The following is a 60,812-nucleotide window of genomic DNA, read 5'->3' as shown; positions in this document are numbered from 1 at the left end:
TTGCCACTGGAAACAGTTTCTCCTTATTTACTCTATTAAAACCGTTCATGATTTTGAATACCTCTATCAAATCCCCTCTTAACCTTCTCTGCTCTCAGGAGAACAACCCCAGCTTTTCCAATCTCTCCACATAACTGAAGGCCCTCATCCCTCGTACCATTCTAGTAAACCTCTTCTGATTCCTCTCTAAGGTCTTGACATCCTTCCTAAAGTGTGATGCCCTCAACTGAACACAATACTCCAACTTAGGCCTAACCTTTGCTTTCTAAGCGTTTAACATAACGTCCTTGCTTTTGTAGTCTATGCCTCTATTGATAAAGCCCAGGAACCCATTTGCTTTTTTAACAGCCTTCTCAACTTGACCTGTCACCTTCAAAGATTTGTGTAGGAAGAAGGGTCTGTGAGAGTGAGTCAATATATAAAGAGGTACCAAGAGAGTAGACGTTCAGGTAGTTGCCAGATATGTACAGTGGTACTATATTTTTTAAGCCGCATTTCTTTAAATTCTATCGGTGTAGGGAACCGTTTGAACTGTGTATCCGTGTGTTTCTGACAATAATTGAAAGAACCTCGTGTAAGTTTTACTAAATCATCTGGTGACACAAATTCAGGTCCCAAATGTGACAGCCTCTGCTTTGGTTGTCCAGGTATTTGGGCGCTGCAATTTCTGGCTTTGCGAGATTTTATTTTTCAATGGGATTCGATTCCTTTTACCCTTGTTTATCGATTCTTAACACTGGAGCAAGTGCGACGGGCACCAACTCGGATCGGAAGTAATTACAATTCCATTAACATTTTTTACTGAAACCAGTCCAGCAAATTGTCACGCTTTTTACATTCACATTCACCTTCATCACAAACTCTGTATCCCTTTAATGTTATTTATTCAGACTGATCTCCTTAAGAAATCACATGGTATCAGATCATGGTAATGTGGTGTGACACTCACTGATAAGAATAATATTAATCAAACTTCAAATGACAAATAACAAACATTTACCTGAGGAAGGAGGAAGTCTCCGAAAGCTTGTGAATTTAAAATAAAATTGCTGGACTATAACTTGGTGTTGTAAAATTGTTTACAAACTTCAAATGTGCTGAGAACAATGAGTTCAGGAGATTTCAGAGACAATTCCAGGTTGTACAAAGTTAGTTCTTCCCAACCCAACATACGCCGATAATCCCTGTATTAGATTACATTTTAATTATTTTTGCGGCATTTCCGGTGCATAATAGGACGGCAAGCAGTTTTGATTGAATTCACTGCCGTTTGAGTGCACTTGAAAGAGAAGCCCCTTCTCTCACCAGCAGGGTCGCTGTGGAGCAGATTTCACGAAACTGCAAATCGGAAAATGTCCAACTTGTTTGTGATCACATGCACGACATCATGCAGGGCTGTGCCCAGTTTCAGGCAGCAGACATGATTAATTCAACCTGAGCCAGTCCTTTGCTCTGCGTTTATTCCAAACAGGCTGACAGGTCACAGCGTTGGCAACTGGGTGGCACGGAGTAGCCCCTCCCGACATGGCACATGACTTCTGACAGGATCGCTTGAACAAAGCTGATCTACAACGAGAAGCATGCCACTACCAATAATATAATTAGCCAGACCGCCGGTGTGCACAAGCATCGCTTCTGCTGCCTGGACCGTTCGTGAGGAGCTCGGCACTGCAGTCCTGACTACGTTTCCAGATTTGTGGTCGTGTGCTGCACAACTTTGCAATAATGAGGGACCAACCCTTACCACGACTTGGGCATCAAGATTTAACATAGAAACATAGAAAATAGGAGCAAGAGTAGGCCATTCGGCCCTTCGGGACTGCTCCGCCATTCAAAATTATCATGGATGATCGTCTCACTCAGTACCCTGTTCCCGCTTTTTCCCCATGTCCCTTGGTCCCTTTAGCATTTAGAAATATATCTATCTCCTTCTTGAATACATCTAACGAATTGGCCTCCATTGCCTTCTGTGGTAGAGAATTCCATAGATTCACCACCCTTTGAGTGAAGAAATTTCTCCTCATCTCGGTTCAAAATGGCACACCACGTATCCTGAGACTGTGATCCCTAGTTTTGGACTCGCCAGCCATCGGGAACATCCTCCCTGCATCTCGTCTGTCTAGTCCTGTTAGAATTTTATATGTTTCGATGAGATCACCTCTCAATCTTCTAAACTCTAGTGAATATAGGCCGAGTCGACTCAAACTCTCCTCATACGTCAGTCCTGCCATCCCAGCAATCAGTCTGGTAAACATTTGTTGCTCTCCCTCCGTGGTAAGGATATTCTTCCTCAGAGAAGGAGACCACAACTGCACAGAATGCTCCAATGTGGTCTCACCAAGGCCCTGTATAACTGCAGTAAGACATCTCTACTCCTGAACTCAAATCCACTTGCAATGAAGGCCAACATACCATTCGCCTTCCTTACTGCTTGCTGCATCTGAATGCTCACTTGCAGCGACTGGTGTACAAGGAAACCCAGGTCCCTTTGCACCTCCCCTTTTCTCAATCTATCACGATTCAGATAATAATCTGCCTTTCTGTTTTTACAACCAAAGTGGATAACCTCACGTTTATCCACGTTATACTGCATCTGCCATGTTCTTGCCCATTCATCTAACTTGTCTAAATCACATTGGAGACTCTTTGTATCCTCTTCACAGCTCACATTCCACCCCAGCTTTGTCTCGTCTGCAAATTTGGAAATTTTATATTTCGTTCCCTCATCCAAATCATTGATATATATTGGAAATAGCTGGGGCCCAAGCACTGATCCCTGCGGTACCCCGCTAGTCACTGCCTGCCACCCGGGAAAGGAGCCGTTTATTCCTGCTCTCTGTTTCCTGTCTGTCAACCGATTCTCAATCCATGCCAGTACATTACCCCCAATCTCATGTGCTTTAATTTTTCACACGAGCCCCTTGTGTGGGATCTTATCAAACGGCTTCTGAAAATCCAAGTACGCCACATCCACTGGTTCTCCCCGATCTATTCTACTCGTTACATTCTGAAAAAACTCCAGTAAATTTGTCAAGCATGATTTCCCTTTCATAAACCCATGCTGACTTTGTCCAATCCCGTTAATGCCTTCCAAGTGTTCTGTTATCACATCTTTTATAATAGACTCCAGCATTTTCCCCACTACTGATGTTAGGCTAACTGGTCTGTAATTCCCTGTTTTTTCTCCCCCTCCTTTTTTAAATAGTGAGGTTACATTTGCCACCCTCCAATCTGTCGGAACTGTTCCAGAATCTATAGAATTTTGGAAGATGATCACCAATGTATCCACTATTTCCATGGCCACTTCCTTTAGATCCCTGGGATGTAGATTATCAGTCCCTGGGGATTTGTCAGCCATTAATTTCCCTAGCACTATTCTTTTACTAATACTGGTTTCCTTCAGTTCCTCCCTCTCACTAGACCCTTGGTTCCATAACATCTCTGGGAGGTTATTTGTGTCCTCCTTTGTGAAGACAGAACCAAAGTATGTGTTTAATTGTTCTGCCATTTCTTTGTTCCCCATTATAATTTCCCCCATTTCTGACTGTAGGGGACCTACATTTGTCTTCACTAATCTTTTTCTCTTGACATATTTTCGAAGCTGTTACAGTCAGTTTTTATGTTCCCTGCTAGTTTACTCTCATACTCTATTTTCCCCTCTTAATCAATCTCTTTGTCCTCATTTGCTGAATTCTAAACTGCTCCCAATCCTCAGGCTTGACACTTTTTCTGGCAATTTTATATGTCTCCTCTTTGGATCTAATACTATCCCTAATTTCTTTTGTAAGCCACGGTTGAGCCACCTTTCCTGTTTTATTTTTGCGCCAGACAGGAATGAATACATGTTGTAATTCCTGCATACTTTCTTTAAATATTAGCCATTGCCTATCCACTATCATCCCTTTTAGTAAAGTTCCCCAATCTATCACAGCCAACTCGCACCTCATACTTTCGTAATTTCCTTTATTTCGATTCAGGACCCAAGTTTCGGATTCAAACAACTTCACTCTCCATCTTAATGAGGAATTCTATCATGTTATGGTCGTTCTTCCCTAAGGGACCCTGCACAACAAGATTGTTAATTAATCCTTTCTCATTGCACAATACCCACTCTCGGATCGCCTGTTCTCTAGTTGGTTCCTCAACATATTGGTCAAGTAAACCATCACGTACACACTCCAGGAATTCCTCCCCCACAGTATTATTGCTAAATTGGTTTGACCAATCTATATGTAGATTAAAGTCACCCATGTTTATAGTAGTACCGTTCTTGCATGCGGGGAGGAGGAGGAAAAGCAGGAGCAGCATCGACCAGCAGTGCCCCTACCTGTCAAGGCTTTGGGCGACCGATCAGCTCAATCATCCCCTTCCTACATACCCAATGCACCAACAGTCCCGCAATTCTTATCACCACTGTCCCTTGTACCAACACCTGATTACTTTCCTTCAGTCAAGCTTTATCGGTTTATCCCTCACTTCATTACAACAACATCAATTCCAGGAAAAATTGCTCCAACAACTCTATTCCATAAGTGCATAATAGTTAACGGGAAAAATGCAGGTCCGTGCCCAGGTTTCTGGCAGCAGTAATGATTCCTTCATCCTGTGCCAGTCCTCTCTGCTGCCTTTAATTCAACCAGGCTGCCAGGGCACACGCTGGCTACTGGGCTATAAGGAATATCCCCTTCAAACGTGGCTCAAAACTCCTGTCGAGAACCCGTGTACAGACAAAGAGCTGGCCGACAACGCGAGCCATGCCACGACCAGAAATATAATTGGGCGGATCTTCAGTGTGCTAAGCATCGCGTCTGCAGCCTGCACAGTTCGGGGGAAGCTCTGCACCACAGCCCTGGCTGTGATTCCAGATTTGTGGTCGTGAGCTGCATAACTTTGCAATACTGAGGGAGCAGCTCTTCGCACCACTTGGAGGAGGAACAGCAAGAGCAGCATAAACCACTGGTGCCCCTAACTGCCAGAGCTCTCGGACACTGATTCATCCAAGAAAGTTTTCGCTGAAACAGCTCTCCCATCCACAATACACCAACAGTCGTTCAATCTTTATCGCCTCTGCCCTTACTACCACCATCTGATTGTGTTCCTTCAGTCCAACGTTATGGGTCTTGCTATCACTTCATTAACACCAACACCAAATCCGTAGAAAAATTACTCCAACAACTCTAATTCAAAAGTGGACGAGAGTTAACAGGAAAAATTAAGAATCACCCTTGTTCAACCCCTTAGTTTTTGTCTTCTGTGCTGGTTTACTTTGCTGTGCTGCTATTGGGTATATCCCCATCGGCTGCAGCTTCGTAGCTGGAAAGCCGCAGAGTTTCCACTAAGCACACTTCAGCAGGGTGTGGTCGGTGCCCTCAAACAGCTCTGGGCCTTGAGGGCTCAGCTACAGACTGCAGCAGCTTGGTGTGGACCAAGGATGTCTGGGCCAACTGGCTACGTGGCACTAAGAAGAACACTGGCTGGAAGGGTGGTGCAGGAGCACGTGCTTCTCCCACTCAGCTGAGACCACTGTCCTGGGACTATGCCTCATCTCTCCGATGGCTCTGTGTCCCCAGAGCCAACATGTCAGCCGTGTGAGTAGCAATGGAAGGGTTATCTTTACGTGTGAAGGAAGAGAAGAGAGAGATGAGTGGCTGGTGAAAACAACCACAGGTAGCCATGCAGTGTGTCGGATAAGATAGAAGAAGGGAAAAAGATTAGGGATGAAGAAATCCCTGACGACATCACTTCCAGCGTTGCCAGTCCTCATGGCCATGTCTCGCCTGCTCCCGTTGACGGCCAGCCTGTCATCCTCAAGTGGGGAAAGAGTGCACAGGCGGCCTTGGCCTCCTATGGTCGCTGCCTGCTGCCTCGTGTTGTGTGTGCCCTTTTCCTGCATGAAAGAAGGAAGTGTGTTCGTGACAGCCTGGTGAGATCTTTTGCGAATGTGTTGATGCTGTGTGCAGCATGTGTGTAGAGAAGTGAGGGTTGCAATAGTGGTGAGACTGGGAAGTGCAGAGTTTGAGTAGGATGAGAAGGAGGTGGAGTGAAATTGATGCAGTGATCCGAAAAGATTGAAGGGAACCGGGGGAGGGTCGTTTGGCTGTAGGTATGGGGAGAGAATAATTGAGGTGAGAGGTAAGAGGTAACCCCCCATAATTTTGGTGGGGTCATGGTATTAAAGCCACAGACTTGGAGCTAAGCTCCTGGCATTGATCTCCTCGGGAATCTCTTCCCACTGGTGGCAGAGATGTTGCCTAAAGGGCTTTCTCCTCCCCCCACCCCTCCCAATCAAGATTTGAAGCCGAGATCAGGCCCCCAATGCGATAGCAGAGAATGTGTCTGCACTCACTGTACCTCATGCAGCCATTTGTCGATATTGTGAAGTTACTCTGAACTCTGGCTGCAGCTCCCCTTGAGGAGGTGCTGGCTGCCTGTAAGCGGCGCCGACGACGCCCGACTCTCAGTAACACCTACCCACCACCACCACCACCACCAACCCGCCCGCCACACACACACACACTGTCCCCCACTACGAAAACAGGCGGGACGCCAATAAGCAGTGAGGGAAACCGTTACTCATTTTAATGACCTGCCTGCACGAATTTAACATTGTTCTTCAGTCGACGTGGAGAGGCTCGTGCAGCGCGCACTTGGCGCCTGCGCGTTAGTTTTTGGGCGTGATCGAATTTCTACACTGATGTCAACACATCGTCGTTCCATAAAAATTCGCGGTTCGGTGAAGGAAAACTGACATACACTTGAACTAATAAGGAAGAGCATTTCATCAGCGAGACTGATAGGTGAAGGAACAGTTGATGCACGATCATGGACTTCATCCTCTTGGATAGAGTGAGGAGCCCAGCGGGATGTCAGATGACAGACTTGTGTTAGGTCCATGCACAGTGGACGCATGCAGAGCAGCAGGTTGTACCTGCAAATAACTCTGTGATACCCCTATCCTGCAAGTGGGACTGAAGGAGGTGCAGCAAATTGACCGCATCCAAAGGATTCGGGGATGGCAGAGAAAGAGCTCAAACCTGTAGAGCAGTCCATGTTAAAAGAGACATTATATCCAGGAAACAACCTTTTATCTGCTTAGGAATGGCCAGAAGATCGTTTTACACCATGTAACGTTCCGGGCCAGGGTTTGGATTGGAACGTCTGCTTTATGTAGCCGATCGAATCCTGACACACTGGATGATCGCCAGGGAGGGTGGTATGTCACCACACTCTACATGGTACTCCCAAGAAAGGCAGAGGTCTCGAATGCAAAGGATCTTTCAAAAATGAAACGTGATGTGACAAGAAGGCATCGTTCTCTGTTATACTATTGGCTCCCCTTCCCCTTACGCCTCAATTTTAAAGTTATCATGCTTGTGTTTAAATTCCTCCATGGCTTCGCCCTTCCCTATCTCTGGAACCTCCTTGAGCTTTACGACCCCCTCTCCTGCTCCCTTTCCTCTGACTCCGGCTTCTTGTGCGTCCCACATTCCCATCAACCCAGCCTTAGTGGCCGTATCTTTAGCCACCGAAGTCCCACTCGCTGGAATTTCTCGCTAAACCCCTCCGCCTCGCCATCTCTCTTTCTCCTCTTTTAAGACCCTCATTGAAACTCATCTCTTTGACCAATCTTCTCAATCCCTCCTCATTGGTTCTGTATCCATTTTTCCATCATGCCTCTGTGAAGGGCCTTGGAACTTTTTTCCATTTTAAAGGTCCTATATAATGCAAGTTTTTGTTATATATTACAGCCTGAGATGCGAAAGGTATCACTCAGAAGCTACTTAAATGTTTTTCTGTTCAACTACATTAACCTGACACCATGGCCAGGTACAGGCACACAGAACAAAGAGTTCGATTGAAATTTATTATATTGGCAGAGGCATTTGTGTGGGCTAACATCCCACCTACTGACAAGCTGTGAATGATGTTAGTCTAATATAATTAGAAAGATTTGATTATTAATGCTCTTTGTTTCAGTATATCCTCAAAGGATGTTAAATGATATATATGAGGCTGCCTTTTCCCCAGAAGTCAGTGAGCGATTTTAAAGCCAGCATTCAGAATGAGATAGATCTAGCTATCTGGTGGTGTTTCGCCGCTAAAGAAGTGAACGACGGTGTTTACAGGATCAATTTTATGTTCCGAGATCGCACAGGAGAAAACATGGAGGTTGGGGAAGTGTGCAGACTGTAGTATGTATTTATGTTCAGTACTGTTCAATTATATGTTAAACGTTAAATAAATGTGTCTGTTGGTTTACTATCTGAGCTTATTTCAGATACAAAAAGATTAGGAGGTCAGGCCAGCGCATATAAAAGGCAGCATTGGTCAATCCCTGGATCACATTGTGTTTTCCTTCATATTGAGCAGATAAAGTCACATCCTCGTTCGGAGAGGAAGGCAGATCCGTTCGTGGGTGTCGTCATTGACATTGAATCCAAGGAGTATGTGTAGTGTGAAAATACCAACCGGCAACAAGCAGCAGCCTGAACCTCGCAGAGCGCCATGCGGCAGTCCACCATACCCTCCATTTGGCCTCTCCAAAGCGCCAGACAAAGTCACTTCTCCCCTCCCCCGATACCACGGAATGTAAACACATGTCGGCTGAGTGAATCCGATATATAAATGTAGGTTTAATTTAAGAAGAATGAAAATACAAGAGTGCCAAATTCAGAAGATTTTAATCAGTTTGCCGGTAGAGATGGATCAAACTGCAGCACAATCTTCATCTTCACCTGAAAAATGTTTGGTGCAAAACTGGCTATTCGCATGCTTTGTCGATTGATTTCCTTAGTCCTTTTTACATTTGAAAAGCAAACCATGGAAAATTAGAGGTTATAACAGAAATATGTTCATCAACGCCCAGTGTAGAGTGCGATGCAAGATATTGAATAAAATCAGTGAGATTCGACGATGATAATAAACCAATGAGATCAACCATATAGCACTGAGCGTCGCCCTATATGCGCAATAATTGCTATGTGGGAGTGACCGTATTTCATCTAATGCGGCCTGTGAAGTGTGGCATTGGTGGCTCCAGGTTTAGCTCTTGTGAACGCTGGGTGTCGCTCAGGCAACATGATGCACTATGTATTGAGACTGCCTCTGGTCACTATGTGCAACGGGTGCTCGATACATTGGTGAAGATTTCTCGTATTCAATATTTCTAGAAAATATAAAGAATTCTTCACAAACATTTGCGACCAAAGCAATTCTTACGCCAGGTGTTATTGTATCGCGCCTAGCTTTACAAACCATAAATTAAGCTATTTGTAGCGACATTCTAAATGTATAGGTGAAGATTCCTTCTGTTCCGATGTGTCCAGTGAAATTCTAAGCACTTTCTAAACGCGATGCACTTCTGGTTTCGCGGAAATGTAAAAACGTACAGAGCCTTCGACCTTTTGTTGCTACAAAAAAAGCGATCATAGGAATTATTGCACTCGTGCCTTCTAAATCAGCCTCATAACAGCATCCCAACTGCACTAGTGTGGCATTTATAACTCCCAAACTTCTTTTGGGTCTCTGAGTGAGACTGACAATTTTATTATAATTTGTGTTGAATCACGCGCTGCTTTTGCTGTTAATTCACCTCACGAACAAGTGGGCCAAACAGCTCCTAACACAATACAAGTCAGATGTTTCGAGTCAGCAGAGAGAATATATTTATCCCTTCAGATTGGGCTGGATGAAAACTCGGTTCAATCAATTCCTTTCGGGAAATGTCAATTATTTCAGATGGCCCCCAAGAAGTGTGCCGCTGGATGTGATAATCTACACGTCCAAATAATGAATGTGGAGGCACGATATGTCAACGCTTGACTCTCGATTATTCACTACATGATTCACTCATATTTGTTAACACGTATTAAAATTGTTGAATATAATGCAGTTTTGACATCCCCCTTCCCTGGTATGAATCAAGCTTACAATCAGCCCTGTATGCAGAAGCAACGGAACTTCCAAATTTCAACGGAATACATTAAATGTACGGTCACATATGTGAAAGAAACACATGTGAACTTCCTAAATTATTAACCTCACTCCAAAAAACACCCCTCTGCACGCTGTTCCACCTCCTTAAATCCTCACTGTGTACAAATCCAAACTCATTTCAAACTCTCCTTCTCTAATTCATTCTCTCTGTGGACCCCTAAACCATTCAACACTCTCCCGCCGACAGCCGTTCCTCGCTATTACAACCTTCAGGTTTCTAAAACCCAGGCCTGGAGTCACCTGATCGCTCCCCCTTGTTTCACCGCACTTGTTTTGCTGTATTCAACCATTCCCGTGTTGTAATCTATGACTTTGACTCATTGTTACTCATTTTGTTTAAATGTCTGGAATGTGCATTGTACAAATATAGTCAGCGGAGTACCTGTGATCCTACGGCGCCATGTCACGTGGACGGAGATTTGCATGAATAATTAATACTCAGTGACGTTGCAATGTTTGTAACTTCTTAAGGAGGTTTAGAAAGAGCCCAGAACTGCGTTCTTCTCAGGAAACATTTTACTGCTAACCGTCACCAAAACCTTCACCATGACTGAATGGCTTCGAGTTCTCGCCGTATTCATGCTCTGTCTCCAATGTAAGTACACGGCTTAACCTTTAATATCGCTGTTTTTTACATTGCCCTGATTTTTTATTGTGCTTCAGTTGAACGGATCTAAATATTCAGAATTTCACAGTGTGACTGATCAATAACTTGTTATTTCACCAGGTACAAACGCGGATGCTGTCCTGAATCAGGAAACATCCATCTCAACCACCCCGGGCAAAACCGTCAAGATCACCTGTACCCTGTCCGGAGGCAGCATCAGCAGCTACTACACGAGCTGGTACTGGCAGAAACCCGGCAGTGCCCCTGTGTTTGTTTGGTATGGGAGCTCCAGAGGCTCGGGGATTCCAGATCGATTCACCGGATCTGTGGACTCGTCGACCAACAAGATGCATTTAACCATCACCAACGTGCAATCCGAGGACGCCGCCGATTATTACTGTGGTGCCACGCTCAGCAGTGCCGCTGCATTCAATTTCGGGAGAGGAACCAAGCTGAATCTGGGCAGTAAGTAAATTTTTCGCAATGTGCAACTTGGGATTTGTCAGTTACCAGTTTTCGATTTTTGGTTCAATTTTTTAAGTCGAAGTTACCTGGTTCAAAACATACCAGTGTCCGACTCTCTCGTGGTGATTACAGCGACAATCACTATTTCTCTATTCCGTATCCAAAGCACTCACCAAACTGTCCCCTACCATTGGCAACATTACGGAAGAAATACCAAAAATCATATATTAAAATAATTTGTTTGGTAGATTGAGTTCGTTTAAATCAAGATTATTGCCCTTAAAATATATTGATATAGAGCGTGTGAATCAGCGTCCAGTGATATTCAAGAGATAGCCAGGGACAAGAGGCTCTCGACTTTAGGGAGGGTGTGAAGGCCTTGGGAAGGGTACAGGAGCCATTTATTAAGATGATATCCGTACTGTGAGGTTTTATTTATGAGAGGAGACGAGAGAAGCTATTTTTACTATAAGTTTGCGGTGTATTCTGCAGAAAATGTTCGGAATTATGAATTATTTTCTTACAGCAGCTTAAAAAAAATATTTTCACCGAAAAATATCTGTGTCCGAGTCTCTCATAGTGATTACAGCGACAATCACTTTCTAAATTTTGATTTCCAAAGCGCTCGTCAAACTCTCCCCTAACGTTTGCAACGCTGCGATCGAAGTACCAAAAAAACCCTTAAAATCATTTTCTTGCAAGATTAAGTTTGTGTAAATCAAGATTATTGTCCTTAACAATATTTATACAGAGCATCTGAATCACCGTCCTGTAATATTTAAAAGGCAGCCAGTCAAATTAAAAAAGAACGATTTTTACTGATCAGTCGGTTGGTAAACAAAGACCATAAATCTAATATCATTACGAGAAGGACAAATGGAGAGTTTTGGATATTTTCTTTACCTAAGCGACTGTTAGGACATGTGGTGTTCTACCTGTAAGAGTGGTCGAGCAGAATCCATGGTGGCGTTTGAAAGGGAAGTGGATAAACATTGGAAAATGGACAAAAATGTAACGGAAATGGACTAAATGGACAGCTCTTTCAAAGAGCTGGGGCGGGCGCGATCGCCCTCCTTCTGAGCTGTAGAATTCGATCATTCTATGAATCCCACGAAGTCTTCCAGAGTGGCTGACACCCTATCATTATAGCTCTCCTGGAATTAATGGTTGGAAAAGGCTAAACACACAAATTCAAAAGTTTCACACGATAGAGTTTTCATTCCCCATAAAGCACTCCCGAGAATAAATAACCATTCTCGGACTGAGACTACGGGAGGATGGTGTAGTGAGTTGCTGTAAATGTCTTCCACTCGTCTCCAAACTCAGTGAAAACCGTTCAATACAAGGTTCTCAGTCATTGTGATGACTATTGCAATCATACCGGTCCGCTTCGCTCAGCGAGTAATAATAATTAACACGAATCGATGTTCGGCATAACACAGTAATAAATATCAATTATTGGCAGGATGTTTATTGGTAACAAGTCATCCGCTCATTATCTTCCTAGCCGATCAACTTTGTGTGAATAATGTCTCAGAATAGGTTTACCGATTTTTGTACCTGCTTTTGTATTCACTCCATTGCGCTTTGCTACTGGTTCTATGATTAGTGTCAGTGGGAGGAGTAATATTACAGAAAATGCGGATACTCCATCGCTATTTTAACTTGGTTCCAGAGCTACATTAAGGTGGGATCACAGAAAGAATCTTCCATTATATTTTCAGTTATTCCATTAAGAATTGGTATCTGGAAAAAAATTACATTACAAACCAGCCTAAAGTGAGTTCACTGCCAAACTCTTGGCATTTAGGCAATAATTTAAAATGACAGTAAAACCTGCTCAATTATCCCACATGACTCCTAATATTTCATACCAGAATGTTGAGCTATACTCCGGGGGTTGCAGAGGGACATTACCAACTGTGAAATTAGGTGTTGGTGGCTCTTGTCGGGTTTACTCGCAGATTCAGCCTCCAAATTTTATAATGTAAAGAAAGCAAAGCGACGTTGTAGGTTCCAAGGCGAACATCTCAGAATGGCAATAGATTGTTAAACCGACCCGGGCAACTGCGGTATTGGTGAGGCGCGCCGCTGTAGCTGACACTGCACTTCAATTCCAAAAACATTTGTAGCGGCTCAGCCTCTGATACCTAATTCTACGGTTGAAAAAAGATACAATAATGTTTCAACCTTTTCTTCCGTGCCTTTCATTACATAAACCATTTTAACGAGGGTTTGCCATTGGCAGCTGGTGCTTGTAACACATGGTCGGTGCGAACAGTCATTGAAAGAGACAGGAGATTGTGACAGTCAGGCTTCAACATTCTTACACTGGGTTATATTTCATCGTCGTTATCATGGGAATATTTCTATTTAATATTCAGAAAGAAAAGAAAGAACGAATTTGCACTGATATAGCATTTCGCGACCTCAGGACGTTCCAAAGTGCTTTACAGCCAATTTGAAGTGAAGTCATACTTTTGAAATGAAGTCATTGTCGTAATGTTGGAAACGCGGCAGCCAGGTTATGCGCAGCAAGTTCCCACAAACGGCAATGTAATAATGAGCAGATAATCTGTTTTACTGATGTTGATTGCGGGATATATATTGGCCAGGCTACTTTAGGCATTATTGCTTGCATATTGAAGTTATTTTTGGGGATATTATTATATAATATTGAACTAATTGTTTACAATAACAGTCGTTATTTATTGGAAAATGTATTCATTTAAAAAATATTTTTTGAGACACCGTGACCCCGGATCTGTCTCCAAACAGCGTATTTCGAGTGTGGAAGAATTATTCCAAGTCTTCTGAACTTTTGCACAATATAGCCATCGTCCGACAGAGGCGGGAAACCTTGATGAAACCACGAGTCGAGCAGAGAGGCCGTGGCAGTGCTTGCCCATGAGCCCCATTATTGGTCGAATATTTATCACTTCCGTCAAAAGCAGCACGAAACTAGAGACAGAGGCAAACAATTGAGATCAGCAGTAAATTCATTGGAATCGAGTGTTTTGAGCGAAATATTACTGTATTTTTGTAGTCAGCATTGGTTCCAATATTGGCCCCGAATTCGAATTTATTGCTTTTTACTTTCTCTTTAGATCCTCTGCTCCTCGGACTCAATGTCTGTGACAGATTGAGTCCCATGAGTGTATTTGAATGTAATACTGTTAGTGTTATTTTCCTGTTTTATTATTTTCTGTTCCCACTCCTTCACAAATGTGGGAATATTCCTAATGACAGTGACTTCAGTTATGCCGAGAGACTAGTGTAGCTGGGGTTGTTCTCCTTGGGGCAGAGAAGGGTGAGGGGAGATTTGATAGAGGTGCTCAAAATTGTGAAGGGTTTTAATGAGTAGATAGGGAGAAAGTGTTTCCACTTGCAGGTGGGTCGATAACCAAAGGACACAGATTTAAGATAATTGTCAAAAGAACCAGACGAGGTGAGGAGAAATGTTGTTACACGGCAAGGTTAAATCTCATGGGATCCAAGGTGAGGTAGCCAATTGGATACAAAATTGGCTTGACGACAGAAGACAGAGGGTGGTTGTAGAGGGTTGTTTTTCAAACTGGAGGCCTGTGTCCAGTGGTGTGCCTCAGGGATCGGTGCTGGGTCCGCTGTTATTTGTTATTTATATTAATGATTTGGATGAGAATTTAGGAGGCATGGTTAGTAAGTTTGCAGATGACACCAAGATTGGTGGCATTGTGGACAGTGAAGAAGGTTATCTAGGATTGCAACGGGATCTTGATAAATTGGGCCAGTGGGCCGATGAATGGCAGATGGAGTTTAATTTAGGTAAATGTGAGGTGATGCATTTTGGTAGATCGAATCGGGCCAGGACCTACTCCGTTAATGGTAGGGCGTTGGGGAGAGTTATAGAACAAAGAGATCTAGGAGTACAGGTTCATAGCTCCTTGAAAGTGGAGTCACAGGTGGATAGGGTGGTGAAGAAGGCATTCGGCATGCTTGGTTTCATTGGTCAGAACATTGAATACAGGAGTTGGGATGTCTTGTTGAAGTTGTACAGGACATTAGTAAGGCCACACTTGGAATACTGTGTACAGTTCTGGTCACCCTATTATAGAAAGGATATTATTAAACTAGAAAGAGTGCAGAAAAGATTTACTAGGATGCTACCGGGACTTGATGGTTTGACTTATAGGGAGAGGTTAGATAGACTGGGACTTTTTTCCCTGGAGAGTAGGAGGTTAAGGGGTGATCTTATAGAAGTCTATAAAATAATGAGGGCATAGATAAGGTAGATAGTCAAAATCTTTTCCCAAAGGTAGGGGAGTCTATAACGAGGGGACATAAATTTAAGGTGAGAGGGGAGAGATACAAAAGGGTCCAGAGGGGCATTTTTTTCACTCAAAGGGTGGTGAGTGTCTGGAACGAGCTGCCAGAGGCAGTAGTAGAGGCGGGTACAATTTTGTCTTTTAAAAAGCATTTGGACAATTACATGGGTAAGATGGGTATAGAGGGATATGGGCCAAGTGCAGATAATTGGGACTAGCTTAGTGGTATAAACTGGGCGACATGGACATGTTGGGCCGAAGGGCCTGTTTCCATGTTGTAACTTCTATGATTCTATGATTCTATGATCTGGAATGCACCAACTGAAAGGGAGATGGAAGCAGTTACAATAGTAACATGCAAAAGGAAATTGGATATATATTGGAAAAAGAAACATTTGCAGGGCTATGAGGAAAGTGCAGGGGAGTAGGATTAATTGAATAGATCTTTCAAAGAGCCCGCACATGCACGACAGGCCGAGTGGCCTCTTTCTGTGCTGTAACATTCTATGATTCTACGAAATATGGAAATGTTCTTAGTGACATGCTCAACTTTAATGGGGAAAGGAAATGACACAAAAAATTACAGAAATACAATGTCTTTGAGGAGTGCTATTCAATTCGTATTATAGTATGTTCAATGAGATTAGATTGAATTTCATTTAAATAATTTTTATCTGTTCCTTTCCATGTAGGAAAATAGGAAATGTTCTCAAGTTATATATTTTCTAGAACTGCGGGCTCCTGTCATTGTACAATTGATACTAATGAGGTCCCGTTGTAATAAATTCCTCATACTTCGTAGAGTATCGCCGAATTATAAAACATTTGAAGACAGTAAAACGTCGATGACGATTTTTTTATGTCACTTAAGATTGGATCTTTCATTTGTTTTTATTTTTCAGATCCGCGGGCCCCCTCGGTGTCCGTCCTCCCGCCTTCAGCGGATCAAATAACGGAAAAGAACAAGGCGACCCTGGTGTGTTTGGTGAACGGCTTTAACCCTGGCGCTGTAGAGATTGAGTGGACTGTAGATGGCAGTGTCAGAGGGAATGGTGTTGAGACCAGTCGGGTCCAGCAGGAGACGGACAACACGTTCAGTGCGAGCAGTTATCTGACTCTGGCAGCCTCAGACTGGAACTCACACGAGCTTTACTCCTGCCTGGTTAAACATGAAACTCAGACAAACCCGCTTCAAACAAGTATCGCGAGATCCAGCTGTATCTGATTCAAGAAACTGATGTATTGATCTGTTATACATTCTGTTTAAAAATAAATTCATGATTCAGATATTACCTGTTTGATTTCAAGTGGAACATTTCAAATTACAACAACAGATGTGCAGCTTGCCCGCGTTAACCCGCTGGCGGTTACAAATGCCGCAGTATAATCATAGAATCATAGAATTAGCACAGAAGAAAGCCACTCGGCCCATCATGCCAGTGCCTGCTCGTTGGTGGAGCTATCCTTTTAGCCCCACTCGCCTGCTCTTTCCCCGTAGCCCTGTTTTCCCTTCATGTATTTTTCCAATTTCCTTTTGAAAGTTACTATTGAATCTGCTTCCCATATCCTTTCAGGCAGTGCATCCTCATATCGCCTCTGGTTCTTTTGCTAATCACCTTAAATCCGGTTACCGACGCTTCTGCCACTGGAAACAGTTTCTCCTCATTTACTGTAACAGCACTGTTCACCTCTAGTAAATCTTCTCTTACTCTTCACTGCTCTAAGGAGAACAAACCCAGCGTCTCCAGTCTCTCCACAAAACTGAAGTCCCTCATTCCTTGTACCATTCAAGTAAATCTCTTCTGAACCCTCCCAAGGACCTTGACGTCCTTCCTAAAGTGTGGTGCCCAGAACTGAACACAGTACTCCAGCTGAAGCCTAACCAATGTTTTATAAAGATTTAGCAGAACTTTCTTGTTTTTCTCAACTTCTCTTCTCAACTTGTTCCGCCACCTTCAAAGGTTTGTGTACACACACCCCAAGTCTCTCTGTTCTTCCAACCCCTTTAAAATTGTACCATTTACTTTATATTACCTCTCCCCATTCTTCCGAACAAAATATATCACATCACATTACTTTTTCATCTGCCATGTGTCTGCCTATTTCACCAATCTGTCTATGTCTTCCTGAAGTCTGTTGCTATCCACCTAATTGTTTGTTACATTTCCAAGTTACGTGTAATCTGCAAACTTTGAAATGATCCCCTCTATACTCAAGTCCAGGCATTAATATATGTCAAAAACAGCAGTGGTTCGAATACGGACCACTGGGGAACACCACTGTATATTTCCCTCCAATCTGCAAAGCAACCGTTCATCACTACTTCTGTCCCTTAATCAATGTTGTATCCACGCTGCCTCTGTCCCTTTAATCCCATGAGCTTTAATTTTGTTGATAAGTCTATTATGTGGTACTTTATCAAAGGCCTTTTTAAAGTCCACATGCACAACATCAACCACACTACCCTCATCAATCCTTAACGTTAATAAAATGACTCTTCCAATCTCCAGCAACTGATGATTGAGGTTTTCTTTGTGACGTTCTGCACATTTTATGTAAAGTCAGCGAAATCAGTCTGATCAGTGAGATTACAGACACGATGGATGTCTGTTAGTTGGGAATTTCGTGAAATAAATCATACAGTATTTTTTTTGGACCAGATTTCTTAAAATTCTATCGGTGTGGGGAACCGGCTGAACTGTGTGTCCGTGTGTTTCTGACAATAATTGAAAGAACATAGCGCAAGATTTACGAAATCATCCATTGACAAAAATTCAGGGCCAAAATGTGACGGCCTCCGCTTTGAGCGTCCAGGTGCTTTCGCGCTGCAATTTCTGACTTTGCAAGATTTTATTTTTCAATCCGGTTCGATTCCTTTTATCGTTGTTCAGCGATCCTTCACACTGAAGCAGGTGCTGCGGGCAGCAACTCAGACCGGAAGTAATTACACTTTCACTGAGAATTGTTACTGAAATCAGTCCAAAAAAGAATCGCGCTTTTTACAGTCGCCTTTACACTAATCACAAACTCTGTATCCCTTCAGTGTTCTTTGTTCAGACTGATCTCAGTAAGAAATCACATACATATCACGGTAATGTTGTGTTGCACTCACTGCTAAGAATAAATATTGATCAAACTTCAAATGTGCTGAGAATAAAAAGCTTGAGAGTTTTCAACAACTTGAATTTATATAGAACCTTTAACGTAGTAAAACGCCTTAATTCGCTTCACAGGAGCATTAGCAAACAAAATTTGTCACCAAGCTACACCCCGATATAAGAGTGGAGGCGGGAAGGCAGCAGGGGAGGGGGGGTGATGATTGGGCGGTGATTGAGCCCAATGAAATATGTCCGTTTCCCACGTGATCGCAGGTCAATTGGTGCCACTTAACGTGACTTCCCGGTTTGCCGTCCGAAAGTTGCACAGCGGGCGGTCTGCGCACCCCCATCACAGGCTCTCAGCTGGAGAGCTCTATTTAAAGGGGTGGTCCTCGAATGGCTGCTCCTGGAGCAAACACACACAAACCACAATGGAGCCGCTCAGGGGAAAGACTGCTCCAAGGAGGAGGAAGAGGGAAGAGGGAGGAGGGACGAGGAGGGATGAGGAACGAGGAGGAGGGACAAGGAACGAGGAGGAGGGACGAGGAAGGACATGGAACGAGGAGGAGGGAGGAGGAGGAGGAGGGAGGAGGAGGGAAGAGGGACGAGGAGAGATGAGGAGGAGGGACGAGGGATGAGGAGGAGGGACGAGGGATGAGGAGGAGGAACGAGGAATGAGGAAGAGGGACAAGGAGGGACGAGGAAAGAGGAGGAGGGACGAGGAACGAGGAGGTGGGACGAGGAGGGACGAGAACGAGGAGGATGGACGAGGAGGAGGTATGAGGAACGAGGAAGAGGGAGGAGAGACGAGGAAGAGGGACAAGGAGGGAGGAGGCACGAGGAGGAGGGACGAGGAATGAGGAGGAGGGACGAGGAACGAGGGACGAGGGATGAGGAGGGACGAGGAACGAGGGACTAGGAGGGACGTGGAGGAGGGACGAGGAACGTGGAGGTGGGAAGAGGAGGGACGAGGAACGTGGAGGAGGGATGAGGAACGAGGAGGAGGGGGACGAGGAGGAGGAGGGAGGACAAGAGAGAGGAGGAGGAGGAGGGAGGACAAGAGGGAGGAAGGACAAAGGACAAGAGGGAGGAGGAGGAGGAAAGACAAGAGGGAGGAAGGACAACAGGGAGGAGGAGGAGGACAGGTAGGAGGAGGAGAGGGAGGAGAGGGAGGAGGACAGGGAGGAGCAGGTCAGAGATCCTCTACCAGGCGGACTGGAAGAAGTGGCCTGCCTCTGCCACCGAGAAGGCCTGGCTCGATGTTGCAGAGGAGGTCACCAGCAGCAGCAGCTACATACCTGGATCCAGTGCAGGAAGCGCTTCAATGACCAAACGAGGTCAACCAACGTTAGAACACTTACTCATTCTCTGACAATTTCTCTTCCACATCACCGCCCTGACCCCCAACTCATTCTGCACTGCCAACACTACTCCATCACATCACTCCCCACACCCACTTAAGGCTCATCCTTAAATTACCTGCACTTTCTCAGCTCTTCCTCACCTCCCCATTACTCAACCCACCACTACCACTCAGCCTGATTGTCATACAATGTCATGGCTCTATCTCATACTCACCCTCTGATGCAACTCTTTCACGGTCAGCCGCACCCAAGCCAATGTATTCATCGGCTGGCCACTACACCGTCACTCACTCGTGCATCTGTACTTTCTTCCCTTATAGGAAAAGAGAGCCGAGAATGCATGGGAGAGGGCAAGGACCGGAGGTTGGGGGGGCGGGGGGTGATGCAACAAATTGTCATCCTCACAGATGCCAAGCAGGAGGTGCTGGACAAACATCTGGTGACAGAACTTTAACATTCAGCACACACAATATGAATTGATGTTAACATGCCTTGCCATCTTCAGCACTGCATTATACTCATCGCAACATGACACATCTGTGATGATACTTAATATTGCCTTTTCTACTTTTACAGGGCCTTCAGTGACTGCTGTGATGGCAGAGGGCGATTCCTCAGAGGACCTGCCGGCCTCTGAGGGTGCACCGTCACATCTGAGGAAGCCATCCACCAGCGCAGATACTCACACCTTGGTGGATCCTGGTCTGCTGTCAGTTGGGGTCACACATGGTGAGTTACCACACACATGTGAGCACAAGCAGAGACTGGTGGCAGCGGCATCTGTGGAGAGTCCACATCAGTGGGAGCACTCCTCTCCAGGCTCTGCTCAGCTGGACACAGATGCTGAATCCTGGGGGCCATCCATTAAAAGGAGAATGATCGAGGGGCAGCAGTACATTTGTGAGGTGCTGGAACAGGTGCCATGCACACTCTCCACAATAGCACAGAGGATGGAGGAGTCCAACTCCTGCATGAGTGGAATAGTGGCACAGGTACAGGAGGGAATCTCTGAGATACTGACATAGAGACGTGAGGGCATCTCTGAGATACTGTCACAGGAACGTGAGAGCATCTCTGAGATACTGTCATGGGTATTTGCGGAAATGTCTGCGATGGAGGGAAGGCTAGCCTCCATTGAGCTTCAAGCACAGCTCACAAATGAGTCCATTCAGGCCCTGATAACGGCCGTTCGGATTCACAGTGAATAACATTCTGCCGCCTTCAACAGACAGGCAGATATACGAGCATTGGCCTTACAAGGCTTCACACATGTCCTCCAAACTGTTGTCCAACAAAGTGTTAGGAATGGCGTGGGCCTGGCCCAGCGGGGGGGTGATGGCGAATGGGGACATGGAACTGGGGACGCCACTCAAAGCACTCCCACATATCACCCGTTCCCCCCTCTCAAACAGTACCCGCAATGCTGCCTGCTCTCCAGGTGGCCGAGTCTGCCCCTGCACAGGTGCAGGTGGAGCATTCCTTGAAGGGGCTCTCACGGGCACCAAAAGCCAGAGGGCTTAGGCCCAAAGCATCTAATCAGTCATGGCATGAACAAGAACACCCTGCCACCACCTCTGCTCCAACTTAGAAGTAGTTGAATGCGAAAGGCAAAGGTTTTGTCAGGGTGTTTTGTAAGGGCACAAGGGTGTTTAATGGTTGATCATGTTTTTTATTTATATTTGCTTTTTGTTAAACTCACATTAATTATTCTTCTTGTCACCACTACTGCCACGTCTTAGCCATTCTTGACTGGCTTGTGTAATAAGGCCCTTTCATGAGGTTCACCATTAACACCGACACTTGATGCCACCCATTGGGTCACTTTACAGTGGGTGTATGTGTAGTTGCAGGAATGTTTTGTGCAGGGAGGGGTGGAGGGGTGGGGGAGGACTGGTGTGGGCGCTGCTCTATCCAGATGGTGTGACGACTGGACTCTTCACACTGTCTGATGTTTGGAGAACTGTTCACATATCAGTGACTCCCTGGCCTCTCACGCAGCCAGGTGAGCCACTGCTCTGCCCATGGGTTGCTCCTGCTCCTCCTCCTACTCCTCCTCCTCCTCAATGTGGGTGGCAGAAGTGGATGGGGCCTCCTCAAGCGGCACCACTCTCTGATGTGCCATGTTGTGCAGGGCACAAAACATGACTATAATGCGTCCCACTCTGTCTGGTGCGTATTGAAGTGCTCCACCAGAATGATCAAGGCACCTGAGACACATCTTGAGCAGCCCTATAGCATACTCAATTGTAGACCTGGTGGCGATGTGGCTGTCATTATATTGACGCTGTTGCTCGGTGATGTGGTTCCTCAGAGGTGTATGAACCACGTGTGCAGGGGGTGTCCCTTGTCCCTGAGGAGCCAACCCTTAAAGGTGCTTGGTGCGTGGAAGAGGAGCGTCTTTTTGGATTCCTCGAGGATGAAGGAATCGTGGCAGCTGCCAGGGAATCCGGCGCACATGTGAAGGAATCTTTTGCGGTGGTCATAAATGAGTTGAGTGTTGATGGAGTGATAGCCCTTCCTGTTGATGAACAGTCCTGGCTCGTGTGGAGGTGCTCGTATTGCTGTATGGGTGCAATCGATTGCACCCTGCACCAGTGGGAAGCCAGCCACAGCGTGGAATCCCACTGCCCTCTCCATCTGGCTGAGGTCGTAACAAGCCTTTGGTGACCTGCCTTATGCACTTGTGTGCAGAAAACTGAGAGACCCCAGTGATGTCCGCTGTGCCTCTCTGGAATGATCCGGAGGTGAAGAAATTGAGAGCAGTGGTGACTTTGACAGCGACAGGTAAGGAGATGCTGCTCGGCCCAGCCGGGAGCAGCGTGGCATGAAGGAGGTTGCAGGTGTCTGCGACTACCTGGAGACTAACTCTGAACCTCCATATGCACCGCACCTCAGAGAGGTCCAGGAAGCTGGCCAGGAAGCTGGTCTTTAGACCCTGTGGCTCGGGTAGTGCCTCCAGCGACGTCTCTCTCTCTGTTGTTGCCCTCTCTGCTCTTGTACAGGTGCCTGTGGTGCAGCACTGTGTTGTGGAGCTCCACGTGGTGGAGATGGACGTCGTGCCTGGCGAGGCTGGTGATGTTGCTCGTCCTCGGATGTCATAGTGAATGCAGCCATGGCACCCCCGATCCTGACGGTGTGAGTTTGTGAGAGTCCACAAAGTAGTTAAATATATTTGAACAGTTTTGGTTGGAAAGTAAGAATTTTGAGTGAAAACACAAAGGTGTTGCAGCCAAAACTTTGTCTTAAGTGCCAAAGTGCCCTGCTGCAATAAATGACGTTTTCTCCCCAACTGTCAAATAAGCATTTGCATTTCCCACTGGGTGCTGACTGAAACATGTCTGTTGCAACAGGGAGTGTTTCACACAGTGCAGGAAACATGCTGAAGATCCTTCAAAATTATAGCTCTGACAAAATGTCGAGGCAATTAAGTATTTCAACTACTTCAACTAGCTGACAATCTATGCAAAGTGTCATCCTCCCGCGACTTCCGCACTCGGGAGTTGTGCATGCACCCGGACGCGTCACTGGGGAACCCAGAAGTCGGCGGGTTGAGGGCTCTGAATCTGCTCGGGATTTCAGCGGTTTTCGGAGTTCCCCTCCCCGCCCCAACGCACCTGCTCCTTCACCTGAAAATCAAGCACAAGGAGATAGTGGGACAGGTGAACAAAAGTTTGGTCAAAGAGTTAGGTTTCGAGGAACGTCTTAAAGGAGGAGAGAGAGTTAGAGAGGCTGAGAAGTTTAAGGAGGGAATTCCAGAGCTTGGGGCCTAGGCAGCTGAAGGCACTCCCGGTGGAGCGATTAAAATCGGGTTGTGCAAGGGGCATGTTTTGGAGGAGTGCAGAGATCTCGTTGGATTGCAGACATGGAGGAGGTTACAGAGTTAGGGAGGGGCGAGGCCATGGAGGGATTCGAAAACAAGGATGAGAATTTTAAAATCAAGGCGTTCCAGGACCAGTAGTCAATGTAGGTCAGCGAGCACAGGGCTGATGGGTGAACGGGACTTGGTGTAAGTTGGGATACAGGCAGCAGGGTTTTGGATAAGCTCAAATTTATGGAGGGTGGAAGATGAGAGACCAGCCAGGGGGGCATTGCAATCGTCAAGTCTAGAAGTAACTGGCATTTTCAACGACAATTCCAAGTTGTGCAAAGTTAGTCCCTCCCAATTCAACATACGCCGATAATTTCTGTATTAGATTGGATTTTTATTCGTTTAGCTGCGTTTCCCGTGGACAGCAAGCAGTTTTGACTAAAATCACTGCCGTTTGAGTGTACTTGAAAGAGATACCTATCTCTCACCATTGGGGTCGCTGTGGAGCAGCTTTCACTTCACTGCAAATCGTACCATATCCAACTTGTTTGCGATCACAGGCCATCATGCAGGTCTGTGCCCAGTTTCAGACAGCAGTCATAATTCATTCATCATGAGGCAGTCCAATGTGCTGCCTTTAATCCAACCATGCTGTCACAGGTTGGCTTCTGGGTGACAAGGGGTATCCCTTCCTGACCTGGCACACAACTCCTGTCGGGAATCCTTGCACAGACAGAGCTGATCTGCAACGAGAAGTGTGCCACCTGCCCCCCGCAACTCCCACCCAATACCCAATACACCGACAGTCCCACAATCCTTATCACCACCGTCCTTACTACCACCATCTGGTTGCCTTCCTACAGTCAAGCCCTATGTGTTTTGCCCTCACTTCATTACAACAACAACAAATCCAGAAAAAAGTCCTCCAACAAATCAATTCCATATGTGTATATTAGTTAAACGGAAAAATTAAGAATCACCCTTCGTGTCCGCGTTCTGTGCATGTTTACCTATACTCATGTTGCTATGACGTGTGCCCTCTGTGGTTACATTTTCGAAGGTGGAATGCAACTGAGCTCCCATTGAAGATACTTCAGATGGCTGTGGTGGGTGCCATCAAGCATGGACCGGGGCAATCTGGCCGAGCTGGCTGTAAGGCACTAACAAGAGTACTGGCAGGGGAGCAGGCATACTGTTGTCTTTAGAGAGGATCTTAGGTGCTTCTCCTTTTAAGCCAAGATTTTCTCTCCTGACATGGCACCTCATTACACCTGTACGAGACAGAGTGCCGGAGTGAAGTGATGATCTGGAAGTCCCTGCCAACAGCGGCCCGCAGAGCCAAGCTATGTTGACTGTCAGAGCTGACAGCAGAGGCTGCATCATAGTTTGCCCCACTGTCATGTTCATGGAGCTGGCACCTGTGGCGTCCTATCCCCCTGCCCTAGCTTCTGCACACTTGTGTCCGATGATTCACCACCTGAAGACTCTTACTTTAATCGATTCTCTAAAATGTGTGTAGTGCCAGTCTCTGTGCTCGTGGTCAGATTGAGTAACACTGCATCTTCAGGAACACTGGCCTGCTCTTCCTAAAGTAGTACTGGGGTCATAATATTTTCAGCACCTGAAATGAAAGAGAGGGACAAGGGTTACTTTTTAGTGTGAAGGGAGAGCAGAGAGAGATGAGAAGCTTCTGAAAGCAATTGAAGTTTGCCATGCAATGTGTGCAGGGTAAGTTGGAAGTAAGAAGGAAATAGGAGAAGGGGTGAAGAAATCCTGCACGACATCTCCTCCGGCACTGCCACTCGCCATGAACATATCTTCCCACTGTCCTTGAAGGACAGCACATTTTTCTTGAGAGGGGAAATGGTGTACAGGCGGGCCTGGCCTCCCATGGTCGTTGCCTCCTGCCTCATGTTTGGCACGAGTTTCTCTTGCTAGAAAGAAGTGCGTTTGTGACAGCCTTGTGAGCTGCTTTGAGAATATGTCTTTCATGAATGAATAGTGCAGATGCTGTGTGCAATATGTGGGCTGTTCGGAAGTGAGGCTTGCAATAGTGATGAGATTAGGAAGTGCAGAGTGTGAGTAGGAAGAGAAGGAGATGGAGTGAAATGTGATGCAGTGATTGTAAAGAATTGAAGGAACCGGCTGAGTGTAGTGTTGGAAGTGGTTTTTCTGCAGCTGTGAGGAGAGAATCATCGAGGTGAATGGTAAGATTTTGATCATTGATAATTCTAATGAAGTTATAGAACCTTTTCTGGCAATAAAGCCATGTCTTTGGAGCTAAGATCCTTGCATTGGTTTCCTCATCAACCTCTTCCCATTGGCGGAAGAGGTATTGCGTCAAAGACTCTCTCTCCCCTTCCCCCTCCCTCGCCCCCAACCCCCCTCACCCCTCAGGATACAGGATTTGACACCTGCACCAGGCCCTCCAAAGCTCTACCAGAGAACCTGGGAGCTGTATCTGTACCTGTTGTAGCCATTTCTCGTTATTGTGAAGTTTCCCTGAGCTCTCATTGCAGCCAGAGTGCACCTCCCCTTTAAGACATGTTGGCTGCCTCAAAGTGGCACCAAAGACGTTAGGCTTCACCTCTCCCGCACACTAAAACAGACGGGCAGCCAATAGACAGTGTGGATTGCCCTGTGTTAGCAGATTTTTCCGTTACTGTCTGGCAACAAAATTATTGTTAATCCTTCAACAACAACTTCTGCTTGTTTCTCGCCTGAGTGGTTATTAAACAACAAGCTTTAATAGATTGACTCACAACGGTATTAAAGTTATACTACAACTGTCTTCAGATTACATTAAATGTCAAACAATTAATACAACCTAGTTTGCCCGAGGAATCAGATTGATCAAATCTGACGTCTGTGGCGGCCTGGGGTGGACGACTTCTGACTGTCCTCTTGGGACCTATAACCTTTGGGAGGGAGCATGCCCTATCTTTATGCTATTTGGCAGTGTTGTTCTGCATGTAAGCATCTCTGGTCTGATCGCCGAGTCGTAAGTCATCGCACCGTGCTGAAACCACATTAGCTACTGAAGATAAGATGTTTTACATAATGTAACTAAAGACCACAGCTCTCATCTCTGTTTACAAACTGTTTGCTTCTTTGAGGAATGCATGGCCTATCTTATTTGAGGACAGCCCCCCTATTTGGCCTTACACGGCCTCACTAATGTCGGTTTCTTAGCAATTCAAGGTGGTGGGGGTGGGTCGGGGGAGGAGCACTGGCATACTTGAACTACTGGGAAGATGCATGTCATCAGCGAGATTCGTAGGTAAGGCACAGTTGATCTACCTCATAAATTTGTGTGGGATGGTTGTGTTAAATACGCTATTATACAAATTTTAAAGAGTGAAAGGGTAGGGTTGCGTTCCCGTAGCATTTCGAGTTGTTGTAAGTGCAACATAAAATATCACGCAAAACAGCTAGTCGGTAAGACTCTTATGGTATTTGTTGATGGTATGGGGCATTGTCATAGATTTCACCGACTTAGCTAGAGTGAGGAGTTTCCGATTACAAGCTTGTGTTAGGTCCATGCACAGTGGAGAGTTGCAGAGCAGCAGGTTGGACCTTCAAATTAATTTGGAATTTGCCTGTCCTGCGAGTCTGTAATAGGAGGCAAGTGGGACGGAAGGAGGTGCAGCTAAATGACCACATCCAAAGGATTGGGGAACGGCAGAGAAAGAACTCAAACCTGTGGCACAGTTCAAGTTTAAAGAGCTACTTTATAGAATCATAGAATCATAGAAGTTTACAACATGGAAACAGGCCCTTCGGCCCAACATGTCCATGTCGCCCAGTTTATACCACTTAGCTTGTCCCAATTGCCTGCACTTGGCCCATATCCCTCAATACCCATCTTACCCATGTAACTGTCCAAATGCTTTTTAAAAGACAAAATTGTACTCGCCTCTACTACTGCCTCTGGCAGCTCGTTCCAGACACTCACCACCCTTTGAGTGAAAAAATTGCCCCTCTGGACCCTTTTGTATCTCTCCCCTCTCACCTTAAATCCATGCACCCTCGTTATAGACTCCCCTACCTTTGGGAAAAGATTTTGACTATCTCCCTTATCTATGCCCCTCATTATTTTATAGACTTCTATAAGATCACCCCTTAACCTCCTACGCTCCAGGGAAAAAAGTCTCAGTCTATCCAACCTCTCCCTATAAGTCAAACCATCAAGTCCCGGTAGCATCCTAGTAAATCTTTTCTGCACTCTTTCTAGTTTAATAATATCATTTCTATAATAGGGTGACCAGAACTGTACACAGTATTCCAAGTGTGGCCTTACTAATGTCTTGTACAACTTCAACAAGACATCCCAACTCCTGTATTCAATGTTCTGACCAATGAAACCAAGCATGCCGAATGCCTTCTTCACCACCCTATCCACCTGTGACTCCACTTTCAAGGAGCTATGAACCTGTACTCCTAGATCTCTTTGTTCTATAACTCTCCCCAACGCCCTACCATTAACGGAGTAGGTCCTGGCCCGATTCGATCTACCAAAATGCATTACCTCACATTTATCTAAATTAAACTCCATCTGCCATTCATCGGCCCACTGGCCCAATTTATCAAGATCCCGTTGCAATCCTAGATAACCTTCTTCACTGTCCACAATGCCACCAATCTTGGTGTCATCTGCAAACTTACTAACCATGCCTCCTAAATTCTCATCCAAATCATTAATATAAATAACAAATAACAGCGGACCCAGCACCGATCCCTGAGGCACACCGCTGGTCACAGGCCTCCAGTTTGAAAAACAACCCTCTACACCCACCCTCTGTCTTCTGTCGTCAATCCAATTTTGTATCCAATTGGCTACCTCACCTTGGATCCCGTGAGATTTAACCTTATGTAACAACCTACCATGCGGTACCTTGTCAAAGGCTTTGCTAAAGTCCATGTAGACCACTTCTACTGCACAGCCCTCATCTATCTTCTTGGTTACCCCTTCAAAAAACTCAATCAAATTCGTGAGACATGATTTCCCCCTCACAAAACCATGCTGACTGTTCCTAATCAGTCCCTGCTTCTCCAAATGCCTGTAGATCCTGTCTCTCAGAATAACCTCTAACAACTTACCCACTACAGATATCAGGCTCATCGGTCTGTAGTTCCCAGGCTTTTCCCTGCCGCCCTTCTTAAACAAAGGCACAACATTTGCTACCCTCCAATCTTCAGGCACCTCACCTGTAGCTGTCGATGATTCAAATATCTCTGCTAGGGGACCCGCAATTTCCTACGACACATGCTCTTGTCTGCTTAGAGATGGTCCGAAAATAGTTCAACACCATACCTTGTCCCGGGCTAGGCTTAAAATTACCATGTCTGCTGTCATGTGGCCCATGGAATCCTGATCCATTGGATGATCGCCAGGCAGGATGGCCTGTCACGCACAGTGTACATGGAACCTCCAAGTAAGGCACTGGGTTGGAATGCATTGGACCTTTCAATAATGAAGCATGATGTGACAAAAATAAAATATCTTTCTCTGTAAAATTATCCATTGATTTCTTAATTCCTGGTCAATGTACGCAAAGGGTTAATATTGAATACTGTTAGCTGTGTCTGACCTTACCTCAGCTCATCTGCCACTGAAGTCCTCAAATATGCGATCGTCACCTCCAGACTCAATGACTTCACTCTCCTGGATGGCCTCCCATCCTCCACCCTCCATAAACTTCGGCTCACCCAAAACTCTTGCTTTAATTCTTTTTTAAAAATTCCTCCACAAGCCTCGCCCTTCTCTAATTCTGTAACCTCCTCGAGCCTTACAATCCCCTCTAGCTCCCTATTCCTCTGACTCTCGCCTCTGATGCATCCCACTTTCCCATTACCCCACCTTGGTGGCTGTGCCTTTAGCCTCCGAAGTCCCACTCCCTGGAAATCCTCAACAAACCCCTCCGCTTTGGCACCTCACTTTCTCCTCTTTCAAGACCCTCCTTGAAACTCACCTCTTTGACTAAGCTTCTTAATCTCTCCTTTTTGGCTCAGTGTCCATTTTTCCATCATGCCCCCATGAAGTGCCTTGGGATATTTATCTATTTTATTGGCGCTATATAAATGCAAGTTATTGTTGTGATATATTACAGTTCCAGATAAGAACGGTATCACTCAGAAGCTATTTACATTTTGTTCTGTTCAACTCCAGTGCAGCTCTAACAACACTCAAGAAGCTCGACACCATCCAGGACAAAGCAGCCCGCTTGATTGGCACCCCATTCACCACCCGAAACATTCACTCCCTTCACCACCGGCGCACTGTGGCTGCAGTGTGTACCATCCAAAGAACATAAGAACATAAGAAATAGGAGCAGGAGTCGGCCAATCGGCCCCTCGAGCCTGCTCCGCCATTCAATAAGATCATGGCTGATCTGATCCTAACCTCAAATCTAAATTCATGTCCAATTTCCTGCCCGCTCCCCGTAACCCCTAATTCTCTTTACTTCTAGGAAACTGTCTATTTCTGTTTTAAATTTATTTAATGATGTAGCTTCCACAGCTTCCTGGGGCAGCAAATTCCACAAACCTACTACCCTCTGAGTGAAGAAGTTTCTCCTCATCTCAGTTTTGAAAGAGCAGCCCCATATTCTAAGATTATGCCCCCTAGTTCTAGTTTAAAGGATGCACTGCAGCAACTCGCCAAGGCTTCTTCAACAGCACCTCCCAAACCCGCGCCCTCTACCACCTAGAAGGACAAGAGCAGCAGGCACATGGGAACAACACCACCTGCACGTTCCCCTCCAAGTCACATACCATCCCGACTTGGAAATATATCGCCGTTCCTTCATCCTGGCTGGGTCAAAATCCTGGAACTCCCTTCCTAACAGCACTGTGGGCGAACCTTCACCACATGGACTGCAGCGGTTCAAGAAGGCGGCTCACCACCACCTTCTTAAGGGCAGTTCGGGATGGGCAATAAATGCTGGCCTCGCCAGCGACGCACACACCCCATGAACGAATTAATAAAAACTGGGTCAGCCGAACACAATGGCCAGGTACAGGCAGACAGACCGAAAAAAATGTTTTAAACTTGTATTGGCAGAAGCATTTGTGTGAACTAAAATCCTACCTAATGACAACCTGTGAATGCTGTCAGTCTAATATAATTAGAGATATTTGGTTTTTAATGCTCTTTGTTTCGTATAGCTTCAAAGGATGTTAAATATATATGAGGCTGGCTTTTTCTCAGAAGCCGGTTATGGAGTTTAAAGCGAGCATCCAGACTGCCGCACTGGAAAAGACTTGGAGGAGGACTGGGAATGTGTAAACTGCTGTATGTATCAATGCTGAGTACTGTACAATTATCTGTTTAACGTTAAATAAATTTGCCTGTTAGTTTACAGTCTGAGCTAATTTCAGATCAATGTATTTTCATCGGCCCACAAACGGATTAGGAGGTCACGCCAGTACTGGTACAAGGCTGCTTTGGTTAATCCCTGGCTCACATTGCAGTTTCCTAGATATTGGGTAGATAAAGACACACCCAGTTTCCTAGAGGAAGGCAGATCCGCTGTTGGGTGTCGTCATTGGCAATCCACAATTCCGTCCATGTAGCTCTCAACAGTGCCATACAAAATCACTGTGTGACTTCTCCCCTCCCGGGATACCACGCAACGTTAACATATGTAAGCTGACTGAACTTGATATATAAACTTGGTGTAAAAATGTCTATTCGCCTGCTTTGTCGATTGATTTCCTCAGTCGTTTACACATTTTAAAAGCAAACTGTGGAAAATAAAAGGTTATAACAGAAGAATGCACGTCAAGGCCAGTGAGATTGGACAATTATCCCTAAACCAATTAGATCAACCGAACAGTTATAAGCCTCGTCCTATCTGTGTTCGACATGCCGCATAATTACGTAGGAGTATCCGTAAATCAGCTCACGTGGGCCTGTGAAGTGTGGCATTGGTGGCCTCAGGTTCAGCTCTTGTGAACGTTGGGTGTCGCTCAAGCACCCTATTGACACTATGGGTTGTCACTTCCTCTGGTCACTATGTTTAAGGGATGCTCAGTACAATGGTGAAGATTTCCCTTGTTCAGTATTTCCAGAAAAAGGAAATAATTCGACACAAACATTTGCGACCAGAGCAATTCTCACGCAAGGTGTTAATGTATTGTGCGTAACTTTACAAACCATAAATTAAGCTATTTGTAGCGACATTGTAAATGTATCAGTGAAGATTTCATCAGCTCCGTAATTTCCAGTAAATTCTAAGCAGGTTCTAAATGAGATTCATTTCTGATTTCTCTGAAAAATAAAAACGTACAGAACTTTCAACCTAATGTTGCTACAAAAAGACGACCAAGGGAATTATTACCCTCCCGTATTCTAAACCAACGTCATAGCAGTATCTCTACTGCACTAATGTGGCATTTATAATTTCCAAAAGTCTTTTGGGTCTCTGGGAGAGATTGTCAATGTCGTTATAATTTGTCTTGTCATGGTCTACTTTTGCTGTTGATTCAGCTCACTAACGAGTGCACCAAACAACTCCTAACACGGTACAAGTCATATGCTTCGGGTCAGCAGAGAGCATACGTTGATCCCTTCAGGTTGGGCGGGATTCAAACTCGGATCGATCAATTATTTTTAGGGAAATGTCGGTTATTTCAGCTGCTCTCATAAATTGCGCCGCTGAGTGTGATAATCTACATGTTGGAATAATGATTGTGGAGGCATGAAATGTCAGCGCGTGTCTGCAGAATAGTCAATCAATTATTCACTCATGTTTGATCGTTGTTTTAAAATTGTTGAAAATGATGCTGTTTTGACATACCCGTCCCTTGGTGTGAACGAAGTCAACGCTCAACGCTGTATGCAGAAACAACTGAACTTCCAAATTTCAAGGGATACTTTGAATATATGGTCGCATGTGTGAAAGAAGGCAAGTGCGAACTTTCCGAAATTGTTCCCCTAAATCCCAAATACACCCCCCTGCGCGCTGTTCCACCTCCTTAACTCTTCATTGTGTTCAAATCCAAACTCTTCTCACGCTCTCCTCTAATTCAATCTTTCTGAGGACCCCTAAGCTATTCAACATCATTCCGCCCACAGCCTTTCCTCTCTATTGCAAACTTCAGGCTTCCGAAACCCAAGCCTGGAGTCACCTAATCGCTCCCCCCGATTTCACCGCAGCTTTTCTTTTGCTGTATTCAAACATCCCCGTGTTGTATTCTATGAGCATTATGCAAATAGTAGTCAGCCGAGTACCTGGGATCCAACAGCGCCGTGTTACGTGGAGGGAGATTTGCATGAATAATTAATACGCAGTGACGTTCTAATGTTTGAAACTTCTTAAGGATGTTCAGAAAGAGCCCAGAACCACGTTCATGTCAGGAAACATTTTGCTTCTGACCGTCACCGAAACCTTCACCATGACTGAATGGGTTCGAGTTCTCGCCGCATTGATGCTCTGTCTCCACAGTAAGTACACGGCTTAACCTTCAATATTGGTGTTTTTTACATTGCCCTGATTTTTTGTTATTTTTTGTGTTGAACAGATCAGAATATTCAGAATTTCCCAGTGTGACTGATCAATAACTTGTTATTTCACCAGGTACAAACGCAGATCCAGTCCTGAATCAGGAAACGTCCATCTCAACCACCCCGGGCAAAACCGTCAAGATCACCTGTACCCTGTCCGGAGGCAATATCGGCAGCTTATTCGCGAGCTGGTACTGGCAAAAACCCGGCAGTGCCCCTGTGTTTGTTTGGTATGAGAGCTCCGGTACAGCTTCAGGGATTCCAGATCGTTTCACCGGATCTGTGGACTCGTCGACCAACAAGATGCATTTAACCATCACCAACGTACAATCCGAGGACGCCGCAGATTATTACTGTGGTGTGGGGAGCAGCAGTATCGATAGATTCATTTTTGGGAGAGGAACCAAGCTGAATCTGGGCAGTAAGTAAATTATTCGTAATGTGCAAGTTGGGATTTGTCAGCTACCAGTTTTCGATTTTTGGTTTAATTTTTTTAGTCGAAATTCTTGGTTCAAAACATATCAGTGTCCGACTCTCTCGTGGTGATTACAGCGACAATCACTATTTCTCTATTCCGTATCCAAAGCGCTCACCAAACTGTCCCCTAACATTGGCAACATTACGGAAGAAATACCAAAAATCATATATTAAAATAATTTGTTTGGTAGATTGAGGTCGTTTAAATCAAGTTGCGCAGAGTCTGCGAGTAATAATCATTAACACTGATCGGTTTTCTGCACACAGTAATAATCATCAATGATTAGCCGGATGTCTAATTTTTAACAAGTCACGGGCTCATTATCTTCCTATCAGATCAATTTTGTGCGAATGAAGTCTCGGAATAGGTTTTCAGATTTTTGTACCTACTTTTGTACTCACTCCGTTGCGCTTTGCTGCGGGTTCTGTGATTTGCGGAAGTGAGAGGCGTAATATTACAGAAAATGCGGATACTCTATTGCTATTTTAACTTGGTTATTCGTCTGCATCATGATGAAATTGGCTAACATAAGATATAACAGAGCAAAAATCTTCGATTATATTATCAGCTGTACGATTAAGAATTTATCTCTGCTGCAAATCCCAGTCCAAACCAGTGTAAAGGGAGTTCACTGTCAGACTCTAGGCGTTTAAACAATAATTTAAAGTGACAGGAAAACCTGCTCAATAATCCTACGGGACTCCAGACATTTCAGTATCAGAAACTTCAGCCAAACTCAGAGTGCTGCAGGGAGATTTTACTGTAATAATGGGGGTTGGTGGCTCTTGTTTGGACTACTCACAATTTCAGTCTCCAAAGAAAGGAGGGCGAAGTTGTCGGTTCCAAGGCGAAAGATTCAGAATAGCAAGAGATTGTTAAACCGACCCAGGCGAACCTGGGACAGGCTAGACGCGCCGCTATAGCTGACACGACACCCCAATACCAAAACCATTTGTAGCGGCCCAGCCTCTAATTCTCTGATTGAAAAAATAATATTGTTTCAACCTTTTCTTCCGTGCCTTTCATTACATAAACCATTTTACCGAGGTTTGTCATTGGCAGCTGGAGCTTGTAACTCGTAGTCGGTGCGAACTGTCATTTAAAGAGAGAGGAGATTGTGACATTCCGTCTTCAACATTCTTACACTGGGTTATATTTCATTGTTACTATCATTGGGATATTTCTATTTAATAATGAAAAAGAAAAGAAAGAACAAACATGCATTGAAATAGCGCCTACCACGGCCTCAGGACGTCTCAAAGCGCTTCACAGCCAAGGAAGTACTTTTGAAGTATAGTCACTCTTGTAATGTTAGCAATTGGCGGCAGCCAATTTGAGCACAGCAAGATCCCACATGCAGCAGTCGGATAATGACCAGATCATCTGCTTTAGTGGTGTTGGTTGAGGGATAACTACTGGCAGGGACATTTTGGGCATTATTACTTTCACGTTGAGGTTATTGTTGGGATATTATTATATAATATAGATATAATTTTTACCAGTAACATACCTTACTTGTTGGAAACTGTTTCTCTTCAGTGAAAAAGTATCTCTTGTGACACTCTGACCCCAGAGATGTCTCCAAACTGCGTATTTAGATTGTGGTCTATTTATCCCGACAGTCTTTTAAAGTTTTACACAAGATAGTCACCGTCGGACAGGGGAGAGAAACCTCGTGGAAACGATGAGCCGAGCAGAGCGGCCGTGGCAGTGATTGTACAGAAATCCAAATATTAGTCGAAAATGTACCACTTCCGTCAAAAGTAGTGCAAACTGGAGACAGAAGCAAACAATCGAGATTAACATTCAATCGATTAGAATCGAGCGTTTTCAGCTGATTATTACAGTATCTTCCTAGTCAACATTGGTTCCAATATTTTCCCCAATTTCTGATTTATTGCTTTTTACGTTTCATTTAAATCATCAGCAATGTCTGTGACAGATTGCATCCGACATTTGAATGCAATAATGTGTCCCAGTGTTATTTTTATGTTTTTATTACTTTCTAACCCCTTTCTTTCACAAATGTGATTTCAAGTCCTTGGAGAGGGCGCAGAGATTTACTGGAATGGTACAAGGGATGAGGGATTTCAGTTATGTCGAGAAACTGGGATTGTTTTCCTTAGAGCAGAGAATGTTAAGGGGGGATATAACAGAGGTGTTCAAAATTTGAAGGGTTTTGATAGAGTAGATAGGGAGAAAACGATTTCACTGGCAAGCAGGTCGATAACCAAAGGACACAGATTGAAGATAATTGACAAAAGAACCAAGGAAGGTGAGGAGGATTTTTTTACACCGCCAGCTGGTATGGTCTGAAATGAACTACCTGAAAGGGTGGTGGAAGCAGATTCAACAGCATCGTTCAAAAGGGAATTGGATATATACTTGAAAAGGAAACAATTGCAGTGCTTTGGGAACAGAGCAAGGGAGTGGGATTAATTGGATGGATCTTTAAAAGAAGCGTCACAGGCACAATGGGCCTAGTGGCCTCCTTCTGTGCTGTAAGATTCTATGAAATGTGGAAATATTCTTAGTGACGTGTTAAACTTTAATGGGAAAAGGAAATGGCACAAAAATTGAAAGGAATATGTCTTTGAAGGGTGCCATTAAATTCATATTATAGTGTATTCAATGAGATTAGATTGTATTTCATTTAAATAATTTTATTTTTCCTTTCCATTTACGAAAAATAGGAAAACATTCTCAGGTTCTATATTTTCTATAACTGCGGGCTCCTGTCATTGTACAATTGATGCTAATGAGGTTCCGTTGTGTTACATTCCTCATACCGTTGTAGAGTATATCCGAATTTTAAACGATTTGAAGAAATGAAAACATTGATTACGGCTTTTTATGTCAATTAAGATTGGATCTTCTTTCATTTGTCTTTATTTTTCAGATCCGCGGGCCCCCTCCGTATCCGTCCTTCCGCCTTCATTGGATCAAATAACGGAAAAGAACAAGGCGACCCTGGTGTGTTTGGTGAGCGGTTTTAACCCGGGCGCTGTGGAGATTGAGTGGACTGTCGATGGCAGTGTCAGAGGGAATGATGTTGAGACCAGTCGGGTCCAGCAGGAGACGGACAACACGTTCAGTGTGAGCAGTTATCTGACTCTGGCAGCCTCAGACTGGAACTCACACGAGCTTTACTCCTGCCTGGTTAAACATGAAACTCAGACAAACCCGCTTCAAACAAGTATCGCGAGATCCAGCTGTATCTGATTCAAGAATCTTATGTATTGATCTGTTATACATTCTGTTTAAAAATAAATTCAGGATTCAGATATTACCTGTTTGATTTCAAGTGGAACATTTCAAATTACAACAACAGATGTGCAGTTTGCCCGCGTTAACCCGCTGGCGGTTACAAATGCCGCAGTTTCATCATAGAATCATAACATTAGCACAGAAGAAAGCCACTCGGCCCATCATGCCAGTGCCTGCTCTTGGTTCGAGCTATCCTTTTAGCCCCACTCGCCTGCTCTTTCCCCGTAGCCCTGTTTTCCCTTCATGTATTTTTCCAATTTCCTTTTGAAAGTTACTATTGAATCAGCTTCCCATATCCTTTCAGGCAGTGCATCATCATATCGCCTCTGGTTCATTTGCTAATCACCTTAAATCCGGTTACCGACGCTCCTGCCACTGGAAACAGTTTCTCCTCATTTACTGTAACAGCACTGTTCACCTCTAGTAAATCTTCTCTTATTCTTCACTGCTCTAAGGAGAACAAACCCAGCGTCTCCAGTCTCTCCACAAAACTGAAGTCCCTCATTCCTTGTACCATTCAAGTAAATCTCTTCTGAACCCGCCCAAGGACCTTGACGTCCTTCCTAAAGTGTGGTGCCCAGAACTGAACACAGTACTCCAGCTGAAGCCTAACCAATGTTTTATAAAGATTTAGCAGAACTTTCTTGTTTTTCTCAACTTCTCTTCTCAACTTGTTCCGCCACCTTCAAAGGTTTGTGTACACACACCCCAAGTCTCTCTGTTCTTCCAACCCCTTTAAAATTGTACCATTTACTTTATATTACCTCTCCCCATTCTTCCGACCAAAATATATCACATCACACTACTTTTTCATCTGCCATGTGCCTGCCTATTTCACCAATCTGTCCATGTCTTCCTGAAGTCTGTTGCTATCCGCCTAATTGTTTATTACATTTCCAAGTTACGTGTAATCTGCAAACTTTGAAATGATACCCTCTATACTCAAGTCCAGGCATTAATACATGTCAAAAACAGCAGTGGTTCGAATACGGACCACTGGGGAACACCACTGTATATTTCCCTCCAATCTGCAAAGCAACCGTTCATCACTACTTCTGTCCCTTAATCAATGTTGTATCCACGCTGCCTCTGTCCCTTTAATCCCATGAGCTTTAATTTTGCTGATAAGTCTATTATGTGGCAATGTATCAAAGGCCTTTTTAAAGCCCAAAAACACATCAACCACACTACCCTCATCAATCCTTACCGTCAATAAAATGACTCTTCCAATCTCCAGCAACTGATGATTGAGGTCTTCTTTGTGACGTTCTGCACATTTTATGTAAAGTCAGTGAAATCAGTCTGATCAGTGAGATTACAGACACGATGGATATCTGTTAGTTGGGAATTTCGTGAAATAAATCGTACAGTATATTTTTTTGGACCAGATTTCTTAAAATTCTATCGGTGTGGGGAACCGGCTGAACTGTGTGTCCGTGTGTTTCTGACAATAATTGAAAGAACATTGTGCAAGTTTTACGAAATCATCTGTTGACAAAAAATCAGGACCAAAATGTGACGGCCTCCGCTTTGAGTGTCCAGGTCCTTTCGCGCTGCAATTTCTGACTTTGCAAGATTTTATTTTTCAATCCGGTTCGATTCCTTTTATCGTTGTTCAGCGATCCTTCACACTGAAGCAGGTGCTGCGGGCAGCAACTCAGACCGGAAGTAATTTCAACAACAACTTGAATTTATATAGAACCTTTAACGTAGTAAAACGCCTTAATTCGCTTCACAGGAGCATTAGCAAACAAAATTTGTCACCAAGCTACACCCCGATATAAGAGTGGAGGCGGGAAGGCAGCAGGGGAGGGGGGGTGGTGATTGGGCGGTGATTGAGCCCAATAAAATATGTCCGTTTCCCACGTGATCGCAGGTCAATTGGTGCCACTTAACGTGACTTCCCGGTTTGCCGTCCAAAAGTTGCACAGCGGGCGGTCTGCGCACCCCCATCACAGGCTCTCAGCTGGAGAGCTCTATTTAAAGGGGTGGTCCTCGAATGGCTGCTCCTGGAGCAAACACACACAAACCACAATGGAGCAGCACAGGGGAAAGACTGCTCCAAGGAGGGAGGAGGGAGGAGTAGGGGGAGGAGTAGGGGGAGGAGGAGGAGGAGGAGGAACGAGGAAGAGGAAGAACGAGGAACGAGGAACGAGGAGGAGGGACGAGGAACGAGGAGGAGGGACGAGGAGGGACGAGGAACGAGGAGGAGGGAGGAGGAGGGACGAGGAGGCGGGACGAGGAATGAGGAGGAGGGACGAGGAGGAGGAACGAAGAGGAGGGACGAGGAGGAGGGACGAGGAACGGGGCCGAGGAACGAGGAGGAGGGACGAGGAACGAGGAGGAGGGATGAGGAGGGACGAGGAACGAGGAGGAGGGACAAGGAGGGACGACAAACCTGGACGAGGGACGAGGAACGAGGAGGAGGGACGAGAAGGGAGCAAGAGGGAGGAGGAGGGACGAGGAACGAGGAGGGACGAGGAGGAGGGACAAGGAACGAGGAGGAGGGAGGAGGAGGGACGAGGAACGAGGAGGAGGGAGGAGGAGGGAGGAGGGACGAGGAGGAGGGATGAGAAGGAGGGACGAGGAGGGAGGAGGAGGGACGAGGAACGAGGAGGAGGGAGGAGGAGGGACGAGGAACGAGAAGGAGGGACGAGGAGGGACGAGGAACGAGGAGGATGGACGAGGAGGGACGAGGATGGATGAGGAGGGACGAGGATGGACGAGGAACGAGGAGAAGGGACGAGGAGGGACGAGGAACGAGGAGGAGGGACGAGAAGGGACGAGGAACGAGGAGGAGGGACGAGGAACGAGGAGGAGGGACTCGGAGTGACGAGGAACAAGGACGAGGAACGAGGACGAGGGACGAGGGATGAGGGATGAGGCGGGACGAGGGACGAGGAGGGACGAGGGACGAGGAGGGATGAGAAGGAGGGACAAGGAGAGACGAGGAACGTGGAGGAGGGACGAGGAGGGACGAGTAACGAAAAGGAGGGATGAGGATGGACGAGGAACGAGGAGGAGGGGGAGGAGGAGGACAGGGAGGAGGAGGTCAGAGAACCTCTTCCTGGCCGACTGGAAGAAGTGGCCTGCCTCTGCCACCGAGAAGGCCTGGCTCGAGGTTGCAGAGGAGGTCACCAGCAGCAGCAGCTACCGCACCTGGATCCAGTGCAGGAAGCGCTTCAATGACCTAACGAGGTCAGCCAAGGTTAGTACACTTACTCATTCTCCCACATTTTCTCTTCCACATCACCGCCCTCACCCCCAACTCATTCTGCACTGCCAACACTACTCCATCACATCACTCCCCACACCCACTTAAGGCTCATCCTCAACTTACCTGCACTTTCTCAGCACTTCCTCACCTCCCCATTACTCAACCCACCACTACCACACAGCCCGATTGTCATACAATGTCATGGCTCTATCTCATACTCACCCTCTGATGCAACCCTTTCACGGTCAGCTGCACCCAAGCCAATGTATTCATCGGCTGGCCACTTCACCGTCACTCACTCATGCATCTGTACTTTCTTCCCTTATAGGAAAAGAGAGCTCAGAATGGATGGGAGAGGGCAAGGACCGGAGGGGGGATGCATCAAATTGTCATCCTCACAGATGCCGAGCAGGAGGTGCTGGACAAACAACTGGTGACAGAACTTTAACATTCAGCACACACAATATGAATTGATGTTAACATGCCTTGCCATCTTCAGCACTGCATTATACTCATCGCAACATGACACATCTGTGATGATACTTAATATTGCCTTCTCTACTTTTACAGCGCCTTCAGTGACCGCTGTGATGGCAGAGGGCAATTCATCAGAGGACCTGCCGGCCTCTGAGGGTGCACCGTCACATCTGAGGAAGCCATCCACCAGCGCAGATACTCACACCTTGGTGGATCCTGGTCTGCTGTCAGCTGGGGTCACACATGGTGAGTTACCACACACATGTGAGCACAAGCAGAGACTGGTGGCAGCGGCATTTGTGGAGAGTCCGCATCGGTGGGAGCACTCCTCTCCAGGCTCTGCTCAGCTGGACACAGATGCTGAATCCTGGGGGCCATCCATTAAAAGGAGAATAATCGAGGGGCAGCAGTACATTTGTGAGGTGCTGGAACAGGTGCCATGCACACTCTCCACAATAGCACAGAGGATGGAGGAGTCCAACTCCTGCATGAGTGGAATAGTGGCACAGGTATGGGAGGGAATCTCTGAGATACTGACAGAGACGTGAGGGCATCTCTGAGATAGTGTCACAGGAACGTGAGAGCATCTCTGAGATACTGTCATGGGTAATTGCGGAAATGTCTGCGATGGAGGGAAGGCTAGCCTCTATTGAGCTTCAAGCATAGCTCACAAATGAGTCCATTCAGGCCCTGATAACGGCCATTCTGATTCACAGTGAACAACATTCTGCCGCTTTAAACAGACAGGCAGATATACGAGCATTGGCCTTACAAGGCTTCACACATGTCCTCCAAACTGTTGTCCAGCAAAGTGTTAGGAATGGCGTGGGCCTGGCCCAGCGGAGGGATGATGGCGAAAGGGGACATGGAACTGGGGACGCCACTCAAACCACTCCCACATATCACCCGTTCCCCCCACTCAAACAGTACCCGCAATGCTGCCTGCTCTCCACGTGGCCGAGTCTGCCCCTGCACAGGTGCAGGTGGAGCATTCCTTGAAGGGGCTCTCACGGGCACCAAAAGCCAGAGGGCATAGCCCCAAAGCATCTAATCAGTCATGGCATGAACAAGAACACCCTGCCACTACCTCTGCTCCAACTTAGAAATAGTTGAAAGTGAAAGGCAAAGGTTTTGTAAGGGTGTTTTGTAAGGGCACAAGGGCGTTTAATGGTTGATCATGTTTTTTATTTTTATTTGCTTTTTGTTAAACTCACATTAATTATTCTTATTGTTACCACTACTGCCACGTCTTGGCCATTCTTGACTGGCTTGCGTAATAAGGCCCTTTCATGAGGTTCACCATTAACGCCGACACTTGATGCCACCCATTGGGTCACTTTACAGTGGGTGTATGTGTAGTTGCAGGAATGTTTTGTGCAGGGAGGGGTGGAGGGGTGGGGGAGGACTGGTGTGGGCGCTGCTCTATCCAGATGGTGTGACGACTGGACTCTTCACACTGTCTGATGTTTGGAGAACTGTTCACATATCAGTGACTCCCTGGCCTCTCACGCAGCCAGGTGAGCCACTGCTCTGCCCATGGGTTGCTCCTGCTCCTCCTCCTACTCCTCCTCCTCCTCAATGTGGGTGGCAGAAGTGGATGGGGCCTCCTCAAGCGGCACCACTCTCTGATGTGCCATGTTGTGCAGGGCACAAAACATGACTATAATGCGAGGATGAAGGAATCGTGGCAGCTGCCAGGGAATCTGGCGCACATGTGAAGGAATCTTTTGTGGTGGCCATAAATCAGTTGAGTGTTGATGGAGTGATAGCCCTTCCTGTTGATGAACAGTCCTGGCTCGTGTGGAGGTGCTCGTATTGCTATATGGGTGCAATCGATTGCACCCTGCACCCGTGGGAAGCCAGCCACAGCGTGGTATCCCACTGCCCTCTCCATCTGGCTGAGGTCGTAACAAGCCTTTGGTGACCTGCCTTATGCACTTGTGTGCACAAAACTGAGAGACCCCGGTGATGTCCGCTGTGGCACTCTGGAATGATCCGGAGGTGAAGAAGTTGAGAGCAGTGGTGACTTTGACAGCGACAGGTAAGGCGATGGTGCTCGGCACAGCCGGGAGCAGCGTGACATGAAGGAGGTTGCACATGTCTGCGACTACCTGGTGACTAACTCTGAACCTCCGTATGCACCGCACCTCAGAGAGGTCCAGGAAGCTGACCCTCAGTCTGTAGACCCTGTGGCGAGGGTAGTGCCTCTGACGACGTTGGTCTCTTTGTTGTTGCCCTCTCTGCTCTTGTACAGGTGCCTGTGGTGCAGCACTGTGTTGTGGAGCTCCATTTGGTGGAGATGGACGTCGTGCCTGGCGAGGCTGGTAATGTTGCTCGTCCTCGGATGTCATAGTGAATGCAGCCATGGCACCCCCGATCCTGACGGTGTGAGTTTGTGGGAGTCGGCAAAGTAGTTAAATATATTTGAACAGTTTTGGGTGGAAAGTAAGAATTTTGAGTGAAAACACAAAGGTCTTGCAGCTAAAACATTGTCTGAAGTGACAGGGTGCCCTGCTGCAATAAATGACGTTTTCTCCCCAACTGTCAAATAAGCATTTGCATCTCCCACTGGGTGCTGACTGAAACATGTCTGTTGCAACAGGGAATGTTTCCCACAGCACAGGAAACACGCTGAGGATCATTCAAAATCGCAGCTCTGCCAAAATGTTGAGGCAATTAAGTATTTCAAGTGCTTCAACTAGCTGACAAACTATGCAAAGTGTCATCCCGCTGGGACTTCCGCACTCGGGAGGTGTGCATGCACCCGGACGCGTCACTGGGGAACCCAGAAGTCGGCGGGTTGAGGGCTCTGAATCCGCTCGGGATTTCAGCGATTTTCGGAGTTCCCCTCCCCGCCCCAACGCACCTGCTCCTTCACCTGAAAATCAAGCACAAGGAGATAGTAGGACAGGTGAACAAAAGTTTGGTCAAAGAGTTAGGTTTCAAGGAACGTCTTAAAGGAGGAGAGAGAGTTAGAGAGGCTGAGAAGTTTAAGGAGGGAATTCCAGAGCTTGGGGCCTAGGCAGCTGAAGGCACTCCCGGTGGAGCGATTAAAATCTGGATGCGCAAGAGGCATGTATTGGAGGAGCGCAGAGATCTCGTTGGATTGTAGACATGGAAGAGGTTACAGAGTTAGGGAGGGGCGAGGCCATGGAAGGATTTGAAAACAAGGATGAGAATTTTAAAATCAAGGCGTTCCAGGAACAGTAGTCAATATAGGTAAGCGAGCAGTGGAATTATGGGTGAACGGGACTTGGTGTGAGTTAGGATACAGGCAGCGGAGTTTTGGATAAGCTCAAGTTTATGGAGGGTGGAAGATGGGTGACCAGCCAGGGGAGCAATGCAATAGTCAAGTCTAGAGGTAACAATGCATTTTCAAGGACAATTCCAAGTTGTAAAGAGTTAGTCCCTCCCAACTCAACATACGCCGATAATTTCTGTATTAGATTGGATTTTTATTCGTTTAGCTGCGTTTCCCGTGGACAGCAAGCAGTTTTGACTAAAATCACTGCCGTTTGAGTGCACTTGAAAGAGATACCCATCTCTCACCATTGGGGTCGCTGTGGAGCAGCTTTCACTTCACTGCAAATCGTACCATATCCAACTTGTTTGCGATCACAGGCCATCATGCAGGTCTGTGCCCAGTTTCAGACAGCAGTCATAATTCATCCATCATGAGGCAGTCCTATGTGCTGCCTTTAATCCAACCATGCTGTCATGTCACAGGTTGGCTTCTGGGTGACAAGGAGTATCCCTTCCTGACATGGCTCAACTCCTGTCGGGAACCCTTGCACAGACAGAGCTGATCTATGAGAAGTGTGCCACAAGCCCCCCACCACCCACCCCCCAAATACCCAATACACCGACAGTCGCACAATCCTTATCACCACCGTCCTTACTACCACCATCTGGTTGCCTTCCTGCAGTCAAGCCCGATGTGTTTTGCCCTCACTTCATTACACCAACAACAAATCCAGAAAAAAATTCCTCCAACAAATCTATTCCATATGTGTATAATAGTTAACACGAAAAATTAAGAATCACCCTTCGTGTCCGCGTTCTGTGCATGTTCACCTTTACTCGTGTGGCTACGACGTGTGCCCTCAGTGGTTACATTTTCCAAAGTGGAATGCTACTGAGCTCCCATTGAAGATAGTTCAGATGGCTGTGTTTGGTACCATCAAGCAGCTCTGGGCCTTGAGGGCTCAGCAACAGACTGCAGCATTTCGGCATGGACCGGGGCAATCTGGCCGAGCTGGCTGTGTCGCACTGACAAGAGTACTGGCAGAGTAGGTAGCAGGGGCGCAGGCTTGCTGTTGTCTTGAGAGAGGACCTTAGGTGCTTCTCCTATTCAGCCAAGATTTTCTCTCCTGACATGGCACACCATTACACCTGTACGTGACAGAGAGCAGCAGTGAAGTGACGATCTAGAAGACCCTGCCAACAGCGGCCCCCAGAGCCAAGCTATGAGAGCTGTCAGAGCTGTCAACAGAGGCTACATCATAGTTTTCCCCACTGTCATGTTGATGGAGCTAGCACCTGTGGCGTCCTATCCCCCTGCCCTAGCTTCTGCACACTTGTGTCTGGTGATTCACCACCTCAAGTCTCTTACTTTAATCGATTCTCTAAAGTGTGTTGAGTGCCAGTCTCTGTGCTTGTGGTCAGATTGAGAACACTGCATCTTCAGGAACACTGGCCTGCTCTTCCTAAAGTAGCACTGGGGTCAAAATATTTTCAGCACCTGAAATGAAAGAGAGGGACAAGGGTCACTTTTTAGTGTGAAGGGAGAGCAGAGAGAGATGAGAAGCTTCTGAAAGCAATTGCAGTTTGCCATGCAATGTGTGCAGGGTAAGTTGGAAGTGAGAAGGAAATAGGAGGAGAAGGGGTGAAGAAATCCTGCACAACATCTCCTCCAGCACTGCCACTCGCCATGAACATAACTTCCCCCTGCCCTTAGAGTCATAGAGTCATAGAGTCATACAGCACGGATAGAGGCCCTTCGGCCCATCGTGTCCGCGCCGGCCATCAGCCCTGTCTACTCTAATCCCATATTCCAGCATTTGGTCCGTAGCCTTGTATGCTATGGCATTTCAAGTGCTCATCCAAATGCTTCTTGAATGTTGTGAGGGTTCCTGCCTCCACAACCCTTTCAGGCAGTGAGTTCCAGACTCCAACCACCCTCTGGGTGAAAAAGTTCTTTCTCAAATCCCCTCTAAACCTCCCGCCTTTTACCTTGAATCTATGTCCCCTTGTTATAGAACCCTCAACGAAGGGAAAAAGCTCCTTAGTATCCATCCTATCTGTGCCCCTCATAATTTTGTACACCTCAATCATGTCCCCCCTCAGCCTCCTCTGCTCCAAGGAAAACAAACCCAATCTTCCCAGTCTCTCTTCATAGCTGAAGCGCTCCAGCCCTGGTAACATCCTGGTGAATCTCCTCTGCACCCTCTCCAAAGCGATCACATCCTTCCTGTAGTGTGGCGACCAGAACTGCACACAGTACTCCAGCTGTGGCCTAACCAGTGTTTTATACAGCTCCATCATAACCTCCTTGCTCTTATATTCTATGCCTCGGCTAATAAAGGCAAGTATCCCATATGCCTTCTTTACCACCTTATCTACCTGTTCCGCCGCCTTCAGGGATCTGTGAACTTGCACACCAAGATCCCTCTGACCCTCTGTCTTGCCTAGGGTCCTCCCATTCATTGTGTATTCCCTTGCCTTGTTAGTCCCTCCAAAGTGCATCACCTCGCACTTTTCCGGGTTAAATTCCATTTGCCACTGTTCCGCCCATCTGACCAACCCATCTATATCGTCCTGCAGACTGAGGCTATCCTCCTCGCTATTTACCACCCTACCAATCTTTGTATCATCAGCGAACTTACTGATCATACCTTTTACATTCATATCCAAGTCATTAATGTAGACCACAAACAGCAAGGGACCCAGCACCGATCCCTGTGGTACCCCACTGGCCACAGGCTTCCAGTCACAAAAACAACCTTCGACCATCACCCTCTGCCTTCTGCCACTAAGCCAGTTTTGTATCCAAAGTGCCAAGGCACCCTGGATTCCATGGGCTCGTACCTTCTTGACCAGTCTCCTGTGGGGGACTTTATCGAAGGCCTTACTGAAATCCATGTATACCACATCCACTGCGTTACCCTCATCCACACGCCTAGTCACCCCCTCAAAAAATTCAATCAAATTAGTCAGACATGATTTTCCCTTGACAAAGCCATGTTGACTATCCCTGATTAATCCTTGCTTCTCCAAGTGGAGACTAATTTTGTCCTTCAGAATTTTTTCCAATAATTTTCCTACCACTGATGTTAGGCTCACTGGCCTGTAGTTCCCCGGTTTTTCCCTACTCCCCTTCTTGAATAATGGTATTACATTAGCGGTTCTCCAGTCCTCTGGCACATCCCCTGTGGCCAGAGAGGTTCTGAATATATGTGTCAGAGCCCCCGCAATCTCCTCCTTTGCCTCACACAGTAGCCTGGGATACATTTCGTCCGGGCCTGGGGATTTATCCATTTTTAGGCCTACTAAAACCGCCAATACCTCCTCCCGCTCGATGTTAATATGTTCGAGTATATCACAGTCCCCCTGCCGTATTTCTATGTCTACATCGTCCTTCTCCATAGTGAAAACAGATGCAAAAAATTCATTTAGAACCCCTCCTACATCTGCCGGCTCCACACACAGATTGCCATTTTTGTCCCTAATGGGCCCTATTTTTTCCCTAGTCATCCTCTTACCCTTAATATACTTATAAAACATCTTAGGATTTTCCTTTATTTTGCTCGCCAGTGTTATTTCATGGCCCCTCCTTGATCTCCTAATTTCTTTTTTAAGTATCCCCCTGCACTTTTTGTACTCCTCTAGGGCTTCCTCCGTCTTTAGCCTTTTGTATCTGCCAAAAGCCCTCCTTTTTTTCCTAATCCATTCTCGTATATCCCCTGACATCCAAGGTTCCCTGGAGTTCTTGGAACCACCCTTGACCTTTACGGGAACATGTTGCCATTGTATGGTCTCAATCTCCCTTCTGAAAGACTCCCATTGCTCCGATGCGGATTTTCCTACAAGCAGCTGATCCCAGTCCATTTTGGCCAGATCCTGCCTTATCCTATTAAAATCGGCCTTCCCCCAATTTAGAACCTTTATTTCCGGCCCCTCCCTGTCCTTTTCCATGACCACCTTAAATCTCACCGAATTATGGTCACTGTCACCAAAGTGCTCACCTACTAGCACTTCTTCCACTTGGCCGGCCACATTCCCTAGAATTAGGTCCAGTACCGCCCCCTCTCTTGTAGGACTTTCTACATGCTGGCTCAAAAAGCTCTCCTGGATGCACGTTAAGAATTTTGTACCCTCTAAGCCTTTTACACTCTGAGTATCCCAGTTAATATTGGGGAAGTTGAAATCCCCCACTATTATTACCCTATTATTTGCACAATTTTCTGAGATTTGCCTACATATCTGTTCCTCGATCTCCCCCTGACTGTTTGGGGGCCTATAGTACACTCCCATCAAAGTGCTTGCCCCCTTTTTGTTTTTAAGCTCCACCCATATGGCCTCATTAGAGGAACCTGCTAATATATCATCCCTCCTTATGGCAGTAATTGATTCTTTAATTAATATTGCGACCCCCCCTCCTCTTATACCTCCCCCTCTGTCTCGCCTGAAGATTCTGTACCCCGGAATATTGAGCTGCCAGTCTTGCCCCTCCCTCAACCATGTCTCTGTGACAGCAACAATATCATACTTCCATGTGTTTATCAACACCTTCAGTTCATCCACCTTATTCGCAAGACTCCTTGCATTAAAATAGATGCCATCCAGCCTTGCCCTTACATATTTGCCCTGTCTTCCAAGCTGACTTGTTTTTTTCTCTATATTTGGCTGCACATCACCCCCTATTGTAGCTCCACTCTGTATCCCATCCCCCTGCCAAGTTAGTTTAAACCCCCCCAACAGTGCTAGCAAACCTCCCCGCAAGGATATTTGTCCCGCTCTGGTTCAGGTGCAACCCGTCCGACTTGTACAAGTCCCACCTTCCCCAGAAGCAGGCCCAGTGATCCAGGAAACTGAAACCCTCCCTCCTGCACCAACTCTTTAGCCACGCATTCATCTGTTCTATCCTCCTATTTCTATACTCACTAGCCCGTGGCACTGGGAGTAATCCAGAGATTACAACCTTTGAGGTCCTGCTCTTTAATCTGCTACCTAGCTCCCTAAATTCTTGATGCAGGACCTCATCTCCCTTCCTACCTATGTCGTTGGTCCCAATGTGGACCACGACCTCTGCCTGCTCACCCTCCCCCTTGAGAATGCCCTGTAGCCGCTCAGTGACATCCATGACCCTGGCACCAGGGAGGCAACAAACCATCCTGGAGTCACGTTTACGGCCACAGAAACGCCTGTCTGTTCCCCTTACGATAGAATCCCCTACCACTATAGCTCTTCCACTCTTTTTCCTCCCAGCCTGTGCAGAAGAGCTACCCCTGGTGCCAGGAAGTTGGCTGCTGCTGCCTTCCCCTGATAAGTCATCCCCCTCAACAATATCCAAAGCGGTATATTTGTTTAAGAGGGGGACGGCCACAGGGGACCCCTGCACTGCCTGCCTGCTCTTCTTACTCTGCCTGGTGGTCACCCAATTACTTCCTGCCTGTACAACCTTTACCTGCGGTGTGACCATCTCACTAAACGTGCTATCCACGACGTTCTCAGCATCGCGAATGCTCCATAATGAATCCATCCGCAGCTCCAGTGCCGCAATGCGGTTTGTCAGTAGCTGCAGCTGGATACATTTCCCGCACACATGGTCGTCAGGGACACCGGAAGGGTCCCTGATTTCCCACATAGAGCAGGAAGAGCATAACACGGGGCTGGACTGTCCTGACATGACTTACCCTTTAACTAATTAATTCAAATTAAATGAATCCCACCAATTTCACTTCAATTAAAAAGGTATACTCAAGGGCCCTTGCTGAACAGCAGTCCCCCACTACACAACAGAGACCAGAGAATCCACAAACTCTAACCTTAGACAAATTCAGCAGGAAAATACTCACCAGCCAATCACTTACCTCTTCCTTGGTGACGTCCCACTTGGATTACTTTTTGCTTCTTATTTATCTGAGGTCCAGGAGTTAAGTCCCTGTGATGTCGCACAGTATTTGTCTCTTGGTGCAGGTCTGCTGCTGCTTTTATTCCACAATCTCAGTCTTCTACTCTCAGGTCCACTACCGCTCTGCAGGAAAAGCAAGGCAAAGCAGCACCTCCTTCCCCCACTTCACCAAACTCCCACACTTACCGAACTCTCAGCACACTGTGTTGTCCTCACACCGTGCTGTCCGCACTGACAGGCCCCTGTATTTCTACAGTTGAGACTCAGATGAGTCAAGCCTGCCCCACCTTCAAGTACCAATTGAATCTAGCTAACCAATTAACTTGCTACAGCAGCTCTCTGCTGAAGCCTGACAGAAACTTAGAAATTTAAACTTTTAAATTGACCTTAAACAGTTGAAGCAATATGCACTAGATTTAAAGAGATTAACCCTTCAACTCCCACACTTACCGAACTCTCAGCACACTGTGTTGTCCTCACACCGTGCTGTCCGCACTGACAGGCCCCTGTATTTCTACAGTTGAGAATCAGATGAGTCAAGCCTGCCCCACCTTCAAGTACCAATTGAATCTAGCTAACCAATTAACTTGCTACAGCAGCTCTCTGCTGAAGCCTGACAGAAACTTAGAAATTTAAACTTTTAAATTGACCTTAAACAGTTGAAGGGCAGCACATTTTTCTTGAGTGGGGAAATGGTGTAGAGGCGGGCCTGGCCTCCCATGGTCGTTGCCTTCTGCCTCATGTTTGGCACGAGTTTCTCCTACTAGAAAGAAGTGCGTTTGTGAGAGCTTTGTGAGCTGCTTTGAGAATATGTCTTTCATGAATGAATAGTGCAGATGCTGTGTCTAATATGTGGGCTTTTCGGAAGCGAGGGTTGCAATAGTGATGAGATTAGGAAGTGCAGAGTGTGAGTAAGAAGAGAAGGAGATGGAGTGAAATGTGATGCAGTGATTGTAAAGGATTGAAGGAACCGGGGGAGTGTAGTGTTGGGAGTGGTTTTTCTGCAGCTGTGAGGAGAGAATCATTGAGGTGAAAGGTAAGATTTTGATCATTGATAATTCTAATGAAGTTATAGAACCTTTTCTGGCAATAAAGCCATGTCATTGGAGCTAAGATCCTTGTATTGGTTTCCTCATCAACCTCTTCCCATCGGCGGAAGAGGTATTGCGTCAAAGACTCTCTCTCCCCTTCCCCCTCCCTTGCCCCCATCCCCCCATACCCCACAGGATACAGGATTTGACACCTGCACCAGGCCCTCCAAAGCTCTACCAGAGAACCTGGGAGCTGTATCTGTACCTGTTGTAGCCATTTCTCGTTATTGTGAAGTTTCCCTGAGCTCTGATTGCAGCCAGAGTGCACCTCCCCTTTAAGACGTGTTGGCTGCCTCAAAGTGGCGCCAAAGACGTTAGACGTCACCTCTTCCGCACACTAAAACAGACGGGCAGCCAATAGACAGTGAGGATTGCTCTGTGTTAGCAGATTTTTCCGTTACTGTCTGGCAACAAAACGGTTGTTAATCCTTCAACAATAACTCCTGCTTGTTTCTGGCCTGAGTGGTTATTAAACAACAAGCTTTAATAGATTGATTCACAAAAGTATTATAGTTATAGTACAACTGTCTTCAGATTACATTAAATGTCAAACAATTAATACAACCTGGTTTGCCCGAGGACTCAGATTGATCAAATCTGACGTCTGTGGCGGCCTGGGGTCGACGACTTCTGACTGTCCTCGCGAGAGCTATAACTTTTGGGAGGGAGCATGCCCTATCTTTATACTATTTGGCAGTGTTGTTCTGCACGTAAGCATCTCTGATCTTATTGCCTACTCGTAAGTCATCGCACCATGCTGATGCCACATTAGCAACTGAAGATAAGCTGTTTTACATAATGTAACTGAAGACCTCTGCCCTCATTTCTGTTTACAAACTGTTTGCTCCTTTGAGGAATGCATGGCATGTCTTATTTGAGGACAGCCCCCATATTTGGCCTTGTACGGCCTCACTAATGTCGGTTTCTTAGCAACCACATCTCTTGTTTTGGTGTAAACCACCTTCTGACGTTAATGCTATCTATTCTATGGCCTCCCTGATATTGTGCTCTGTAAGCTACCCTTGTTCTTACAAAGATACAGAGCTCTGCCCGCCCTTTAACATTCGCCCTCTTGCCAAAACGTTTTGGTGCTATGCGAGAAGGGATGTTTGACTATTCTTGTTTTAAACCATATCCTTACTCACTAGCTGCACTGCCTGACTCATTGTAATGAGCTGCCTGCACGAATTTAACATTGTACTTGTGCCCTCGTGAACAGGCTCGTACAGTGCAATTTTTGGACGTGATCGAATTGCTATGCTGATGACAACACATTGCGGATTCATATTAATTCAAGGTGGCGGGGGTGGGTCGGGGGAGGAGCACTGGCATACTTGAACTACTGGGAAAATGCATGTCATCAGCGAGATTCGTAGGTAAGGCACAGTTGATCTACCTCATAAATTTGTGTGGGATGGTTGTGTTCAATATGCTGTAATACAAATTTTAAAGAGTGAAAGGGTAGGGTTGCATTCCTGTAGCATTTTGAGTTGTTGTAAGTGCAACATAAAATATCACGCAAAACAGCTTGTATCGTCACTTGACGGTAAGACTCTCATGGTACTTGTTGATGGTATGGGGCATTGTCATCGATTTCACCGACTTAGATAGAATGAGGAGTTTCTGATTGCAAGCTTGTGTTAGGTTCATGCACAGTGGTGAGTTGCAGAGCAGCAGCAGGTTGGACCTTCAAATTAATTTGGAATTTGCCTGTCCTGCGAGTCTGTAATAGTAGGGAAGTCAGGAGTGTGATGGAATACTCTCCACTTGCCTGGATGAGTGCAGCTCCAACAACACTCAAGAAGCTCGACACCATCCAGGACAAAGCAGCCCGCTTGATTGGCACCCCATCCACCACCCTAAACATTCACTCCCTTCACCACCGGCGCACAATAGCTGCAGTGTGTACCATCCACAGGATGCACTGCAGCAACGCACCAAGGCTTCTTAGACATCACCTCCCAAACCCGCGACCTCTACCACCGAGAAGGACAAGAGCAGCAGGCACATGGGAACAACACCACCTGCACGTTCCCCTCCAAGTCACACACCATCCCGACTTGGAAATATATCGCCGTTCCTTCATCCTCGCTGGGTCGAAATCCTGGAACTCCCTTCCTAACAGCACTGTGGGAGAACCTTCACCACACGGAATGCAACGGTTCAAGAAGGCGGCTCAAGTGTAATTAGGGATGGGCAATAAATGCCGGCCTCGCCAGCGACGCCCACATCCCATGAACGAATTAAAAAAAAAGTGGGACTGAAGGAGGTGCAGCTAAATGACCACACCCAATGGATTGGGGGACGGCAGAGAAAGAACTCAAACCTGTGGCACAGTTCAAGTTTAAAGAGATAGTCTATCTACGAAACATGCTCTTGTCTGCTTAGAGATGGCCCGAAAATAGTTCAACACCACACCTTGTCCCGGGCTCGGCTTAAAATTAGCATGTCTGCTGTCATGTGGCCCATGGAATCCTGATGCGTTGGATGATCGGCAGGCGCCAGGCAGGATGGCCTGTCACGCACAGTGTGCATGGAACCTCCAAGTAAGGCACTGGGTTGGAATACATTGGACCTTTCAATAATGAGGCATGATGTGACAAAAGTAAAATATCTTTCTCTGTAAAATTATCCATTGATTTCCTAATTCCTGGTCACTGTTAGCTGTGTCTGACCTTACCTCCGCTCATCTGCCACTGAAGCCCTCAAACATACCATCGTCACCTCCAGACTCAATTACTTCACTCTCCTGGATGGCCTCCCATCTTCCACCCTCCATTAACTTCAGCTCACATAAAACTCTTGCTCCAATTCTTGTTTTTAAATTCCTCCACGGCCTCGCCCTTCTCTAATTCTGTAACCTCCTCGAGCCTTACAATCCCCTCTAGCTCCCTATTCCTCTGACTCTAGCCTCTGATGCATCCCACTTTCCCATTACCCCACCTTGGTGGCTGTGCCTTCAGCCTCCGAATTCCCACTCCCTGGAATTCCTCAACAAACCCCTCCGCTTCGCCACCTCTCTTTCTCCTCTTTCAAGACCCTCTTTGAGACTCACCTCTTTGACTAAGCTTCTTAATCTATCCTTTTTGGCTCAGTGTCCATTTTTTCCATCATGCCCCCATGAAGTGCCTTGGGATATTTACCTATTTTATTGGCGCTATATAAATGCAAGTTGTTGTGATATATTACAGACCCAGATACGAACGGTATCACTCAGAAGCTATTTACATTTTGTTCTGTTCAACTGGGTCAGCCTGACACATTGGCCAGGTACAGGCAGACAGGCCGAAAAAAATGTTTGAAACTTATATTGGCAGAAGCATTTGTGTGGACAAACATCCTACCTACTGACAACCTGTGAATGCTGTAAGTCTAATATAATTAGAGATATTTGGTTTTTAATGCTCTTTGTTTCGTATAGCTTCAAAGGATGTTAAATATATATGAGGCTGGCTTTTTCTCAGAAGCCGGATAGGGAGTTGAAAGCGAGCATCCAGACTGCCGCACTGGAAAAGACTTGGAGGAGGACTGGGAATGTGTAAACTGCTGTATGTATCAATGCTGAGTACTGTTCAATTATCTGTTTAACGTTAAATAAATTTGCCTGTTAGTTTACAGCCTGAGCTAATTTCAGATCAATGTATTTTCATCGGCCTACAAACGGATTAGGAGGTCACGCCAGTACTGGTACAAGGCTGCTTCGGTCAATCCCTGGGTCACATTGCATTTTCCTAGATATTGGGTAGATAAAAACACACCCAGTTTCCTAGAGGAAGGCAGATCCGCTGTTGGATGTCGTCATTGGCAATCCACAATTCCCTCCAAGTGGCTCTCAACAGTGCCATACAAAATCACTGTGTGACTTCTCCCCTCCCGGGATACCACGCAACGTTAACATATACAAGCTGACTGAACTTGATATATAAACGTATGTTTAATTTAAGAAGATTAAAGATACAATGAGTGCCAAATTCAGAAAACTTTAACCAGTTTGTCAGTAGAGATGGATTCAACTGCAGCACAATCCTCATCTTCACCTGCAAAATGTTCGGTGTAAAAATGTCTATTCGCCTGCTTTGTCGATTGATTCCCTCAGTCGTTTACACATTTTAAAAGCAAACTGTGGAAAATAAAAGATTATAACAGAAGAATGCACGTCAAGGCCAGTGAGATTGGACAATTATCCCTAAACCAATCAGATCAACCGAACAGTTATAAGCCTCGTCCTGTCTGTGTTGGACATGCCGCATAATTACGTAGGAGTATCCGTAAATCAGCTCACGTGGGCCTGTGAAGTGTGGCATTGGTGGCTTCAGGTTTCGCTCTTGTGAACGTTCGGTGTCGCTCAAGCACCCTATTGACACGATGGGTTGTGACTTCCTCTGGTCACTATGTGTAAGGGATGCTCAATACAATGGTGAAGATTTCCCTTGTTCAGTGTTTCCAGAAAAAGTAAATAATTCTACACAAACATTTGCGACCAGAGCAATTCTCACGCAAGGTGTTAGTGTATTGTGCGTAGCTTTACAAACCATAAATTAAGCTATTTGTAGCGACATTGTAAATGTATCAGTGAAGATTTCATCAGCTCCGTAATTTCCAGTAAATTCTAAGCAGGTTCTAAATGAGATGCATTTCTGATTTCTCTGAAAAATAAAAACATACAGAACTTTCAACCTAATGTTGCTACAAAAAAACGACCAAGGGAATTATTACCCTCCCGTATTCTAAACCAACGTCATAGCAGTATCTCTACTGCACTAATGTGGCATTTATAATTTCCAAAAGTCTTTTGGGTCTCTGGGAGAGATTGTCAATGTCGTTATAATTTGTCTTGTCATGGTCTACTTGTGCTGTTGATTCAGCTCACTAACGAGTGCACCAAACAACTCCTAACACGGTACAAGTCATATGCTTCGGGTCAGCAGAGAGCATACGTTGATCCCTTCAAATTGGGCGGGATTCAAACTCGGATAGATCAATTATTTTTAGGGAAATGTCGGTTATTTCAGCTGCCCTCATGAATTGCGCCGCTGAGTGTGATAGTCTACATGTTGGAATAATGATTGTGGAGGCATGAAATGTCAACGCGTGTCTGCTGAATAGTCAATCAATTATTCACTCATGTTTGATCCTATATATTAAAACTGTTGAAAATGATGCTGTTTTGACATACCCGTCCCCTGGTGTGAACGAAGTCAACGCTCAACGCTGTATGCAGAAGCAACTGAACTTCCAAATTTCAAGGGATACATTGAATATATGGTCGCATATGTGAAAGAAGGCAAGTGCGAACTTTCCGAAATTGTTCCCCTAAATCCCAAATACACCCCCCTTGCGCGCTGTTCCACCTCCTTAACTCTTTGTTGTGTTCAAATCCAAACTCTTCTCACGCTCTCCTCTAATTCATTCTTTCTGAGGACCCCAAAGCTATTCAACATCTTGCCGCCCACAGCCTTTTCTCTCTATTGCAAACTTCAGGCTTCTAAAACCCAAGCCTGGAGTCACCGAATCGCTCCCCCCTATTTCACCGCAGCTTTTCTTTTGCTGTATTCAAACATCCCCATGTTGTGTTCTATGAGCATTATGCAAATAGTAGTCAGCGGAGTACCTGGGATCCAACAGCGCCGTGTTACGTGGAGGGAGATTTGCATGAATAATTAATACACAGTGACGTTGCAATGTTTGAAACTTCTTAAGGAGGTTTAGAAAGAGCCCAGAGCCACGTTCATGTCAGGAAACATTATGCTTCTGACCATCACCAAAACCTTCATAATGACTAAATGGGTTCGACTTCTCGTAACACTGATGCTCTTTCTCCACAGTAAGTATAGAACTTAACCTTCAATATCGCTGTATCTTACATTGCCCTGATTTTTTATTGTTTTTTTGTGTTGAACAGATCAGAATATTCAGAATTTCACAGTGTGACTGATCAATCACTTCTTATTTCACCAGGTACAAACGCGGATGCTGTCCTGAATCAGGAAACGTCCATCTCAACCACCCCGGGCAAAACCGTCAAGATCACCTGTACCCTGTCCGGAGGCAGCATCAGCAGCTACTACACGAGCTGGTACTGGCAGAAACCCGGCAGTGCCCCTGTGTTTGTTTGGTATCAGAGCTCCACCAGAGGGCCGGGGATTCCAGATCGATTCACCGGATCTGTGGACTCGTCGACCAACAAGATGCATTTAACCATCACCAACGTGCAATCCGAGGACGCCGCCGATTATTACTGTGCTGTCAGGCTTAGCAGTAGCGTTGCATTCATTTTCGGGAGAGGAACCAAGCTGAATCTGGGCAGTAAGTAAAGTATTCGTAATGTGCAACTTGGGATTTGTCAGCTACCAGTTTTCGATTTTTGGTTTAATTTTTTTAGTCGAAGTTCCCTGGTTCAAAACATATCTGTGTCCGACTCTCTCGTGGTGATTACAGCGACAATCACTATTTCTCTATTCCGTATCCAAAGCGCTCACCAAACTGTCCCCTAACATTGGCAACATTACGGAAGAAATACCAAAAATCATATATTAAAATAATTTGTTTGGTCGATTGAGTTCGTTTAAATCAAAATTATTACCCTTAAAATATATTGATATAGAGCGTGTGAATCAACGTCCAGTGATATTGAAGAGATAGCCAGGTACAAAAGACTCTCGACTTTAGGGAGGGTGTGAAGGCCTTGGAAAGGGTACAGGAGTCATTTATTAAGATGATATCCGTACTGTCAAGTTGTAGTTATGAGAGGAGACGAGAGAAGCTATTTTTATTATAAGCTTACGGTGTATTCTGCAGAAAATGTTCGGAATTATGAATCATTTTCTTACAGCAAATAAAAAAAAAATATTTTTACTGATCGGCCAGTCGGTAACCGGAGGACATAAACTTAGTTACATTACTAAAAGAACGAAGGGGAAGATTAGGATATTTTCTTTAACGTCGGGACTGTTCAGACGTTCAGTGTCCTGCCTGTAAGAGTGGTGCGAGCAGAATCCATGGTAGCGATTCAAAGGGAAGGCCATTTGAAAAAGGGCAAAAGCTGTCTGGGAAATGGACTAAGTGGACATGTCTTTCAAAGAGCTGGCGCGGGCGCGATCCGCCTCATTCTGAGCTGTACAATTCTGTGATGCTATCTGTCCCACATATCCTTTCAGACTGGTTCACACATGGCCCTGATGGCCCCGCTGGAATCAGTTGTTGGTAAAAGGCGAAAAGCTAATTCAAAAGTTTCACACGAAATAATTTACAATCCCATTCAAACATTGCCGCGATTTAATCATTTTCGGATTGATTCTGCTGGCGGATAATGTGGCGACTTCCTCTAACTCTCCTCCACTCGTCTCCCAACTCAGCGAAAACCATTCAGTACAAGATTCTCAGTCCTTCATTTCGTATTAATCCCCGATGACTGCAGTAATCATACTGTTGCGCTGAGTCAGCGAGAAATAATCATTAACACTGGTCGGTTTTCTTCACACAGTAATTATCATCAATGATTAGCCGGATGTCTAATTTTTAACAAGCCACCGGCTCATTATCTTCCTATCAGATCAATTTTGTGTGAATAAAGTCTCGGAATAGGTTTTCAGATTTTTATACCTACTTTTGTATTCACTCCGTTGCGCTTTGCTGCGGGTTCTGTGATTTGCGTAAGTGAGAGGAGTAATATTACAGAAAATGCGGATACTCTGTCGCTATTTTAACGTGGTTATTTGTCTACATCATGATGAAATGGGCTAACATAAGATAAAACAGAGCAAAAATCTTCGATTATAATATCAGCTGTACGATTAAGAATTTATCTCTGCTACAAATTCCAGTCCAAACCAGTGTAAAGGGATTTCACTGTCAAACTCTAGGCGTTTAGACAATAATTTAAAGTGACAGGAAAACCTGCTCAATAATCCTATGGGACTCCAGACATTTCAGTATCAGAAACTTCAGCCAAACTCCGAGTGCTGCAGGGAGATTTTACTGTAATAATGGGGGTTGGTGGCTCTTGTTTGGACTACTCACAATTTCAGTCTCCAAAGAAAGGAGGGCGAAGTTGTCGGTTGCAAGTCGAAAGACTCAGAATAGCAAGAGATTGTTAAACTGACCCACGCGCCGCTACAGCTGACACGACACCCCAATCCCAGAACCATTTGTAGCGGCCCAGCCTCTAATTCTATGATTGAAAAAAATAATATTGTTTCAACCTTTTCTTCCGTGCCTTTCATTACATAAACCATTTTACCGAGGTTTGTCATTGGCAGCTGGAGCTTGTAACTCGTAGTCGGTGCGAACTGTCATTTAAAGAGAGAGGAGATTGTGACATTCCGTCTTCAACATTCTTACACTGGGTTATATTTCATTGTTACTATCATTGGGATACTTCGATTTAATAATGAAAAAGAAAAGAAAGAACAAATATGCATTGAAATAGCGCCTACCACGGCCTCAGGACGTCTCAAAGCGCTTCACAGCCAAGGAAGTACTTTTGAAGTATAGTCACTGTTGCAATGTTAGCAATTGGCGGCAGCCAATTTGCGCACAGCAAGATCCCACATGAAGCAGTCTGATAATGACTAGATCATCTGCTTTAGTGGTGTTGGTTGAGGGATAACTACTGGCAGGGACATTTTGGGCATTATTACTTTCACGTTGAGGTTATTGTTGGGATATTATTGTATAATATAGATATAATTTTTACCAGTAACATACCTTACTTGTTGGAAACTATTTCTCTTCAGTGAAAAAGTATCTCTTGTGACACTCTGACCCCAGAGATGTCTCCAAACTGCGTATTTCGATTGTGGTCTAATTATCCCGACAGTCTTTTAAAGTTTTACACAAGATAGTCACCATCGGACAGGGGCGGGAAACCTCGTGGAAACGATGAGCCGAGCAGAGCGGCCGTGGCAGTGATTGTACAGAAATCTAAATATTAGTCGAAAATGTACCACTTCCGTCAAAAGTAGTGCAAACTGGAGACAGAAGCAAATAATCGAGATTAACATTCAATCGATTAGAATCGAGCGTTTTGAGCTGATTATTACAGTATCTTCCTAGTCAACATTGGTTCCAATATTTACCCCAATTTCTGATTTATTGCTTTTTACGTTTCATTTAAATCATCAGCAATGTCTGTGACAGATTGCATCCGACGTTTGAATGCAATAATGTGTCCCAGTGTTATTTTTATGTTTTTATTATTTTCTAACCCCTTTCTTTCACAAATGTGATTTCAAGTCCTTGGAGAGGGCGCAGAGATTTACTGGAATGGTACAAGGGATGAGGGATTTCAGTTATGTCGAGAAACTGGGATTGTTTTCCTTAGAGCAGAGAAGGTTAAGGGGGGATATAACAGAGGTGTTCAAAATTTGAAGAGTTTTGATAGAATAGATAGGTAGAAAATGTTTCCACTGGCAAGCAGGTCGATAACCAAAGGACACAGATTGAAGATAATTGACAAAAGAACCAAGGAAGGTGAGGAGGATTTTTTTACACCGCCAGCTGGTATGATCTGAAATGAACTACCTGAAAGGGTGATGGAAGCAGATTCAACAGCATCATTCAAAAGGGAATTGGATATATACTTGAAAAGGAAACAATTGCAGTGCTTTGGGAACAGAGCAAGGGAGTGGGATTAATTGGATGGATCTTTAAAAGAGGCGTCACAGGCACAATGGGCCGAGTGGCCTCCTTCTGTGCTGTAAGAATCTATGATTCTATGAAATGTGGAAATATTCTTAGTGACGTGTTAAACTTTAATGGGAAAAGGAAATGGCACAAAAATTGAAAGAAATTTGTCTTTGAGGAGTGCTATTAAATTCATATTATAGTGTATTCAATGAGATTAGATTGTATTTCATTTAAATAATTTTTATTTTTTCCTTTCCATGTACGAAAAATCGGAAAATGTTCTCAGGTTCTATATTTTCTATAACTGCGGGCTCCTGTCATTGTACAATTGATACTAATGAGGTTCCGTTGTGTTACATTCCTCATACCTTT

The 60,812-nt window shown here is 45.5% G+C and overlaps 3 protein-coding genes across 3 annotated transcripts in view; all 3 read left to right on the top strand.

Annotated features, from left to right (window-relative positions):
• The first annotated feature begins 10,480 nt into the window (after nt 1–10,480).
• LOC137341993 (immunoglobulin lambda-1 light chain-like) lies at nt 10,481–16,664 on the top strand. Its single transcript, XM_068005564.1, has 3 exons — nt 10,481–10,591; nt 10,724–11,068; nt 16,275–16,664. Exons 1-3 carry the CDS (start codon nt 10,543–10,545, stop codon nt 16,595–16,597), a joined length of 717 nt encoding a protein of 238 aa, XP_067861665.1. The 5' UTR covers nt 10,481–10,542; the 3' UTR covers nt 16,598–16,664.
• A 16,315-nt stretch (nt 16,665–32,979) lies between these two features.
• On the top strand, nt 32,980–36,917 carry LOC137341992 (immunoglobulin lambda-1 light chain-like). The gene is made up of 3 exons (XM_068005563.1): nt 32,980–33,090; nt 33,224–33,571; nt 36,528–36,917. Exons 1-3 carry the CDS (start codon nt 32,997–32,999, stop codon nt 36,848–36,850), a joined length of 765 nt encoding a protein of 254 aa, XP_067861664.1. The 5' UTR covers nt 32,980–32,996; the 3' UTR covers nt 36,851–36,917.
• Nucleotides 36,918–56,527: 19,610 nt separating this feature from the next.
• Nucleotides 56,528–60,812, top strand: part of LOC137341991 (immunoglobulin lambda-1 light chain-like) — a 4,909-nt gene continuing 624 nt past the window's right edge. The window contains exons 1-2 of the mRNA XM_068005562.1: nt 56,528–56,637; nt 56,772–57,119. Coding sequence (XP_067861663.1) covers nt 56,544–56,637; nt 56,772–57,119 — 442 coding nt within the window. The 5' untranslated portion in view covers nt 56,528–56,543. The remainder of the gene's footprint in view (nt 56,638–56,771; nt 57,120–60,812) is intronic.

The sequence above is a fragment of the Heptranchias perlo genome, chromosome 25, assembly GCF_035084215.1.
Source record: "Heptranchias perlo isolate sHepPer1 chromosome 25, sHepPer1.hap1, whole genome shotgun sequence".
NCBI lineage: Eukaryota > Metazoa > Chordata > Chondrichthyes > Hexanchiformes > Hexanchidae > Heptranchias > Heptranchias perlo.
Note: the sequence above shows the minus strand (reverse complement) of the source record. Positions and strands in the feature narration are given on the sequence as shown.

What these genes read in the sequence shown, in the direction of transcription:
- LOC137341992 (XM_068005563.1), top strand. Translation starts at nt 32,997, where the DNA reads ATGTCAGGAAACATTTTGCTTCTGACCGTCACCGAAACCTTCACCATG. An exon ending in ATTGATGCTCTGTCTCCACA is followed by an intron (nt 33,091 to 33,223) that starts GTAAGTACACGG and finishes TTATTTCACCAG; the next exon opens with GTACAAACGCAGATCCAGTC. An exon ending in AACCAAGCTGAATCTGGGCA is followed by an intron (nt 33,572 to 36,527) that starts GTAAGTAAATTA and finishes TTTATTTTTCAG; the next exon opens with ATCCGCGGGCCCCCTCCGTA.
- LOC137341993 (XM_068005564.1), top strand. Translation starts at nt 10,543, where the DNA reads ATGACTGAATGGCTTCGAGTTCTCGCCGTATTCATGCTCTGTCTCCAA. An exon ending in ATTCATGCTCTGTCTCCAAT is followed by an intron (nt 10,592 to 10,723) that starts GTAAGTACACGG and finishes TTATTTCACCAG; the next exon opens with GTACAAACGCGGATGCTGTC. An exon ending in AACCAAGCTGAATCTGGGCA is followed by an intron (nt 11,069 to 16,274) that starts GTAAGTAAATTT and finishes TTTATTTTTCAG; the next exon opens with ATCCGCGGGCCCCCTCGGTG.